The sequence below is a fragment of the Rhinopithecus roxellana genome, chromosome 5 (genome assembly GCF_007565055.1).
Source record: "Rhinopithecus roxellana isolate Shanxi Qingling chromosome 5, ASM756505v1, whole genome shotgun sequence".
Lineage (NCBI taxonomy): Eukaryota > Metazoa > Chordata > Mammalia > Primates > Cercopithecidae > Rhinopithecus > Rhinopithecus roxellana.
The window spans coordinates 79,251,760-79,318,286 of NC_044553.1; the positions used below are offsets into that span (position 1 = coordinate 79,251,760).

A 66,527-nucleotide genomic window follows, 5' to 3' on the forward strand; every position below is an offset into this window, starting at 1 on the left:
ACCTGATAATGCCGGGGAGCATTGGCTGCTGTCACCTGCCAGCTCCCACCCCACCCAACACTTACAGACCAAGCATCACTAATTTTTGCAGCTGCCATGATAAACGGCACTGTCGGCAAAATGACGGAGTCTTCGCTCTGTCACCCAGGCTGGAGTGCAGTGGCACGATCTCGGCTCACTGCAAGCTCTGCCTCCTGGGTTCTCGCCATTCTCCTGCCTCAGCCTCCCGAGTAGCTGAGACTACAGGCGCCCACCACCACGCCCAGCTAATTTTTGTGCTTTTTAGTAGAGGCGGGGTTTCACCATGTTAACCAGGATGGTCTTGATCTCCTGACCTCATGATCTGCCCGCCTCGGCCTCCCAAAGTGCTGGGATTACAGGTGTGAGCCACTGCGCCCGGCCAAAATGACATCTTTCTAATCTGCTACAAGACAGATGGGTCCCCGAGTTCCCGCAGCCTCCCAAGAGTCAGCCCAGGCCAGCCTTGTAGAGAGGCCCAGACGCAAAGCCCAGGGCCTGGGGGCGGGTGGGATGGAGAGGGGACCTCAGGGCCCAGAGTCAAGGACATCCCTAGTGGGGTTTACCACAAGTTCTTTTCTAAATATTTAGTTGTATGTGTGCTTCTAAAAATATTCCAAATAATATTATATCCTCTGTTCCTTTCTGTCCAAAGTTAGGTCTTCAATTTTCTTTTCTTTTCTTTCTTTTTTTTAAACAGGGTCTTGCTCTGTCACCCAAGCTGGAGTGCAGTGGCACAATCACAGCTCACTGCAGCCTCGACCTCCTGGGCTCAAGCGATCCTCCCACCTCAGCCTCCTGAGTAGCTGGGACTATAGGCGCCCGCTACCATGCCCGGCTAATCTTTGTATTTTTTTGTAGACACGGGGTCTCTCCATGTTGTCCAGGCTGGTCTTGAACTCCTGACCTCAAACGATCTGCTTGCCTTGGCCTCCCAAAGTGCTGGGATTTCAGGTGTGGGCCACTGCACCCAGCCTCGATTTTCACTTTAAATTAAAACCTGGAAATTATTCAGGTTTATAAGGATGAGCCATTAGACACTGGTTCTGAGGCGGTGCTCTCTTCCCGTCTCCCTCTGCTCTGTGGAAGAGTGTGCCTCTGCCTGAGCCATCAGGTCTGGGGGCTCTTCTCACCCCCCTACCTCACTTCCACTCCATGGCTCCCACCCTCCCTCCCAGCCCCTCCGCTACCTCAGCCACATCCCCTCCATGCCTCTCGCAGGCCTCGAGCTGCCAGGTCAAGGTAGAACTCCCCTCACACCTTCCTGTGTCCAGGAGTAGAGGTGAATTGAGGCTCTGGATGCCAAGAACAGAGGAAGGACAAATGCCAGTCCCAGAGACCCTCACCTCCTCAAGACCAACAGGAGCTGGCGCCTGTCCACCCAGCAGCAGCAAAGCCAGAACGGGTGGGGGACGGGGTGGGTGGGCACAGGCCTGGGCTTGAAGATTGAGGCAATGCTGCCCCCTCCTGGCTAATTTATAGCTGCCGCTCTGACAGGCACTGCCCGGCTAAGCTGTTGAGGCTGGGGACATAGCAAGTGACTCCCCAAAAACAGCATGTGACAAGCTGACCCTTCCCAGGAGTCTGCCCGGCTGAGAGCTGCCTCCCGCTCTGCCCATCCTGTCCGATCTTCTCTCACTGCCCAAAGCATCTTCCGGCCCTCACACATTCAGGGCAAAGCCCGAGGCCCCTCCCAGCTGCCCACCATGTGGCCCCGGGTAGCAACCCCACCCCTGCACCCCAGACCCCTGCTGCTCTGTGTCTCCCTGGTTCCCTGTCACTGCACCTGCATGCTTTTCTCTCACCTTCACCTCCGCCTTCGCCCTCCCCAGCACAGTCTCCTCTTGTTCTCTTAGGTCCCTCCCCGAGGAAACTCCTCTCCTAACTCCCAACCAGAGGGACCCCTCTCCTCTGCCCTCACCCCCACCTGCCCTGCCCCTGTCTCGGGGACTGTCCCCTGTCAGCACAGTCCCACAGTTCTGGAACTTGGGGGAACCTGAACCTCTTCCAGGCCTACCCACTGCACTGTCTAAAGGGCAATCCTGAGCCCAGAGAGAGGCAGGAGCTGCACAAGGCCACACAGACTGTTAGTGGCAGGACTGGAACACAGCCCTCCCGAGTCCCTGCCTGGGGCTCGTTGGAGGACAGACATATGGTTCCCCACCTGGTGAACCAGAATGGAACTCTTCAAGGACAGGGACTGTACTATTCCTTCCAGTGTCCCCAGCCCCTCACCCAGAGCAGGACCCACAGGAAGCAACTATGAATAGAAAAGGAGAAAACGAATACGTGAAAATATATCTCTAATGCCTTCTGTGTGCCGGACACTCAGCAGGCACCGGCTCTGCTACTAGAAATCTTGGTCAAATCGCTCAATTTGATGTAGAAAAATAATTTCTGAGGATGAGGGGCAGTGAGTGCCCCAGGAGGGACCTCAGTCACGAACGTCGATGACCAGTGGGCACAGGTGGAGTGAGTGTTTGATGCCCATGGTGAAAGCAGGGATGTGGGGCTTGTGCACAGTGACCTGCTGGACCTCGTGGGAGCCAGGGCCAGGCCGTGGTGTGAGGTCCAGAGGGTAGGCAAAGCGTTTGGCCATGCTGTAGGTGGGGCTGCGGTTCTGATAGGTGGATGGCTCAGGTCGGGCGTACCTGGTAGGTCCAGGGCCTCCTGACACATCCTCCTTGTAGAACCAGTTCTTGTCCCTAGAGGCCAGACTGTAGCTGGGAGCAGCTCGGCTGACAGGGGTGTTGGGCCCCAGCAAGAGTGGCATCTGGTACTGGTTGGGGGCCGGGTTGGGGTCCATCACTCTGTATGGGCGCCGGTAGCCAAATGTGTACTGGGGAGCCCTACGTTCTCCCGGTGGGTGGATCTTCTCAAAGTAGTACTGGCAGGATGCGAGGGTGGGGTTCAGGCCTGAAAGGGAGTGGCGGGAAGGGAGGGCTGTCAGAGCAGGGAACAGACCTCATTCTCTGCTAGCCAACTGATGGTCCTGGTTATCCACTGTGACCTTAGGCTGACCACCTCAGCAGCAGGGCAGGGACATCCAAATGGTCACTTAGGCTGGGCATGGTGGCTCACACCTGCAATCCCGGCACTTTGGGAGGCTGAGGCAGGCAGATCACAAGATCAGGAGTTCGAGACCAGCCTGACCAACATGGTGAAACCCCATCTCTACTAAAAATACAAAAATTAGCTGTGCATGGTGGTGTGCACCTGTAATCCCAGCTACTCAGGAGGCTGAGGCAGGAGAATCACTTGAACCTGGGAGGCGGAGGTTGCAGTGAGCTGAGATCACACCACTTCACTCTAGCCTGGGCAACAGAGTGAGACTCGATTTCAAAAAAAAAAGATGGTCACTTAGGCCATCCTGACATCAGGACACAGAAACATCCTGAGATCACTACAGTCTGTAAGTTCGTTCGCATGACAATATTGCATCCACAACAGGAGCCCTATGTCATCATAACATCACCTGGTGACATGCTGCATGTCATAACATTGACTTCAAGACATGGTGATGTCAGCATCGCAATGTTGGTGTCTTACAGGGAGATACCGGCATCCAGACATTCCCAAGGAGAGAGTCTTGACCCTTTGCCCCTGCCCAGGTCCTAAGGGTGCACCCCACCCCCCAACCTCCCAACCCCCAACATCTGTCCATAACCCCATCTTACGCAGGTTGGAGATGCGCTCCTCCATGGGGACCTGTGGGCAGCTGGACATTCCAAACCGAGTTACTTTGGGATCCAAGAGATAGCAAGGCCCAGGGCTGCTGTGGCCCACATTCCCTGCAGGGCAACCAAAGAGAGGGCTTGGTCAGCCCCAAAGGCTGCCCCACTGAGCACCTGGCCTGCCTCCAGGCAAGATTTCCCTCCCACTTCAGATTCTGTGGCTCCTGGGTATTTGGGGACTCTTGATTTCCTCATCTGTAAAATGAGACTTTTAACACATGACCTGATATTTTCAAGAACTTGCTCAGAGGAACAGTAAAATAACAGCTGTCCAGCAGCTTGGGCAACCACCCACCCAATCAGGGATTGGGGCCAAGAAGTAATAGCCCCGTGGCTGCTGTTGGCATTCAGAAAAGGCCTAGCCAGGCCAGAGGCTTCCCCTGCTGAGACGGGTGTTCTCCCCAGAGAAAAGCCTGACAGGCACCCCAGATCTCAGACCCTTAGGTGCATGCCACCACACCCTGCCCAGCAGCTTAGGTCATCTGTGGCCTCTGCTCCTGCCCTTCCAGGGGGTTCTAGACCACCTGGGGAGCTCTGGGAGCCACCACTTCCCCCCTGGCCCCCTAACTGTTCCTGCCTGGCCACATGGCAAGTGACCCTAGCAGAGCATGGCGACCGGAGCTGAAGGGCCCCAGTCAAAGACCAGACAAAGGAGACTCTGCTGTGCCAGCTGGACAGCGCCAGGATCCCCTACAGGCTCCCCTGGGAGAGGCAGCTGGGGGATGCCCATGGAGTTGTCCCACCCTCAATCCCTGCTGGCTTCCTCTGGACCCAGGGGGCCCCTTGAGAGTCCCACTCAGATTCCCAGTGGCTACAGAGAATGGCTCCATGTCTCTCCCCTCAACCTCCAACAACAGCTCCAACCCCAGGGGGATGACTGGGGTGGCGACGCTCACGCTTCTCTGAGTGCCGGCTATGCAGGGTATAAGCTGGTGCCTTGAACATGGAGATGTCATGATCTATGTAACCCGTGCAGGATGGCCGGAGGTACTTGGCGGGCCCCGGACCTGTAAGGATGGACATGACAGCCCTCAACCTGGGCCCACCGGGTCAGAGGCAGGGGAAACCCCAATACAGCGCACCATGGGAATATTGGGGGTCTTTGTTCTTGCTGCTATCTCGCACTGCCAGGAACCCAGCATCCATCCAGCTGCTTCATTTGGGGGAAGGCAGTATTTCCAGATAAAATGCAGTTTCTCTTGGACAGACAATGCATAATAAGAAGCTAATAGTTACAGTTAATTGAGAACTTATTCTGCTCCAAGTTCTCCACTAGGCATCCAATACAGATTATTTCCGTTAAGCCTCCCAAAAATGCTGTAAGGTAGATGCTCTTGTTTTTCCCATTTTACAGAATATTGAGGCTTAGAAATATCAGTCTACTCACATATCACAAACTAGTAGTGTGAAGATTCTAAACAATCATCCAGTAGAACCCAAAACTTTAATCTCTGCACTAAACTACTCCCACTTAAAGCACTAGTCAGTCATTACCAACATAGTAAGAATTAGTGTCTGCTGTCCCTTGAGAGTAAAATTAAAGGGAAGTGAGGAAAGCTAAAGCTAGGACAAAGGCTCCTAGTCTTTTTCCAAAGCGGGCCTCACTGCAGCCCCATGCTCCCCTCCTCCCGCACCCACTTGGACAATCCCAGCAGCCAACACTTCCCATGAGGGTCAGCTTGGAGGCTCAGGTCTTCCGTAAGGCTTCAGGGAAGTTGGAAGGGGCTTTGCAGGTGGCAGGCTGAAAGGAGTCCTGGAGACAGGGGAGGGGGCCCAAGCCCAGGGTGGGGATGACTCTCACCTTTTATCATGGCCATGATGACAGGGGTCTGCTTGACCTCCTGCCGTGAGGGCAATGTCTCCTTTTCTGGCTGCTGTGCAAAGTACACAGAGCTCCTGGTCCCCTTGGGCGGTTTCATGGCTGGGGCTGGGGAGGGAGCAGCAACAGCTACAGCAGGGTCTAAACAGCAGGCAAGGAGCTGGGGTAGCCCTGCCTGAGACACCCCACCGCCCACCCCAGACACTGAGGAAGCTGGGAAGGAAGACTGTTCTCTGGTTTGAGCAGCTGAGGCTGTCTGGGGCACAGCCAGCACAGGCCCCAGCAGGCTGGAGCTGGAGATGACGTCACGGCAGAACTTGGACTGTGAAACTCGGAGTGTTTATTTCCCCTGGTTGCCATGGCACCTGAACTGTGGCGTGGAAATTCTATGCTGGGAGCTTAGTTATGGAACCCTGACTATCCCACTGTCCCCTACCACCAACCAGGCCAAGTGGCCTGGGGGTCCCCAGGACCCTGGGTCAGGGAAGGGAAAGGGAGAGATGGTGTTACATATCAGCCAGCGCTTCACTCCCAGTGGGTGCCCTAAGGTTGGGGAAAGGAATGGAAAAGGTAGATGGGTCATGGGTGAAGGGTTTGTGCAGCACACACAGCCCCCTGGGGGCTCTCTACCGCCTGCCTCTCCCACCTACCTCCCAGGCTCTGGACATGCCCTCCCTTCTGTCAAGTCTGATTTCCCTTGGCAAAAGATCAAGTCAATTATCACTAAGGTGTGACTGTCTGATAGATCCTCCCCAGAATCCTATCCCAGGGTGTGGTATCTTTAGAGATCCATGTCTAGCTCAATGGATACAAAAAGGAGTGGGAAGCAAATAAAGGAGGTGGTGCTGAGCCCTCAAGGGGCTACTTCCTGTGCCCATGACCAAGAGCGCTCCCTTGGCAGGGGAGCAGTTGGAGTTGGGGGGCGGAATGCAAGGGTAGGGAAGGCAGCCAGCCCCATCTGAGGGATGGATGAGCCCCAGGCCTGAAAACGTGCTGGGAACCTCTTCATTCCTAAGAACCGAGGAGGCTTTGGGGGCCTGGGGCCTGTCACCTCCCTGGTTCGTAGCTCAGACTGTGGATTTGACCTGAACCGGGTCAGCGGTGCCCACCTCAGGAACCAGATGACTGCTGGTTTTAGATGGGGTGTTTGTCACCACCTCAGTACACTGTTAAGAAAACTGAGGCCCAGAAAGGAACAAGGACTTGCCCAAAGTCTCCTGTTACATCAAAGTAGCAGAGATGGAACCAGGACACAAAACTCAGGGCTCTCCTTGGATCATATTCTCTGATTGAATAGAAACCAAGCCATGCTCTGAACGCATTCCAGTCAGCAGGCACAGCGAGGGCTCAGAGCAGCAGAGGACGGGGGCCCAGCCCCGCCAGCAGCAGACCCTCTGTGTGCCCCTGCATGCCCATGGGGCAACCGAGCCTCTGATTTCTGGGGACAGGATAGCTGGGCCAGGCTGGGAGTGACCCAGCCTCAGTGACCTCAGGCCAGGGCCAATGCTATGTCCTCAGCCCCATCCATGTCAGCTTTTCCTGTAGGAAACTGCGAGCCCTGATGGTCCCCCAGTGCTGAGAGGGGCTGGATCTGGGGCTGGGATCCCCACCTTCCTGGTGAGGGGGTGGTCCCCAAGTATTTCAGTCCCAGGGACCCTCCTGCCTTCCTCTCTCACTGCTTCTGCCCCATCATCCTGGTGCACAGTTTTTCTGGAAACCAGGCCACCCCACACCCCAGCAGGTCGCAAGCCACTCCAATTTGTTCCAAATGCTCCCTTTCTTCCAGCTCTGATGGAAACCCAGCGTGCCCCTGGAGGTGGCCCTCGGCCCTCTCCAAAGCTGGCTGCTTGGTCATTCACATCCCTTGTGCCTCAGAGTCTCTCTGGCTGCCTCGGTCCTCAGACTGTGCTCTCCCCATCAAATGCACCATTCCTCTGGGGCCCTGGTGTCCAGGTGTGTCCCCCTTCACCTCCTCAGGGCTGCCCTGGGTCCCTACTCATAAACCTACCAACCATGGCTCGAGGCCACCTCCACCCCACCCCAACTCCTGACATTACCCCGATAGCTCGGGCCTCCCCAGGGACCACCACCAATGCCCTGGCCTCCCCGTTCCCAGACCTCCTCAGGTGCAAACCCCTCCACTCCATTCCCTCACAGGCCAGTCCCCCACCACAGCACTGACCACCAGACTCCCTGGGAAGCCATCCCCTGCCCCCCACCGCTGAGACCCCAGTGCTGACCCTGTACTCCCTCCACTTCTGCCTCCTCCTTCAGGCCCCTCCAGCTTTCACCACCCTCCTAGTCCAGCCCCTTTCCTGAAACATCCCAGCCCTGTATCCCCCAGGTCTGCCTTGTCCATCTGCATCAGGCAGCTAAAGCTGCCAGGACAGTCTCATGGCCAGAACCCTGGACCTGCCCTCCTCGCCACCTGCCACCCACCTCCACCTCTGGGCAGCCTGCCCTCCCCCTCTCCCCCAACCACGGGATCATCCCCCACATGGCTCACTCTCCTCTCTTGGCCTGGCCATCCTTCCGGCCCCCACATCCACCTGCCCCATCAGGCTGGGCTCTGACAAGCACCCCCCATCACAGCCTCAGAACCGCCGCGTCTTTTGTTATCAGCTCCCACTTTCCACCTGGGACACTGTGGATTGCACCCCTCTCCTTGGACTTGTGCCTCTCATCTGGCTCCCTCCTGTCACACTCTAGATATCCTAAGTCCCGTCCTATTCAAAACCGTCCCCCAGCCCACATGCTTCTCCGTCACCGCCTGCCCCTCTCTGCCCAGCCCACAGACCACCTTCCCCACAGAGGCATTTTGCGGTTGTCTCTATTCTCACCTCCCTCTCACACTTGACTTAGCCTGTTGGCTCCAGGCCCACTACTCCACCCAAACCAGGCTTAACTCGACGCCCACCACCTGCAGGTGACAGCTGCTTCCAGGGGACACTCTTCATCCTCTAATGCATGGCTTTTCGGCAGCACTGGCCTCAAATGCCAGTCCCGCCTCCCTCATGCTGCCCCTGCTGCTGGCTCCAGGACGCCCTCCTGCTTTCCTCCTGTTTCTCAGCTGCCCCTGCTTCCTGGCTTCCTTCCTCAACTTGACCTTTCAATGTTAGTGTATGCTTATTCATTGCAAAGAGGAAACAGTAACTTTACAGGGGAGAGGCCTGGCAGGCATCACCTCAACCAAGTGATACGAGTCAACATCCTAATGATGGCACAATAGATGTGTGCCTCTTGGTTTTGTTTGTTTGTCTTTTTGGGGGGGGGGCTTGGGTTTTGGGGGGGAGACAGAGTCTTTTGCTCTGTCACCCAGGCTAGAGTGCAGTGGCATGATCTCAGCTCACTATGACCTCTGCCTCCTGGGTTCAAGCAATTCTCCTCCTCAGCCTCCTGAGTAGCTGGGATTATGGGAACCTGCTACCATGCCCAGCTAATTTTTGTATTTTTAGGAGAGGCAGGGTTTCACCATGTTGGCCAGGCTGGTCTCAAACTCCTGACCTCAAGTAATCTGCCCTCCTTGGCCTCCCAAAGTGCTGGGATTGCAGGTGTGAGCCATCGCGCCCAGCCAGATATGTGTCTCTTGATAGGCTGAGTGAGAAGGGCACGGCATCACTTCCCAGGCGTTCCCACCACAATACAGAACCTGAATCTAATCATGAGGAAAACAGACAAACTCAAACCAAAATTCACCTAAAAGAACTGGCCTGTACTTGTCAAAAATGGCAACATCATGGAAGACAATGAAACACTGAATAACCATGCCAGATGAATAGACACTCAGAAGAAAGCCGGGGTTTTATTTTGCTATAAAGGATATTTTTGGGAAAATTGGCAAAGCTACGGAGAAAACAAGTCTACGCTTAGTTCAAAGTATTGTACCAATATTAATTTCCCGAGTTTGATCATTGCACTCCAGTTATGAAAGAGAAGGTCCTGTTTTAGGAAATACTGCTTGAGCCCAGGAGACCAAGATCAGCCTGGGCAACGCAGTGAGACCCTGTCACTACCAAAAAAGAAAAAAAAAATAGCCAGGCACGGTGGTGTGTGCCTGTAATCCCATCTACTCAAGCAGGAAGCTCCCTTGAGTCCAGAAGTTTGATGCTGTGGTGAGCTATGATGGCACTACTGCACTCCAGCCTGGGCAGCAGAGCGAGACCCTGTCTCATTAAAAAAAAAAAAAAAAAAATTAAAAAAGAGGAAACACTCACTGAAATATTTAGGAATAAAAGAGCATTATGTCTGCAACTTACTTGCAAATGGTTCAGAAAAATAGAGAGATGGCCGGGCGTGGTGGCTCATGCTTGCAATCCCAGCACTTTGGGAGGCTGAGGTGGGCGAATCACATGGTCAGGAGATAGAGACCATCCTGGCTAACACAGTGAAACCCCATCTCTACTAAAAATACAAAAAATTAGCCGGGCGTGATGGCACGTGCCTGTGGTCCCAGCTACTCGGGAGGCTGAGGCAGGAGAATCACTTGAACCCGGGAGGCAGAGGTTGCAGTGAGCTGAGATTGCGCCACTGCACTCCAGCCTGGAAACTGAGCGAGACTCCATCTCAAAAAAAAAAAAAAAAAAAAAAAAAGCGAGCAAAAAGAATTTAAAATGTGGAAAATAATTTACATTTACATTTGGGAAATCTAGGTGGAGTATGTGGGAAACATTTGTAATCATCATCTTGCCACTTTTATCTAGGTCTGAAATTATGTCAAACATTTTAAGGAAGAGACATTGGTGTCTCAGGGCTCAGTGCTGGGTCTTCCTCTCATTTTGCACCACGCTCCTCTCTCCCGGGCAGTCTCATCTCCTCTGGTTGCTTTAATTCCATTATCGATACCCCGGCAATTCCCAAGTATAACTTCCCCTGGTTAGACCTTCTTAGGAACATTAGGCTCACATATGCAACAGCCTGCACAGTGTCACCTGGGTTTCTCACAAGCACCTCAAAATCAACATGCCCCAAGATTTCCTTGTGAGATACCCCCCAGTCCCTGTCCATCTCAATCCATGACACCACCACCCACCCTTCTAAGTGCCCAAGCCAGAAACCTGGGCTTGTCCTGCACACCTCCCTCATCCTGACTCCCACAGCAGCCAACCAATCACCAAGTCACTTTGGGGAGCCTGTAAGTTCCCCAAAAACAGGGTCCTGTGTTTATTCACCTGTGTCCCCAGCCCTCAGCATCAGCATAGTGCCTGACATATGATCTGTGCTTAAGAAATATTTGTTGAATGAATGAATTTGTTGATCAAGGAATGTCACTCCTTTTCATGGAAGCAGAGTCCTGCTTTCTGAGCCCTAGGCACGTGCCGGGTCTGACTCAATGGACTGCCATCTACGATGTGCTGGCTTCTATCAGTAATCTCTTGCTGCATAACAAATTACTTTCAAAATCTAATTGCTGGAAACAGCAATCTCCTTCTGTTGCACACAGTTGCTGTGGGTCAGGAGTTTAAAAGTGACTTTGCTGGGTGGTTCTGGCTCCTCTCAGGAGGTGGCAGGCAGTCAAGATGTCAGTAGAGGTCAGGTGCGGTGGCTCACGCCTGTAATCCCACCACTTTGGGAGGCCGAGGCAGGTGGATCACTTGAGGTTATTAGTTCAAGACCACCCTGACCAATATGGTGAAACCCCGTCTCTACTAAAAATACAAAAATTAGCTGGACGTGGTAGCATGTGCCTGTAATCCCAGCTACTCGGGAGGGTGAGGCAGGAGAATCACTTGAACCCGGGAGGCAGAGGTTGCAGTGAACCAAGATCACACCACTGCACTCCAGCCTGGGCAACAAAGCTAGATTCCATCTTAAAAAAAAAAAAAAAGTAGAGGTTGTATTCATCTGAAGGTTTAGTTAGGGTTGGCAGATCCACTTCCAAGATGGCTCATTCACATGAGTGGTGAGTTGGTGCTGGCTGCTGGCAAGAGGCCTCAGTTCCTCTCCATATCGGCACCTCCACAGGCTACTTAATTATCCTCCTATCATGGTGGCTGCAATCAGAAGAGAGCAAGAGAAAAGCTGCCATATCTTTTCTGACCTCATCTTGGACGTCACTTCATCATTTCTGCAACACCCTATTGGCTGCACAGGTCAGCTGTATTCAATATGAGAGGGAACTACCGAAGGGCATGAATGCCAGAAGGTGAGGCTCACCGAGAGCCATCTCGGAGGCTGGCTACCACAAGGCTTTTCACTGTGCAAGGACAACAGCCAATGGGGCCAGTAGGGGCTGAACTCCAAGCTGTGTATTCTTGTGTAGGGTGGCGTCCCCACTAAAGTTCCACACAGGCTAACAGCAGCCCCGCCAGCTTGCTCCAGCTGTCTCTTGGTTGTCAGTTTTGCCTCTTCTCCAAGGGACTCAGGGCAGTCACACAGACAGCAGGACCCTGGCATAAAAATCATCATAACCACCAGGTCTTCAGAGTTTATAAAGCTCCAGCGCTTCTGTTGGAGGCCATCATCCAAGCACCTCGGTGACTGTACATTTTACGGATGAGGAAAAGGGGACAGAAAGATGAAGTGACTTGGCTGGGGCCACATAAAAAAAGGCTTGGCAGGACCGGGCTCCTGGCTCCTGGCTTCTGACCCCACATTCTTTCCACTGCCCTGCCCAGTGGCCGGCTCAGACCCACATCCCCTGACATCTACTGCAAGCCTCATTCCCAGCCCTAAGCAGGTATTTCTCACCCTTCTTCTGGGAGTCCCAACTCAGCCCTCAAGCAAATATATTCACAAATTTTTCATCCAGGTGGTGACTGTCCACTCTCCTTCCAAGAGGCTCTGTCTGGCAGCTGGCTGTCCACTGGGGCAGCACAGCAAGGGTTAACAGCAGGAACTAATATTTAGAAACAGCACAACCCCAGAGGAGTCAGCTGTGGCCAGCTGGTCACAGCCACTGAAGCCACCAGCCTTTGTGAACGTGGTATGGAAGATGAGTGCCTGCTCCTGGAGAGCAAAGGCTCCAAGAGGGTCCTTCACCACCCCCGGCCCTTGTTCTCCCAGCACGGCTTGTGCATGGATCAAAGTCCAGGGCAAAGCCCTCCACTGGCCTCCCTTCCACACCTGGCTCCTGAGGGTGGCAAACATAACTTTTCAGCTCCCGAACTGAAATTGTTGGGACTGGCTGCTCCTGCCCCTCCTGAGCCTGGCTGCCTGCACTTGGAGGAGCCCTGTGTGTGCCTCTGCCAGAAGCAGGATCAGCACCACTCCTAACAGAGGCCCCAGGTCAAAGGCCCAGGCCCAGGGCCCACTGCCGTGGAGCTCTTGGCCACAAAACTGCAGGGCCACTGAGCCAGTGCCTAAAGCCCATGCCTTCTTGCACAGTAGTGGCCTAGGTTCTGTGACCTTCATGGCAGAGGGCCAATTCCCTGAGGGCAGGCCCTGGGCAGCAGGAGCACAGCCCTGCTTAGGCACCACCCCATCCAGGGCACAGGCACACACCATTTACCAGCAAGCTGGCTTTGGCCACAGGCTCCTTGGGTGGGGCCCAGGCGACCAGGGTGCAAAACACCCTGGCCAAGGGTGGGGCCAAACCACAGCCACTGCCCAGAGCGGGGACTCTTATTCCAAGAACCAAGAAGGGTAGGAGTGAGCAGCAGCGCCTGGCCACATGCTTGGCTGAACCTGCTGGCAGGGAGGTGGGTATTACCGGGCCCTCTGTTGTCTTCTTCTCCGAGAACAATTGGAGAAATGGAGGCAGCACATACCACAGGTCACTGTAGCTTCACAGAAGTTTGAATCTTCTTTCGCCCCTGGGTGGGAACATCCTTCTTCCTTCTTCTAAGTGTGTTCTAAGCCTCCTTCTTTCCTCCTCCCTCCCACCCTGTCCCCTGTCCCATGCTTGGCTGGGGAGGCATGGACACCTCCTGACCCAGCTAGGCAGGCCCCAGGTGAAACTTGGAGAGCTACGGAGATCAGGACTCCAGGGAATCTTTTGAAAGAGAAGTCAACGTGCGTGAAGGAGGGCTAGGAGGGCTTGCTGGAGGAAGGTGAGATGTGGCCAGGGAGCTAGGGGCAGTCAGGGATGGCCACCAACTGGCCAAGCAAAGTTATGGCAAAGGTTGGAAGGCAGAAGAGAGAAGGCCTGAGCCAGACCTGAGGATGCCAGAGAGGCCCAGGTCAGCTCTGCTCAGCACTGAGGCCTCTGGGGAGCTTGCTGAGGAGCTGGAGAGGGGACAGTTGAGGAGCAGGCACGGCTGGTCCAGCAGCCTTTATTCCAAGACAGTGGGAGGCGGTCAGGGGTCAGTTTCAAAGGCACACGGGCCTCGACTTTCTGCCAGTCTGTCTGGCGTGATGCTGCCCAGCATTGGTCCAGAGTTCCAGCCCTAGGTTACGGCTGAGCAAAGGCCAGGCCTGTGTGCGCTGGAGCGGCAGCATCCCTTTTTCACTGAGAGCCTCAGTTTCCTCATCTGGAAGCTGGGACACTGTCAGCCAACACATACACTTCCCAATGTTGTCAAGAGAGCAGGTGAATGTTTTGTAAACTGGGAAGCCCCAGCAGAGATGCGCCAGCCAGGTTACTGCCGCTGTGCTGGTTGCCGTTATTTTCCAGGCCTGTTTCTCTGCCCAGCTAGCAACAAGGCAGCAGGGGAGGCTCCCAGCTAATCCAGACTTGAATCTCAGCTGTGGGCGGGAGCGCCCTGTCTGGAGGCTCCATAGATATCTGTGTAGGTGGGGAGCAGGGAAGATGGGGAGGGGGAAGGGAAGGGGAGATGGAGCCAGTTCGGATCTTCACCCAAATTTTTGATTCATAGAGCAAAAATCCTTCTGTCTTATTTTTTCATTCCTGAAAAGAAAGCTCTTTCCCTCCAAACACAGTCTTCCAAGCAGATCCCCCAACCCCAGCCCCATAGCTGGTCAGTAATTAGCCCCTAATGAGGACCCGGTGTCCTGCTGACTTGAGGAGAAGGAAAAACAAGGGACAGCCAGGCGCGGTGGCTCACGCCTGTAATCCCAGCACTTTGGGAGACTGAGGCAGGCAGATCACGAGGTCACGAATTCAAGACCAACTTGGTCAACATGGTGAAACCCCGTCTCTACTAAAAATACAAAAATTAGCCTGGCATGGTGGCACACACCTGTAATCCCAGCTACTCTGGAGGCTGAGGCAGGAGAATCCCTTGAACCCGGGAGGTGGAGGTTGCAGTGAGCCAAGATTGCGCCAATACACTCCAGCCTGGGCAACAGGGCCTAGCACAGCCTCCATCCCAGGCCTCCTAGGGCACCTGGAAGGAAGCTCTTAGGTTTGCCAAAATCCCTACAGAACAGCAGCAATTGGTTCCTTAGTCAACTACAACAGGCATTTACTGCACACCTACTGTATGCAGCAGCCTCTGGAGGAGAAAGTTCAAGCTTTACAACAAGGGAGGTGATATGTGTAAAGCTGTATGTAAACCATGACTCACAGGGAATGTGCAGGATGACAGAGGCAGAAGAGAAAGGATAAGCATTTCTTGAGCACCTACTGTATGCCAGGCCCTGGGATAGGGACTTCAGGCACATTGAAGCATTTAATCCTCATTAACCCAATTTTACAAACGAGGAAACTGCCACAGAGAGGTGAGGGGACTTGTTCAAGGTTTGACAGCCAAGTAGAGGAGCTGGGATTCGAACCCAGTTCTCTCTGATTTCAAGACCAATACTCATAACCCCCACACGGACCAGGCACCATCACACCTGAGCACCGTACTTAGGGTCAAAGACCTGGCCCCATTTCTCAGCAGCTATGTAGACTAGCTCCAGTCCCTTAATCTCTTTCAGCCTCAGTTTCTTCATCTGCAAAATAGGCCTCAGTTTTGTTGCAAAGTATGAAGTGCTGTACACATTGTGGGACTGTTACTGGTCAAAGGGAGGAGCTGAGAAGAGGGTGTAAGGTGGGGTTGGGCTGGAGATGGGCTGGCAGCAGACAGACAGAGGGACCTGCATGGAGAAAGTAAACCAAGGCCTGGTAACATTGGGACTGGACAGAGAACAGGCAGAGCCTCTAGGCACCGGAAGCTACAATAACATTGTCCTTCCTCCTGTTTGGGACTAGGCTGATGTTGCTGCCTGGAAGGGAGCCAGCAGAAGGGCCCCAGCCTGAAGCTGTTAGGTAGGAGCTAAATCCAGGGCCAGATTTCCCAGAGGCAGCCTCGGGAAGTTGAAACACCCAGATTCAGGGGTCAGGAGGCCTGGGCTTCTGGCCCCAGATTGGATCTACTTTCCACCTGGAGTCTTGTAAGAGCCATTTTCAGCTTGAGCTGCACTTTCATCCTCCATGCAATGGGAGAGGGGATGCTCATCACCCACCTTGCAAGGTTATTTTGAGGCAAATGTCATGGCGGGACTGAGAATTCTTCGCCCTGTAAGGAAATTCAGACATCTCTCCTTTACAGACAGGGAGACTGAGGTGAGGCCCTTCCAGGTAGAGAAGGTCAGTGTTGCACCCATGGGCAGTGCCCCACAGGACCTCGGGCGGTGCCTCTGGAGTCTGGAGAAGTTCCCAGGGGGCCTCCGAGGCAAAGCAGCCCAAAAGCAGCCTATGGCTGGTGTCTGTCCTTCGTCCTAAGGCTGGATTGTGCCTGTGGATGGGTCTCCTGAACTCCCGCAAAGGCAGAAAGGAGGGAAGTGGGGGCTGGCCCAGCTCATGCCTCCTCCCTGAGGGGGTCTCCCGGGCTTGGCTCTTGGGGCCAGAGTTCAGGGTATCTGGGCCTCTCTATGACTTTGTTCCCAGTCTTTAGGGTAGGGCTGGGGGCTGGCCCAGCTGTAAGGGCCCCCCTCACCCCTGCCCCGGAGAGGAGCAGCCCCGCACGGGCCCTTTAAGAAGGTTGAGGGTGGGGGCAGGTGGGGGAGCCCAAGCCTGAAACCCGAGCGGGCGCGCGGGTCTGCGCCTGCCCCGCCCCCGGAGTTAAGTGCGCGGACACCCGGAGCCGGCCCGCGCCCAGGAGCAGAGCCGCTGGCTCCACTCAGCTCCCAGCTTCCAGGACTCCGCTGGCTCCTCGCAAGTCCTGCCGCCCAGCCCGCCAGGATGCAGTCGGGGCGGCGGCCCCCACCTCCAGCCCCCGCCCTGGCCTTGGCTTTGACCCTGGCTATGTTGGCCAGACTTGCATCCACCGGTGAGTGAGGGTCCTGAGACCCCGACCCAACCTGGCAGAACTAGAGGGGTTCCTCCGGGAGGGAAAAACTACAGGAGGAGCCAGAAGTGGCCCATAGATCGGGAGTCAAGCAGGCTGCACTTCTCCCACCACTGGCTGGGGTCGCCAGGGGTTCAATCCTGGGGTGGACACAGGACCCCGCTATCTCAAATTATGGGGTTTCTAGCTAGCCAAGGCTGTCCAGTTAGGGGCAGGGACAGGCACCCCAGGCATGGATTGTCTAGGGTGTGGCTTTGCCCGTTTGGATTGTCGGAGACACCAGTGGGGCCACCCCAATGCTGGGCAGGCTTTGTTTGCCAGGCAAGTTTGGGGTGACTATGTTGGGGTCCAAAGGGACCCGGCGACAGTGATAAGTGGGTCCTCCAGCCTCAGATGCCCCGGGCCAGGAACGGGGAGAACAAGGCAGGAAACGAGGAAGGAGCCACCCTGCCCTCCCCTGTGAGGAGCCCCCACACACACCCCTCCAGCTGCCCCCCAGCTCTGCCCCTTCTCCCCTCCCTTTGCTCCTGTTCAGATCTGTCTGTCTATCGGCCACCTCCCCTCTTCCTTCTCTCCTCCTCTTCCTCCTCCTGTTGGTGACAGGCAGGACCCCCCACCCACCACCCACTCTCAGCCTCCTAGAGGCAGAGCCGGTGCCCCTCAGATACACTGTGCCCCAGCGGGGGCTTGTCCTACAGATAGCCCTGGACCACCCCCTGCCACACCTCCTCATCCCAGCACTGATGCCTGACCCAGCAGAGGCTGAATGGAAGCTTGCTTTCAGAGAAGTGCTGGGATATATCCCCTCTCTGTCTCGATGCCAGAAACCCCACCATGACAGCATTCTTCCTTCAGCGAAGGCAGCTCTACTTATGCCATAGGAACTGTGGCCTTAGGGCCCATCCATCATCACTACCCATGTGTGATTCAGTGCTTCAGCTACACCTTCGAGATCATTCCCAAGAGAAGCATGGAGTCAAGGAAGGGCCTGAGTCTCCTTCACAAGGGCCCAGGCCACACCCTTCTCCCCTTCAGATGGAGAAGCCAGCTCTAAAAGAGGTCATCACATGGTTCCCAGAAGGGAAGTGAGTCAAGGGAGGACCCCCCGGGGTGAATCAGGGCTGGATCCCCAGGCTCCCTGTTCCTGCAGGGACTGGATCCCCTGAGATCTCAGGGCCTGAGGGATGGGCTGGGCGGCCAGGGAGATGGGAAGGGAGCATCCAAGGTGACCAGGGCAGTCAGCTCATCCAGGCCCCAGCCTCCAGCCAAGGAGGGATTCCAGTACCCCCACCTCCTTGCACTTCAACTGAGAGCCATTCTCAAATACCTTCTTAGCCCTGACAGCATGCAGGCATGGTGCTAGGCTCTCAGGGGCACAGGATATTGAGAGACTGAACTGAGACTCATTCAGGAGGCAGAAAGGCAAATTAAATCTCAAACAGCAAATATCTGGATGAAAAGTACAGAGGGGAGAAAATCAGGGGCAAGCTGGGGTGGGACACAGGTGGTCCTCAAACCAAGCCTTGGTGGATGGGAAGGGAGTCAGTCCTCCAGGCAGGGGCACTGACTCAGAGCCACGGAGGTGGGTGTAAGCAGAGGGGTGTTGAGATAGGAAGGCCAGCAGCCTGACTGGGAGGCATATTTCATGCATAGGCCAGGGAGAACCACTGGGCTGGGGCACAGAAGCCTTAAATGGCAAAATGAAGCCCACGGCCTTATGCCCTATTGCAGAGGAGATGCCACCAGGGTTTTAGGGCAAGAAAGCAGCATGGTGCTGTGGGGTTTTATAAAGTTACACCACCCCCTGCCTTTAGGAGGACTCAGAAATGAGGAGGGGGTGGGAGAGCTCCTGTCCAGCAGCCCATCTCTGTCACCACTCCTGGTCCAGCTCCCTGTCCTGATTTCTGCAGTAGGGGCAGCTCCTGCCTGAGGGAGGCGTCCCTCTCACCCCTCCCGGATGCCCCTGGCTACAAAGGCCCTTGTCCTCCCGTATCCGAGTGAGGCATGCTGGGAGGCTCTCCCTCCACTCATCAACATTTGAGGTATCTGGGTCAGGGGGCCTGGCAGTCAGCACCCTAGAGGCCATCTGGACCAATCTTCCACTTGTATAGAGAGGGAAACTGAGGCTCCAGAGAGGAAGAAAAGTACTCTGAGTTCCACCAAGAACCCCAGCAGCCCAGGAAGAGCCCCCAGCCCTGCTTTGAGGGTGCTCCCAGCCTGCGTGGGGGCCTGGGTTTGGGCCACTGTGACAGTGTGGATGACAGATGCAGTGTCCAGCTCCTTCTGAGCTGTGTGGGAGGCCCCAGCAGAGAGCCAGGCATCAGGGGAGACTGGATTTGAGCCGATACTGGAAGGACAGGCAGAGAAGGAAGGAGATGATATTCTAGTTGGGGGGTCACAGTGAGCACAGGGCAGGCAGGGATGGTGGCTCCCACACCTCTTCCCTGGCATCGCTGACTTTGAAAGGCAGAATGTGAGGGGTTGAAGTGGGACCCAGGTGGGGGAGTACCTGGCAGGGAGGGCTTGTGTGTTACCTGGGTGGGAACTCAGGATTGATGGGGGTATCTTAGCATGCAGGGCCGCAGGGACACCAGGTACAAGAAATTGAAGCAGAGTAGATCCTGCTGCCTCTGAGGATGGCTTGAGGGGACCAATGGTGCTCGGGACAGGCACTAAGACTTGTGTGCCGCCCCAGGCCTCTGGAGCAGGCCGGGGCCCAGTGGCCAGCGCCCTTGGCCCAGCCCACCTGGACTCGAGAAAAACTGTTCTAGAGCCAAGTGTAACGGAGCCTCCCTCCCTACGCCTGCCCGCCCAGGCAGGACAAGAAGGGCCTTTTAGTGCTGCCCGCCTTGGGGGACCTGGGTGGACCACGCCAGGTGGGCCAGGCGGCTGTCGATGATGGCAGGAGGGGAGTGGGGGGTGTGTGGAGCTCGTGGAGGAAGTGTATAGGCTATGTCTGGGAACTGGGCGTGCTGCCCAGGAGAGACGGGCAGGGGAGGGGGAGTTGGAAATAGCCCTGATGTCCACACTTACTGGCGCACACAGATGTGGGCACACACACGTGCACACGGCCACTATCACAGACCTGGACAAGGTGGCCAGAACCAGGAGCCCAGGACAGAGGCTACTGCCTCTGTCTCCAAGTTCCCTACCTTAAAGACCTGGGCCAGTGGCGCTTACAGGGAAGGAAGTGAGCACAGGATGGGGACAGGGGTGCCACCTGAGCTGTATCTTCTATTCAAGGCCAGGAGCAAATGAACAAGAGGTCTGTGGTCTGGGACTGGAACCTGGTCCCTCCCTGGTCCCTCTGCTCCTTCACTGCCTTTCCCCCTGACTCCCGCCCCGTCCAGCTGTCCTCTTGCCTCCAACATGCCCTCCTCCCCAGCATATGTCAGTTCAATAGAGCCTTCTAGAGCTAAGACTCTTCCTCCAGCTGCAGGCTTAGGGCAGGTTTCAAATTTACTGTATTACCATTCCTACTGAGTTTGTATGAGGAGTTTTTTAAGGAACTGAATTTGTATGAACAATTTTGTGCTTGGCTCCTCTGTGGGGCAAGGGTTCCTAGCTCTCTCCGCTTCCCTGGAGGGTCCGTAACTCCAAATGGGAGAGGATAGAGCTGTCTTATTGCTGCTTTCTTACCTCCAGGGAAACCCCATAGTGCACACTAACCATGTTGTTAGTCCTGCAGCCCCACAACAGCCCTGCAGGTCAGGAAACAGTCACTGCAGCCTCAACCTCCCAAGCTCAAGCGATCTCCCCACCTCAGCCTCCTGAGTAGCTGGGACCTCAGGCATGTGCCACCACACCAGGGTAATTATCTTTTTAGAGATAAGGTCTCGTTCTCACTATGTTGCCCAGGCTGGTCTCGAACTCCTGGACTCAAGCAAGCCTCCTACCTGGGCCTCCCAAAGTGCTGGGATTACAGGTGTGAGCCACCATATCTGTCCAACATTCCCATTTTACAGATGAGAAAACTGAGGCTCAGAGAAAAGCAGGGACTGCCTCAGGTCTCTCTCTGGGCACACAGGCCATGGCGTTCTCACCCCAACAGCAGCGAGCTTCCCCACATCAGGCCAGGTGGACAGCCACTCATCAGTTGGCTCAGGCCCCATTACGGGAAAGAGAGAAGTCTGCAGGGACAGGCAGCTCCCTGAGGACTCCAGATGTTTGTTCCTGTCTCCCCATCCCCCACCAGCCAGCGTTTTCTCCTTCTCCAAAGCCTCCCCACTTTCTCACAGCCTAAGCAAATCCCCTTCAAAAAAGCCCCCACCAAAAGCTGGGGTTGCCAATGAAGCCACATTTGTCTCTGATGTAGGGTCATAGCTGTAGGGCTGCCATCAAAGTGGCCTGGTGACAGGGGTGGGCCCCGTCAGGAACAGTGCCCGTCCTGTTGAGCATTCCTGCCTCACGCTCAGCTCCTCCCCACGCCCATGCCGCTCCCAGCCTGTGGAGGAGCCCGCCGGCTCTGCCAGCCTTGGCGTGCGTTAGTCAGGCCTCCAGCCATTGCTCCTGCTTCAACACTTCAGTGTGTGGATCTCCCGTGGCCTAAGGTTGAGGTGTGTCAGTGAGGCTGTCTCCCTTCCCGGAACTTACTGCAGAAACCCCTGACCCCAGACCAGCCCCCAGTGGATCCTGGGGAAACCCGGGCTCAGAGAGAGAAGCCTCCTTGTTCAGAGTCACACAGTGAGTCCTCAGCAGATTAGGGGGTGGGCTCCCTACTCTTTCTCCCCGCTTTGGGCGGTAGCTTCACCCTCAGGACCAGCAGCTCCCCGGGAGCACAAATCCCACCTGCTTTGCTCAGGGGTCTCCCCCATTGTAGGGCTCACAGCCTGGCCCCCAGAGGGGTGTAGAGACCACTGAGCCAACCAGGGATTTTCCAGCTGTGCTCCAACACATCCCAGGGCTTTCCAGCTGAGCCAGCCCGGAGGCAGCTGAGCTTGGGAATATGGGATGCTTGCCCCACCCCAATTCATGCAGAGCCGCATGAATTCTTGGGTTCCAAGAAGATTGGTAGTAAGGGCCCTTGGAAGATGTCCTTCCCCGAGTCTGGGAGACTGGAGGCCGGGAGCAGAAGGCGTCTCAGCTTCCTCACAGCAGGCCTGGGGCTGTGTGGCCTTTCCTGCCCCAGCTTCCTGCTCCTGCCCCTGCCTGCTGGCCCTCCCACCACACTGGCTGAGTGTCCCTTATCTGAAACACTGGGGACCTGAAGTGTTTGAGATTTAGGAATTTTTTGGCTTTTGGAATATTTGTTATATATAATGAGATATTTTGAAGATGGGACCCAAGTCTAAACATGAAATTGATTTATGTTTCATATACACCTCATACACATAGGCTGAAGGTAACATTATAGACTTTTTTAAAGAATTTTTTGCCTGAGAGAAATTTATGTTAAGTTCTTATGTGTGGAGGCCAGGTGTGGTGGCTCACGCCTATAATCCCAACACTTTGGAAGGCTGAGGTGGGTGGGTCACCTGAGCTCAGGAGTTCGAGACCAGCCTGGTCAACATGGTGAAACCCTGTCTCTACTAAAAATACAAAAATTAGCTGGGTGTGCTGGCGGTGCCTATAATCCCAGCTACTCGAGAGACTGAGGCATGAGAATCACTTGAACTTGGGAGACAGATGTTACAGTGAGTTAAGATCGCGTCACTGCACTCCAGCCTGGGCAACAGAGTGAGTGAGGGTTCATCTAAAAAAAAAAGTTCTTATGTGTGGGATTTTCCACTGGTGGCATCCTGTTGGCACTCAAAAATTTAAGGGCATTTGGATTTTGAATTTTCAGATTAGGGATGCTCAACTGTGTTACACTATGTCTTTCTCTCCTCAAATATATCATCCTTCCTGGTCAAGGTGATCCTGTGTCCCACGGACTGGCTGATGAGGTAGAACTAGGCCATCAGATAATAACCCATAACGGCTGGCACCCTTCCACTTCTGCTCAAGCTGCTCCATGCAACCGGCCTTCCCTTTCCTCATCCTCCAGGGCTCAGCTCCAGTATCGCCACCCCCAGGAGCCTGTTCTAACCACAGATTGCTCTGAGACCCATGACCTGGACTGTGCCTCTCCTGGGGCCCTGCCCTCCATCTCTGTGGGGTGACAGGCCTTTCTTCCCCCACCCTCACCTGGCCTCTGTCCCTGGTCCATGACCTTCTTCAGCCTGACACCCAGTGTCTCTACTAAAAATATAAAAATTAGCTGGGCGTGCTGGCGATGCCTGTAATCCCAGCTACTCGGGAGACTGAGGCATGAGAATCACTTGAACCTGGGAGGCAGATGTTACAGTGAGCTAAGGTCGCGTCACTGCACTCCAGCCTGGGCGACAGAGTGAGTGAGGGTTCATCTAAAAAAAAAAGTTCTTATGTGTGTGCATACACACACACGCTTACATACACACACACTCACACACTCACACACATACACACACTGTCACACTCACACAACACACTCATATACTCACATACACACACACTCACACACACACACACATACACACACACACACTCATACACTCACATACACACACTCACACACACACACATACACACTCACACACACACACACAGTGTTGCTCAGCAGGCAAGGAGTGTCCCACCCCTGAGCCAGCAGCCCCAGGGAAAACCCCCAACTCAGGACACAGTGCCTCGTCCCACCGCCAGGGCAGGCCCTCTGGCCTGGGCCAGTCCACTCTCTGGGGAGATAGAGGGGGCTGGGGAGAGGAGACCAACTTCCGTTCCCACCTAAGAGCAGCCCCTTCCCCCACCCACATTTCAGGAAGGGGCAGCTATAAATACCAGTAGGACCAGGACACTGATTCCCACGACACCCGCTTCTCCCTGCCCCTTCCCTATGCACAGCGGCTGGGGCCAGACCAGCTCTCCTGCAGCTGGAGGCCACCCAGGCAGGCCTGAGGCCTAGCCACACACACACACATACACGAGACAGACACATACACACACACACACATACATATAGACAGAGACACAGACACAGAGACATAGACACACACACACATACACATAGAGACAGACACATACACACACAGACATACACACACACACACATACACATAGAGACAGACACATACACATACACACACAGACACACACACACACAGACACATAGACAGAGACACGGACACAGAAACATAGACACGGACACACGCACACACATACACAGACAGACACACACACAGATACATAGAGACACAGACACATACACACACAGACACACGCACATAGAGATACAGACACATATGCACACAGACACACAGAGACATAGACACACATACACACACAGACATAGACACACATACACACACAGACATACATAGACACAGACACGCACAAACGCATACACACAGCGACACAGACACGCACATACATAGACACACAGACACTCATACGCACACACACATGCACATGGACACACACACAGACATACACAGACATGCACACAGACACACACAGAGACACAGACACACATACACACACTCTTACTTCCCACCCTGGCCAAGGAAGGAGCAAATCACCCTTTCTGGGAGTCTGCGGGCAGCTGAGAGGGAGCTCCTCCTCTGACCCTCAGCCCTGACCCAGGCCCCACCTCTCCCTCCTCTGAGTGCTGAGCTGTGGGAACCCATACAGGGAAGCGGGAGGCCAGGCACAGGTGGTAAAACACGGCATTAGAGGGCTCAGATTGAATTCCAGCCCTCACACTCCATGCCTGACCTTGGGCAAGTGACTCTGTCTTTCTGAGCCTCAGTTTTCTCCTCTATAAAATGGGGATAAATAATTTCGACCTCTTACGTGTTGTGAGAATTAAGCAAGACACTGCCTGGAATCAGTGCTCAGTGGCGTCTGCTCCTGAGGCTGCAGTCACTCTGCTATTAGCATCTTCTTCCCAGGGTGGAGCGGCCCAGCCACATGGGGCTTCTGCTTAGGAATCTTTAAGGAAGGTTCCGAGGCAAAGGCTTGGAGGAGGTGGCCCTGTGAGTCTGTGTGGGACCAGGTGACGTGGAAAAGGAGAGGTGGGCTCTTGAGGGGGGATCAGCCAGTGGCTGCCTTCCAACCCAGGACCCTTCAGAAGGTGGGAGGGGCTGAGGAACTGCATCTGTCTGGCTCACTGGGCTGAGGCCCACACCCTTCTCCCAGTGCTAGAAGAACTGGGGACAGCCCTTCCCTGGCCCTCCCCAGGGCCTGTTTCTCCCAAGCCTAGCAGCCCCTAGGATGGAGCTCACTGGGCCGGGGCACAGCAGGAACCCCTGGTCCCCAGAGCAGGTGGGTGGGGAGAAGAGAATGAGCAGGCACCAGGACCTTTTATGGGATGGGGGACTCTAGAAGCCTGTCTTTTCTCTGTTCTCTACCAGCCGCACGCGAGTCCCTCTCTTGAGGTGGGGGCTGGAGGCCAGGGCCCAGGGACGCAAGACAGCTCACCTGCCAGAGTCACCATGGTGCTCTTACCAGCACTCATGATATAAGCAGTGGTGGCTGCATCACGAGGAGCAGAAATCCAGACTGAGGGGAAGGGACAGCCCTCTCCGCTCTGGGCTGCTAGGACCCCTCAGGGGTATGGGTGTATGTGTGAGCTCAGCGTAGGGGGAGGTGTGGGGAGGTGACTGAAGTGACTGCAGAGCAGGGTGTGCAGCTCAGGGCAGGGACACTGGAGGGACCCCGGACAGGAGCTGGCCCATGCCTGAGCCCCCAGGCCGAGATCCCATTGTGCAGGCCCCGACTGCCTTCACCCCCATAGTGGTGACTCTTCTCCACAGACCCCTGGGCAGGGCCTGGCCAGGCCCCCCACCCACATGTGCTAATGGAATCCAGGTGGCTGCTCCCGGCCGAGGTTCCATCTCTGAGCATCTGGGGCCCATGTGCTTCTGGCCACTCATCTGGAGCCTGGCTGAGCCCCTCCAGGGGTGGGTACTCAGACGGAGTCTGTCCCTCCAACTGTGGACAGCCCTGGAGTTGGGGAGATATTGTAAAGACCTCAGCCAGCTGGCTGATGGTGCCATAGCCCTTGGGCTTCCTGGCCCTGCTGTGTGGCCTTGGGGAGACCCCGGCCCTATCTGGGCCTCTGAGTGGAATCTTCAGTCTCCTTGGTCAGCTCTAAATTCTGCACTTAAGCCTCTTGGGAACAGGACAGGGAGCTCTGCCTCTATCTAGAGAGAGCCAGCTGCTTGTCCTGGGCCAAGCAGCAAGGCAGGCTAGGCCTGGAGTGGGGCTGAGAAGCAGCCAGCCTGCCAGGGCTCCCTGGCATTGGAAAGCCGCTTTCCTAAGTTGGCATGGAGCCCCGGGGCTCCCCCCGGGATGACAGCAGCGGCTCCTCTCCACCCCCGGTTCCCATCTTCCACCCCCTGGCCCCAGCCCCGCCCTGCCAAAAATAAACCCAGACCACCCCATCTTGTACCAGCCAGACCCACCCAGCGCCTCCAGAGCCAATTGAGTCACCACTCAGAGCTGCTCCTTTTTTAACTGTCTGAGTCACTGCTTGTGGCTCCATGACACATGCCCCAGGCTACAGTTACCCCACAGCCCCCTAGAAGCGCAGCCAAGGGAGGGGTCTGAGTAGAGGCTGGCAGCAAGAGTGAGTCCAGGCCATAGCCTTAGCTTCTGAGCCCTCCAGGCCTAGGGAACTCATCCCATAACAAGCCAGAGACCAGACCTGTCCCTCAAGATCCTGGCATGAGGTCCTGGCTATGCCCAAGACCGCCCTTGGGGATCTTGGTGACAAGGTCAATCTGGGCTCTGCCCCACCGCATTGTGTTGCCTCCAACAGGGCCTGGGCCTCCCCTGCAGGACTGCCAGGAATAGAGGGTCTCCAGGCCCTGGACCCTGGGGGCTGGGGGTGGGCGAGGCCTGGCCTTCTGGGGTGAAGGCCACAGAGACACCTGCTTCTTCCCTCCTCACCGGCTCTACCCAGACTCTGACCATGCTGCCTGGAGCACCATGAAGACTTTCTATGGGACAGAAGCCACACTTCAGTCTCCACTCACGGCTTCTGTCTGCCCCTGCCAAGGGTCATCCGGGCTGCAGAGCTTTCCCCTGTCTCTCTGTCCGCCCCGCATCCCGCTCTCTCCATCTCTGTCCCTTCCCACCCCTGGCTCTGGTTCCTCCATCTCTTTCCGTCTGTCTTTCCCACTGTCTCTCTGTCTGCCCATCTCTCCAGTCCTGCTCTGTTCTCCTTCCCTTCTCCTTTACCCGGTTCCAGTTCGTGGCAGTCAGTGTGCTCCCTGCTGCCAGCACCCCACCCCTCCCCAGTGCCCTCTCTGCCTTCTCAGTAGACATAACAGACCCTCACCTCCTCCCATTCCCACAAGGGACTCTGGGCCCAGGGACCAATCCTGAGAAATGTTCCGCCCCCTCACCAGGTCCTCCCCTGCCCGAAAGTGCAGGCTACATCCTGTCCCAGGGAGTGTCAGGATCCCACAGGCACTTCCTTGGGAGTTGAGAAAGGCAGGCAGGGGGGCCTGGGAATGGCCCCACCTCCCAGCCAAGCCAGAGCAGGGGCCCAAAAGCCTCAAACCCCATCCGTCTCCTGTCTGTGGCTGTGGCCTCCGGCTATAAATAGGGGCTCGGATTCTATTTTCTTTAAAAACAAGCACCAGACTGTCACCACAGGCCCAGAAAAGCAGTCTCTGGCTGTGACAGTCCCTCCAGCCCTTCCAGGCCATTGTGTCTAGTCCTCTGCCTCAGCCCTGGGGCCCTGGAGGGCAGAGGAGGCCTGGAAAGGAGCCTAGAGGTAAGACAAGGTGGGGAGGGCTGGGGCGAGCTCCCAGAGGCAGCCCTTCCCTCCTTTCCTCCCACCTCCTGTCCCCAAGCAAGGTCAGTCTTGTCCTCAAAGCTCATAGTGTAAATGGAGAGAGGTGACAACAGCACAGCCCCCTGGGCCACAGCGAGTGTGTTTGCACCCCAAGGACAAAGAAGGTGCTTTGGACTTTTTTCCTGAAAGAGCATGAGGACAGTTCACAGGCGGACAGGAGAGAAGAGCTGGCCCGGCAGCTAGGCCCATCCTGAGCGAAGGCAGCAGGCGGGCCCTGCTAGGTGTGTGCAGAAGCAGTGCAGGGTCTAGTGAGGCAGAGGCGTGAAGTGTCCGTGAAAGAGAGCAGGAGACTCTGGCAGGCAGAGTCGAGGGCACCCTGGCCTTCAGTGGCCCCCGGGGGTGGGGGCCTGACCCTGGAGCAGTGGGAGCCACCAAAGACTTCCAGGCAAGGGAGGCTGAGGGAGCAGCTTTCAGTTTGGGTTAACTGGGGCTGCTATTAGCAAAGGGAGGCAGGAGATTCATTAGGCCAGACCAAGGACAGTGGTCAAACACCTTATGGATGGACCAGGGAGCAAGAGAGCAAGAGAGTGAGATGAATTTGAAGCAGAATTAGGAGTCTGGATGGATGGAACCTGAGTGTTAGTAAGCAGTGGCTATGGGGAGGGAGGAGGAGGAGAGTCCAGCGCGACCCTCAGATGTCTACTCAACAACTGGTGGACAGTTGGGCCTTCACAGGGCTGGGGAGCAGGCTGTAGGGGAGAGGACACTGAGTCCTCCTTGCTTTGGGTGGGGTTGGGCTTGGGGGTTCTTATGGGTGTTCCTGGCGTGGACATCTGAGGGATACTGGCAGTGGGCCGGAAGCTCTGGAGAGTTGGTGCCAGTGAGAGAGACATGGTGCATCAGCAAAGAGCTGGGCCTGGGGCCGGGAGAGAAAAGGAGGGCTAGGGGGAGTGTGGTGGCGGTGGGCACAGCTCCAGGGGGGCCCACAGGCTGTAGGCTTCCAGGCAGTTGACAGGTGGTGGTGCTAGGCAGGAACCTATTCCAGGAGGAGCCAGGCCTGCCTGGGAAGAGAGGTCTCAGTCTCGGAATCTCTGATGGGCCTGGTTAGCCCAGAGGTCCACTAGCAAGGACACTGAGGTTTCCTGGTGCACCCTCCCAGCAACGCCCTCCCGATGGAGCACGACCAGTGCCCGGGCCTGCTGTGGTGGGACAGCTCTGCCTGATAGAAAACCCCTCACACAGGCCAAATGCCACCTCATTTGATCCTTTCATTCCCTTAGATACTGATGTCACCTCCCTCATCACAGGTCCGTGGGCCTCCTGGCTGCACACATGCCCTGGGCAGGGGATATGGGCCCTGGTCCTGTCCTCAAGAGCTTCCAGTCTGGCCGGACCTGTGGCCATTTAGGCCAGAGGTGGCTCTACTGTACCCACAGTAGTGGCCACACCTCTTGCCAGTCTGCTGGGCTGGTCAGAGGCCAGATCTGGGTCCCTCTATCCAGGTCCCCTTTTACAGATGAGGACACTGAGGCCAGGGAAAGCATGGAAGCACATGGCTCTGAGCCCTGTGTGTGGGCTGGGGGTGTGAGTCCTGACCTAGGCATCTGCCCTGTATTCAGACAGGGGAACTGAGGAGGAGGCACACAAGCTACTGTGCACAAGTTGTGCCACCAGATTTCAGGTCCAGGCAGCCATCCAGACCCACAGTCACTGTTTCCTCTGTTCTTCCCCCACCCCAACTCACACTCACTATCTCCAGACCCAGCCTGCCAGGCTGGGGAAGCCCCGAGACGCCGCCCCAACATCCCTGTCTTTGGCGGTTTCTGCTGCCAGAGCCGAGGGGAGACTCAGAGGTGAGCCATGGGCTGCCTGGTCCTGGATGCAGCCCAGGAGAGAACCTGGCCCTCAGCCTCCTGGGGGCAGCTCCCACCCAGACCCCCTGCCTCTCCACCCTCCTCCCGGACCTCCAAGTCCGCAGTGGGCAGGGCTGGCACTTATCACTGACTTCTAGTCTGAGTCATCCCCCACCAGCCCCTGCAGAAGGGCCCTCCCCATTCAGCCAGCCCCAGAGCCAGAGAGGCAGAGCTGCCAAACCTTCCAGGAGAACAGATGCCTCCCTCCCCTCCTCGCTGCCCCCTCCACCCGGCCCTGACAGAAGAGCCCCAGGGGACAAGAGGGAAAGAGTGTGTCTTCCCCAGGCTGGGGTCCAGCTCTCACACCCTCCTCCCACCGGGGCCCTTGGCAGATGCTCCACTTCCGATTCACAGGCAGCAAGTAAACCCACCACGCCTCTCTGGGTACACACACGGTGCATGTGCCCTGCCGACACCCACAGCCCCCAGCTCTGGAGCCACACCCACAGGAGCTTAAGTGCCAGCCCTGCCGCTGCTCCACAGGCTAGCACAGAGGACTGCCCTCTCCGAGCCTCAGTTTCCTCACCTGTAAAATGGGAGATGCCTCCCAGGAGCCTGCTGGGCCTCAAGGGGCTGGGCAGGCCCAGTGCCAAGTGAGGGTCCTTCACTCTTCTCTTCCCTGCCAGAAACCTTACCCCAGCCTGGGTCCACTGAGGTGAGGGTCCCAGATCCGCTAGGGCCAGGAAAGTGGGGAGAAAGGAGGTTACGGAAGGGGCCTGGAAACCCACCCATCTCCCTGTACAAGGGGGAAAATTATAAGGGAGGGAAAAGCCTCTTGGAACCACTCCCCACCGCAGCCACCCCACCCTCCTCGCCTGAAGCCTGGGGAGCAGCAGGGTCTCCACAAAGACACCATTGAGGCCCCGCTTCCTCCTCCCCCGGCCCAGCCCTCCAGCCTGGGTGGACTCTGGGCTGCTGCTTCCCTCAAAACCTCTCATTTCCCCTCCTGCTTCCTCTGTGCTCCACTAGGCCCCAGGGTTGGGACATGTGGCTGGGAGCCCAGGGTGCGGCCCCCTATCAGACTCTGTGGACCAAGCTCAGCTTCTCCCACCCCACCTGCCCCTGCTTCCACTCTTCTTCCAGACGGGTTCCCTCAACTGGAAATGTTCCCCAGTACATGCCCCTCCAGGTGGGTGACTCAAAGCACTTGGTTAGAGGACGGCATCTGAGGCCAGTGACCAGGGTCAGGGCCCAGCCAATAGCTGAGGAAACTGTTTTCCTCCCTGGCCTCCTTGGCCTTGCAAGGGACTGGAAAGGCAACTAAACAGAAGGTCAGCTGACCTGAGTGTGTGTCTCTTGGTTCAAGAGTTCTTGGTGCTGCCCTGACCCCAACAGAGGTCTCTGCAGCATTTAGATATGGAGGCAGTCACCTGAGCAGGTGCCTAGCACTACAGCGCCCCACTGGGATAAAGCAGTGTCTTCTGAGAGGATGGCTGCTGTTGTAAGCTCCATGGGATTTGGAACTAACCTACTGTTGTCCACATTTCAGTAGCTCATGGGACAGGAGAGGAGCAGGCAGTCCATGGGCCATGAGAATGGCCCTGGGTGGTAGAATCCCAGTCTGGAAGTAGCCAGGAAGAGTGGCTAATGGACAGTGAGCCCTGTGGGGTCTGCAGGTGTGTGAGTGTCTCCCAGGCAGCCCACCCCGGCCAGTGATGAGCCATCTAGCCTGAGCCCTGGTGACCCCAATGTCATCACTGGGCAGGTTATGTGGTCCCCTTAGTCTGACCTTAAGTCTCCCCTGTAACCTACCCCCTTGTTACCCTCAGAGTAACAGGTTGGGGGAAGGCGATAGTTCAGTGTGGGTGGCTGAGCCTTGGGGGGTCTGCCGGGAGGAGGTTTGAGAGGGGCTGGCACCTGAGTAGGCACACCAGACAGCTTCTCCCCTGCCTGAGGAGCCCAGGGAGACCAATGTGCTGGGGAGGGAGCCTCCAGTTATGGCTCAGTATCCAGGGCCCACAGTGGGGCCAGACCGTGGACTCAGCACCGCCCCCTCCTTGCTTGCCTTGCCACCATACACGTGTGTACACGTGACACTGACCCACACTCCTGCACACACACTCGCCCACGTCCCGCCTGCCGGCTTGGAAGTAGATTGCTGGCAGAAGAAAAATCGAGGAGTCCCTTGGAGGTGCAAGGGGAGGGGAACTGACCTGAGGCCTAGAGGGCCAGGTGACCTCAGGGAGGGTCTGCTGCTGGGGAAGCGCACCTGGCCTGTCGATGATCTCACATAGCCGGCATTCAGCCCCAAGGTGGGCCACGACCCCACCCCCACCCCACCACACACACACACACCCATGAAGGGAGATAGAGAGCCCTTCATCAGACCTTGGCCCTCCCAGAGTATCCCATCCCACAGCCCCCTCAGACTCCCTCACCCCTGCCTGCCTAGACCTGGAGCCAGGATCTCCACCCGTGGTGCGAAACTCCGAGGGGCTATGGTGGAGAAGTCCAGCTTCATCTTGGAGCAGGGCCCTCCCTCCCCAGCAGGCTGGCTGGGCGTCCCCTCCTCACTCCTGTGCATAGCAACAGGCTTGCTGCCAACATCCCGCCTTCTCTGTCTCCCTCGAGTTTTCCTCCTCCATCCCCTTCCTCGGGCCTTGGTCTGTATGTGAATTCAGACTTTATGGAGGAGGGCATCTTGATTTCTCCTTCTCAGTTTTAATAACTTTCTCCCATGTTAGCTGTCTTCTTCCATTCCCATCACTGCATTGCTGTATTTGTGACTGAGTGAATGAATGAATGAATGAATGGGTCTCCCTTACACATTCCACCTCTCACCTCCTGCTCTGTTTCTGTGGCACTGGGTGTCCCTCCCCCACATACAGATGTCCAGGTCTCCTGCCCTCACCCTCAACTACGGGCCCAGGCACTCCCCATCAGCCATCCTGCCCAGCAGCTTCAGGCTCCCAGACTTTCTCCCTTATAAAGTCAGGCAGCAGCAGACACCCAGGAATGCTACTGCTCCCATGACGCAGCCTGGCTGTGGGGCTGCCCCCAGGCAACCGGGAATGTGGTAGGAGTGGGGCACACAGGGATCCGCTGCCAGAGAGTGGGGTGTAGTGGGGGTGCCTGGGTGGGTGGGGCTCACACAGGTGATGCTGGGCCTGCTGGATCTCTTTCTGCTTCTCTTTGTCAAATCGCTTCTCTGGAGCCTCAGTGTGTCTGTCTAGAAGGTGGAAGCTGAGTGCCCTGCGGCAGGCTTGAGCTACAGAGAACGGTGACGCTGTGGGACTCAGCACCCATGAAGGGTGGGGCCCCGGGCTGGGGAGGCAGGAGGCCCCGGGCCAGGCCCTCCAGACTGTCCTAGGGCAAAGGGTGATGTGCCCAGGGACACATCCAGGATGGGGCAGAGGGAAGAGGGAGCCAAAGAGCTAGGGGGAGACCAGGGGGAGCAGAGGCAGAGCCTGGTGGCAGGGATGGCCGGAGTCGAAGGAGAGATGGAGCAGATACAGGGACAGAGGCAGCCTTCTGAGGACACAGAAGGAACAGAGCCCACAGCAACCCTCAGCCTGGAAGAGGCATCTGTGCCTGAAACCTGGCCCTGGGCTGGCTGGGGAAGGTGGGACCCTGGCAGGGGGAGGCGGGCCTGATGGGCAGAGATGCTCCCCTCACGGTGACCCCTTGTCCCTGGAGCCTGGTGTCAGACAGAGGGCTGGGCGTCAGGATGGAAGCCTCAGGGGCCCATCCACACTCCTCCTAGCAGTGCCTCCAGGGAGCCCGGAGATGCCAGCGCAGCCCTTGCCCCGCCAGAGGAGGCTTGCTGGGGACCTTGACCGAGGTTTCCTCTGGCCCCTGAGAAGGGACTTGGGAGGGAAGGACACAGGCTTTTTCTGTGCCCCCAGGCCTAGGTCTCAGGAAGGATGGAGCCACCCCACCCTCAGGCCCAGACAGCAGTGCCCTGTTCATGGGGAGGAAGGGTGGGAAGCCTGAGGACATACCCACCTTTAGCAAACCTCTCTATGGGCGCCGAGCAGGAGGGGCAGGAACCCTCCAAGAACACACAGCCCCTTTCATGGAGCCAGGCCCAGCCAAGTAATGGCAGGCGGGCACCGAAGGGCAGGACAGGCCCAGGCACAATCATTGCTCTGTCCTGGCAGCTCCCGGCCCACACACGCGCACACACACACAAACACACAGCCTTACTCAAACCCAAAGCACACCCCCAGCAGCCACCCACACGCTTGCAGGCACACATAAATACACATCTATTAATATACAGCCCTGGACGCTCACCGATGCACCTTCCAGAGAGAAGCCCATACACGCAGCACTCTTCCTGCCCCTCCCACGGGCCCCCAGACTTGTGGGGCATCCTGCTCCTCTCATGCCCAAGGCTTGGCACCTCCAGGCACCCCACGCCATTAACCTTCTCCACATCCATATGGACAGCAAACTCCTAGACCAGGGAGGGACTCCCAGGACTAATCCCCACAGTCAGGAGGGGGAAGAGGTGGGAGGGATGTGCCCATTTTACAGAATGGTGACACTGAGGCCTGAAGTGGGCCCCTTCTCCTGGCTCAGAGGGCAGCCCACGGAGCTGCTGCAGGTCTGGACTGGTGTGATGAATCATGGGTCCTCTTGACCCAGGAGAGTCAAGGGCAGATCCGATCCAGCCTGTGCCGATGTCTCCCCATAACCTCCTCCATCTGCCCGCCCCAGTCAGGCAGCTGAGCTTGGCTTGACCCATTCTACTTTCCCCTCTACTTCTCTTGCTTCAAGTTAACCAGAGGCTCTAGGGGGTGAGAGAGCAGAAACCCTCCTCATCCCACCCAAGGGGGACCTGTGTACTCCTGCCAGTCTCTCATTTGGCCTTGCTGCTGTCCTCAGAGACTGCTGCTTCCTCCTTCTCTGTGACTGTATACCACTGTCACCTCCTCCAGGAAGTCCTCTGGATTGACTCCTAGCTTATTACATCTTTATCCTGCACACCCTCTCCATTCGAAGCCCCTGTTCAACTGCCCCCCCCCAACCACCTCCAAGACAGGGATTCTGGGTTCTTGCAACTGAAGCCCCTCAGAGATTGTAAGAGGGGCAGAAAAAGGAAACCAGGAGGTGGAGGGAGTGGCACTGTCAGAGTTTCCAAAGCCCTGGCCAGCAAGGCCTCAGAGGCCTCTGTTGGGATGGGGAGCTGCCTGGCTATGCGCTCCAGCAGCACAAGACAGCCTGTGTGAGCCCCTCCCACTCAGCCCCACAGGAAGCAGCAGGGCCCAGCCCCTCAATGGACCCATTCAGACCCCAGCGCTCTGGAAAGTACCTCTGCTTCCTGCCACCCTCCCACTCTAGCCAAACAGGCTCTACTGTCTTCTGCTGGGAGGGAGCTGCAGGCAGGTGGTTCAGTGGTTAGGGCCAACCATCTAATTCAGTTCCTGTCTGGCCCAGAGCCCTGACATTGACCAAGCCTTGGGTGGTCTACATATGCCTTTAGTGCAAGGGTGGGTAGTGGCAGGGACTTGTGCCCCCTTGGTGCTGGGTAGGTAAATGTTTAGCAATGGGCTTTCTTGGGGGGGAACCCTGATTTGCAGTATTTGCCTCTTTTCCTGGTATAAATATTCTCACTATGGGCAGTATCACCTGGCTCTCAAAATTCCTGAAAATTCAACAGTCGGGTCCTGACAGCTGCTGTGAGCCGCTCCAGCTGGTGACAGTGGTAGCTCTATCCTGTAGGGCCGTTTGCCCCCACCCCTTGTGCTATGGCCTCCCTCACTTTAGTGTGCTGTGTTTTGCTCTTAGGAGTCAATGTCTTTGTAAATAAGGCACCCCGGTAGGTGACCGCCACCTGCAGTTCCCTGGTCTGTCCTTTGCTGGCACCAAGCTCTGCTGAGCCTGCTGGGCCATCCCTACGCAGATGGTCTGCAGGGCTCGCTTGATTCCCTTAGCTTCCCAGACAAGGTGCTGGTGTTGCCAGCAGTGCTGGCAGGAGGAGATAACTAGAGGAGATTTAATTCAGCCCAAGGGGTTCTTACAGGCGCCCTTAGGGCGTACAAGTCTCCAACTCTTCCAATGGCTGAAGCTGCTTTCTCAGGCGGATGGCAGCTGGCTCAGGCTGGCCAGGGACCAGCACATGTGGGGCCGGTGCCGGATCATCCCTATCAAGGCCGTCAGCCTGTGCTTGCTCTCGGGGCTTGAGGGAAACCCAACAGGGATGAATCACCGTTTTTAACCCGTGTTTGTCTGCCCCCCAGCCCTGGACATCTGCAGGCAAAGTCAAAGTTATATTTGGCTCTTATCACCACAAAAGGCATAGACCAGAAATTGTGGCAGCGGGTTGGAAGTCAGGGAGGCTAATCTGGGGAAACTGCGTGGAGAAAGCAGCAATTCAAAAGAGGAGGAGTCCCGGTGTGGGACAGAATGGGCCCTGCATAGGAACCACTAACCCCAGGCAAGCCCAGGCATGGCCTTCTGCCTGGGGAGGTCCTCTTTGGCCTGTCCAGCAGACCCTCAGCCGTTCCCAGGCCCTGTCTTCAGCCTCAGCCTGCGTGGTGGCCTGGGGAAATTGGGAGCTCAGCTGTTCTCATCCCTGGTTCCTTGGCCATGGTGGAAACAATGGGGCCGGATCTGACTGCTCATCGGGGACTGTGAATAGCTCTCCAGCAGGAAGCAATAGCAGGGTAATGGAGGAAGTGTGGGCCCACTTTGGTTTGACACTGCACATGGTCTCCATCTGGCCTCAGAGCCTTTGCTCCTTGGCAGACTCAGGCCAATAAGCTCCCGTCCCCACCCTCAATGGCAGCTGGAAGGATGACCTGAGAGAGAAGTGGGGATAGGTGGGCTGTGCTGACACCACCACCAAATCTCAGCAGTGGCCCCAGCCAACCCATGGAGGCGGGGCATGGCACGGCGGGCACTGCACAGGAGCCCAAGCACAAGGGCACTTAGGAGAAGGAATCTGAGCAGGGATCAGTCTGGACTGGGGGTGATTCTCCAGAAACTCCATTCCTCAGGGCTGTGACCACCAAGCCAGGTGATCAGGCCTGTGATGTTTCCCTTTGGGTGGGGTGGGGGACCCAGACCCGGGAGGAAGACTCCTCTGGGGCCCAGGGGAGGTGAGTCAGAGCTGGCAAAGGCCTCCGGCTCCAGGAACCTCCAAGGAGGAGACCCGAGTTGCTGGGAATTTCTGGGTCTGACCTCCTGCAAAGTCAAGGTCTAACTGTTCACAAGGTGAGGCTGTGCCTTCTGGTGCCAGGACCAAGAAGATGCTGGGATCCAGGCAGTACTCACAGACAGCACCATATAGCAGAACCATGAGGGTGCGCCAGCATGGACCCCTTTCTTCAACCCACCGGTACCTCTTTGTGGCACCTCACCTCCTCCAGGCAAGCATCTGAGCCTGGACCACAGCTCCCTCTCTCATACAGCTTCCTTCTTCGGTGAGAACCACCTGGAGGTGCCTGTGGCCACAGCTCTGATGGACATAGACCTACAGCTGCAGTTCTCCACGTCCCAGCCTGAAGCCCTCCTTCTCCTGGCAGCAGGCCCAGCTGACCACCTCCTGCTGCAGCTCTACTCTGGACGCCTGCAGGTCAGTGACGTCCCCCTGGGATCCGGGTGGGATTCAGGGTGGGATTCCTTCTCTAGCTTTGAGTGAACCCCAGCTGGCTGTGTGACCTTGTATAAGTCACTTTTATCTTAGGGTCTTAAGTTCTCCACTGTGGGATGGGCAGCAGCAGCCTAGAAATGGTAAATCCTTCATGAACTGGCTCTGCCCACTGGCTCCCTCCAACCACGTTTCCCACCACAAGTCCTCACTGGCCCTTTGTGCTCTGACCACACTGAACTGCTTTCAGTTCCCCGCCATATTACAGTCGCTTGATGCCAGGCCTTTGGTCACCACACTCCTTCTGCCAGGTGCGTGCCTCACCCATTCCCTGCACATGCCTAACTCCAGCCTCTCCTTGAAGTCTCAGTGTGGACATCCCCTCCTCCTGGGCGAGGCCCCCTCCTGGGTCCCCACCACCCCTGTGCATCCCTGTGGCACTGCGCCAATTTCTCTGCAGCACCACTGCCTGTCCACGACAGTAACAGCAGCAGTACTGCCTCAGCTTCCTCATTTTTCCATTTCATCCTTCAAGACACCACAAGCTTTGTCAGTGAGGAGTCTTGTGGCTCTTTCTTGAGTCTTCCCCCAAACCATGAAGAGTTAAGAACCCAGGGTCTTATTCCAAATTTGTGCCAGGCTGGGTGCAGCGGCTCATGCCTATAATCCCACCACTTCGGGAGGCCAAGGTGGGAAGATCACTTGAGCCTGGGACTTCAAGGCTGGCCTAAGCCACACAATGAGACCCCATCTCTATTTTTTTTTTTTTTTTTTTGAGACAGAGTCTCGCTCTGTCGCCCAGGCTGGAGTGCAGTGGCGCGATCTCCACTCACTGCAAGCTCCGCCCCCCAGGTTCACACCATTCTTCTGCCTCAGCCTCCCGTGTAGCTGGAACTACAGGCACTCGCCACCGCGCCTGGCTAATTTTTTTTGTATTTTTAGTAGAGACGGGGTTTCACCGTGTTAGCCAGGATGGCCCATCTCTATTTTTAAAAGAAAAAAAGAAAGGCTGGGCGCGGTGGCTCACACCTGTCATCCCAACACTTTGGGAGGCCAAGGCAGGTGCATCACCTGAGGTCAGGAGTTCAAGACCAGCCTGGCCAACATGGTGAAACCCTGTCTCTACTAAAAATACAAAAAAATTAGCCAGGCACAGTGGCGGGTGCCTATAGTTCCAGCTACACGGGAGGCTGAGGCAGGAGAATCACTTGAACCCAGGAGGAGGAGGTTGCAGTGAGCCGAGACTGCACCATTGCACTTCAGCCTGGGCAACCAGAACCAAACTCCATCTCAAAAAAAAAAAAAAAAAAGAAAAGGAAAAAAAATTTTGGGGCAGCCATCTCCTTCCACACCCCGTGGGGAGAGGACTAGGGGTTGGTCAGTTTGCTGCTTTCATTGCTTCTCATTTCCACAGGGTGTCACTGTTAAACACTGGCGTAGTGCAGGCTGGTGCTGATGACTGTCTAGTTCTGCAAGTACAATGATGCCACACCCCTACAGAGATGCTCCATAGCAGGACTCCAAAATTATAGTTCTTAGTGCCCTGATTCTGCAGTTCCCATACTCTGCCACCTCCCATTCTACCATCTGGGAGCACTGTACCAGAGCCATTTCTGCTGTCAATGTCATGGAGACAGAACTATATCCATCTCTCCCCAAGATCTTCTTCCACCCCAGGTCAGGGAGCTTTTTCTCAGAACACATAGTATTTAAATTTCAATTTAAAAATTAGCCTGTCTCTGAACAGTGAGCCTGGCTGCCTTCAATGACCCCAAGAAACTGCCCTGTTGAGGGGGACTGATCAAGGGATTCCAAGTTACCCATTATTCCAGAGTTGAAATCCAGATTCCAAGACAATATTTCTGGCACCTCTCACTCAAGGAAAGAGGGGAAACATTTTTAAATACAGGTTGGATTTCTAAGACAGCATCTTGCTGTATGTCAGTTCCCTGTGGGCGAGGACCGTACCTGATTCACATCAGGGTCCCCAGAGCCCATCCAGGCCTGGCCCAGAGTTCTTTTTGGTAAGTGTTTGGAGGATGAGTAAAGAGATGGCAGGACGGCAAGAGGAGTGGCACCAGAGGCCCTTGTCTTAGGTTTTCCACTCTGGGGCCCCAAGTGTGGGGAACCCACTATGCTTTTTTTCGTTTGTTTTTGTTTTTGTTTTTTTGAGACAGAGTTTCGCTCTTGCTGCCCAGGCTGGAGTGCAATGGCATGATCTCAGCTCACTGCAACCTCTGCCTCCCGAGTTCAAGCAATTCTCCTGCCACAGCCTCCAAAGTAGCTGGGATTACAGGCATGCGCCACCATACCTGGCCAGTTTTGTATTTTTAGTGGAGACAGGGTTTCTCCATGTTGGCCAGGCTGGTCTTGAACTCCCAACCTCAGGTGATCCGCCCACCTTGGCCTCCCAAAGTGCTAGGATTATAGGCGTGAGCCACCACGCCACCACTGCAACCACGCCTGGCTCTATGCTTTTATGAGGGAAATGATGGATTCAAAGTGCTGTCCCCCATCTTCCATTCCCCATCTGTCTTCAGGTCAGACTTGTTCTAGGCCAGGAGGAGCTGAGGCTACAGACCCCAGCAGAGACGCTGCTGAGTGACTCCATTCCCCACACTACAGTGCTGACTGTCGTAGAGGGCTGGGCCACATTGTCAGTCGATGGGCTTCTGAACGCCTCCTCTGCAGTCCCAGGAGCCCCCCTCGAGGTCCCCTATGGGCTCTTTGTTGGGGGCACTGGGAGCCTTGGCCTGCCCTACCTGAGGGGAACCAGCCGACCCCTGAGGGGTTGCCTCCATGCAGCCACCCTCAATGGCCGCAGTCTCCTCCGGCCTCTGACCCCCGACGTGCATGAGGGCTGTGCTGAAGAGTTTTCTGCTGGTGATGATGTGGCCCTGGGCTTCTCTGGACCCCACTCTCTGGCTGCCTTCCCTGCCTGGGGCACTCAGGATGAAGGAACCCTAGAGTTTACACTCACCACACAGAGCCGGCAGGCACCCTTGGCCTTCCAGGCAGGGGGCCGGCGTGGGGACTTCATCTATGTGGACATATTTGAGGGCCACCTGCGGGCCGTGGTCGAGAAGGGCCAGGGTACCGTATTGCTCCACAACAGTGTGCCTGTGGCCGACGGGCAGCCTCATGAGGTCAGTGTCCATATCAATGCTCACCAGCTGGAAGTCTCCGTGGACCAGTACCCCACGCGTACTTCGAACCGAGGAGTCCTCAGCTACCTGGAGCCACGGGGCAGTCTCCTTCTCGGGGGGCTAGATGCAGAGGCCTCTCGTCACCTCCAGGAACACCGCCTGGGCCTGACACCAGAGGCCACCAATGCCTCCCTGCTGGGCTGCATGGAAGACCTCAGTGTCAATGGCCAGAGGCGGGGGCTGCGGGAAGCCTTGCTGACACGCAACATGGTGGCTGGCTGCAGGCTGGAAGAGGAGGAGTATGAGGACGATGCCTATGGCCATTATGAAGCTTTCTCCACCCTGGCCCCCGAGGCTTGGCCTGCCATGGAGCTGCCAGAGCCATGCGTGCCTGAGCCAGGTCTGCCTCCTGTCTTTACCAACTTCACCCAGCTGCTGACTATCAGCCCACTGGTGGTGGCCGAGGGGGGCACAGCCTGGCTTGAGTGGCGGCACGTGCAGCCCACACTGGACCTTATGGAGGCTGAACTGCGCAAATCCCAGGTGCTATTCAGTGTGACCCAAGGGGCACGCCATGGCGAGCTCGAGCTGGACATCCCGGGAGCCCAGGCACGAAAAATGTTCACCCTCCTGGACGTGGTGAACCGCAAGGCCCGCTTCATCCACGATGGCTCTGAGGACACCTCCGACCAGCTGGTGCTGGAGGTGTCAGTGACAGCTCGGGTGCCTATGCCCTCATGCCTGCGGAGGGGCCAAACTTACCTCCTGCCCATCCAGGTCAACCCTGTCAATGACCCACCCCGCATCATCTTCCCACATGGCAGCCTCATGGTGATCCTGGAACACACACAGAAGCCGCTGGGGCCCGAGGTTTTCCAGGCCTATGACCCGGACTCTGCCTGTGAGGGCCTCACCTTCCAGTTCCTTGGAGCCCCCTCTGGCCTCCCAGTGCAACGCCGAGACCAGCCTGGGGAACCGGCAACTGAGTTCTCCTGCCGAGAGTTGGAGGCCGGCAGCCTAGTCTATGTCCACCGCGGTGGCCCTGCACAGGACTTGACGTTCCGGGTCAGCGATGGACTGCAGGCCAGCCCCCCGGCCACGCTGAAGGTGGTGGCCGTCCGGCCGGCCATACAGATCCACCGCAGCACAGGGCTGCACCTGGCCCAAGGTTCTGCCATGCCCATCTTGCCCGCCAACCTGTCGGTGGAGACCAATGCCGTGGGGCAGGATGTGAGCGTACTGTTCCGCGTCACTGGAGCCCTGCAGTTCGGGGAGCTGCAGAAGCAGGGAGCAGGTGGGGTGGAGGGTGCTGAGTGGTGGGCCACACAAGCGTTCCACCAGCGGGATGTGGAGCAGGGCCGCGTGAGGTACCTGAGCACCGACCCACAGCACCGCACCAAGGACACCGTGGAGAACCTAGCCCTGGAGGTGCAGGTGGGCCAGGAGATCCTGAGCAATCTGTCCTTCCCAGTGACCATCCAGAGAGCCACCGTGTGGATGCTGCGGCTGGAGCCACTGCACACTCAGAACACTCAGCAGGAGACCCTCACCACAGCCCACCTGGAGGCCACCCTGGAGGAGGCAGGCCCAAGCCCCCCAACCTTCCACTATGAGGTGGTTCAGGCTCCCAGGAAAGGCAACCTTCAACTACAGGGCACGAGGCTGTCAGACGGTCAGGGCTTCACCCAGGATGACATACAGGCTGGCCGGGTGACCTATGGGGCCACGGCACGTGCCTCGGAGGCAGTTGAGGACACCTTCCGTTTCCGTGTCACAGCTCCGCCATATTTCTCCCCGCTCTATACCTTTCCCATCCACATTGGTGGTGACCCAGATGCGCCCGTCCTCACCAATGTTCTCCTCGTGGTGCCTGAGGGTGGTGAGGGTGTCCTCTCTGCTGACCACCTCTTTGTCAAGAGTCTCAATAGTGCCAGTTACCTCTATGAGGTCATGGAGCGGCCCCGCCATGGGAGGTTGGCTTGGCGTGGTACACAGGACAAGACCACTATGGTGACATCCTTCACCAACGAAGACCTGTTGCATGGCCGGCTGGTCTACCAGCATGATGACTCCGAGACCACAGAAGATGATATCCCATTTGTTGCTACCCGCCAGGGTGAGAGCAGTGGTGACATGGCCTGGGAGGAGGTACGGGGTGTCTTCCGGGTGGCCATCCAACCCGTGAATGACCACGCCCCTGTACAGACCATCAGCCGCGTCTTCCATGTGGCCCGGGGTGGGCGGCGGCTGCTGACTACAGACGATGTGGCCTTCAGCGATGCTGACTCCGGCTTTGCTGACGCCCAGCTGGTGCTGACCCGCAAGGACCTCCTCTTTGGCAGTATTGTGGCCGTGGATGAGCCCACGCGGCCCATCTACCGCTTCACCCAGGAGGACCTCAGAAAGAGGCGAGTCCTGTTTGTGCACTCAGGGGCGGACCGTGGCTGGATCCAGCTGCAGGTTTCTGATGGGCAACACCAGGCCACTGCGCTGCTGGAGGTGCAGGCCTCGGAGCCCTACCTCCGTGTGGCCAACGGCTCCAGACTTGTGGTCCCTCAAGGAGGCCAGGGCACCATCGACACAGCCGTGTTCCACCTGGACACCAACCTCGACATCCGCAGTGGGGATGAGGTCCACTACCACATCACAGCCGGCCCTCGCTGGGGACAGGTACTCCGGGCTGGTCAGCCAGCCACAGCCTTCTCCCAGCAGGACCTGCTGGATGGGGCCGTTCTCTATAGCCACAATGGCAGCCTCAGCCCCCGCGACACCCTGGCCTTCTCTGTGGAAGCGGGGCCAGTGCACACAGATGCCACCCTACAAGTGACTGTTGCCCTAGAGGGCCCACTGGCCCCACTGAAGCTGGTCCGGCACAAGAAGATCTACGTCTTCCAGGGAGAGGCAGCTGAGATCAGAAGGGACCAGCTGGAGGTGAGGAGCTGGAGGTGATGAGCAGGAGTGTGGGCCAGGTAGAGGACCTCCCACCCAGTCTCCATGCTGGAGTGTCACAAGTACACATGTGACTTGGGCTGTGGCTGTGGTGGCCCCAGGCTACATGTGTGCACGTGCCTCAGATGTGTTTCTGTATATGTTGTGTTTCTAAATTTCTGGGGAGCTTGTTGTACACCCATCCTCCTGGAAGTTGTGTGTGCCTCCAGAGGTCGTGTCCTCTCGTGTCCATGGTGTGGCTAAGCATGCAGATTCCTGGGCCCCACCCCTACAGAATCTCTGAAGTGGAGCCCTAGATTCTGCATTGCAGTCAGTTCCCTGGGAGGGCATCACGGGCCCTGAGCTTTGGGGATTGCTGACCGTGGAGACAGGCGGCTGCTCCTCAGATCCCCGTGTCCCCCACTACACTGCTCATTTCGGAGACCCTTCTGGTCTGCATATCTGGAGCTTGGGGCCCACGGCAAACTAGCAGATCTGGCGTCAGGAAGGCCTCGAGGAAGGAGGCAGTGTTTGGGCCGGGCTCTGAAGAGCATAGGCCATCAGGAGCAGAGAATGGGGAGTGGTATTCCAGGCAGAAGGAACATTCGGGCAGAATGTGAGTTTGGGGATGGTTTAGCCTCTCGTGGCTGACCCATCAGGTGAGGGAGCCCATGCGGTCTTTGGGGCGTGAGCTCTGTAGGGCCTGGGCTGAAGGCGGCTGTGCCTCCAGGACGGGTGGGGTGAGGCGCCCTCTGATGGTCCTGAGTGGTAATAGCAGGGGTTGGGGAGGACGCTGCTTGCAAACCAGCCACAGGCCTGAACAGATCCTGAGCAGGGGCCCTGTGTGTGTGTGGGTGGGTGTGTGGGTGGGTGTGTGGGTGGGTGTGTGGGTGGGTGTGTGGGTGGGTGTGTGGGTGGGTGGGTGTGTGCGCGCGCGCGCGCACACGCGCATATGTACATGTGTGGCTGCGTCAGTGTATGATGAACTTGTGTGTCTGTGTCACTGAGTCTGGGGATATGTGATTATGCACCTCCCCCTGGGAGTGCATCTCAAGCTGTGTGACTGACCCCCATAACGGTGTGTGGGGTGGGCACTAACATGTGACCAGAAGCCGGGGCAACCCAGTGAAACCCCATCTCTACACAAAAAATTTAAAATTAGCTGGGCATGGTGGCACGTGCCTGTGGTCACAGCTACTTGGGAGGCTGAGGTGGGAGGATCCCTTGAGCCTGGGAGGTTGAGGCTGCAGAGAGCCGTGATTGCACCACTGCACTCCATCCAGCCTGGGTGGCAGAGTGAGACTGTCAAAAAACAAAAAATGTGACCAGCTGCATGTCTAGCTGCTGTGTGTGTGAACCCACATGTGTGTTTGTGTGTCTAAATGAGCAGTGGTATCTGGAGGAATAAGTAAGGCAAGATCAAGCCTGTTCTGGCTGCTTAGGGCCACAGTGGACCCCTGTGAGACTCCCTCTGTGGCCCCCTGTGAGTCCTTGTGACCTCTGTTAACCAGGCATCCCAGGAGGCAGTGCCGCCGGCAGACATCGTATTCTCAGTGAAGAAGCCACCGAGTGCTGGTTACCTGGTGATGGTGTCTCGTGGCGTCTTGGCAGATGAGCCACCCAGCCTGGACCCCGTGCAGAGCTTCTCCCAGGAGGCAGTGGATGCCGGCAGGGTCCTGTACCTGCACTCCCGCCCTGAGGCCTGGAGCGATGCCTTCTCACTGGATGTGGCCTCAGGCCTGGGTGCTCCCATTGAGGGTGTCCGCGTGGACCTGGAGGTGCTGCCCGCTGCCATCCCACTGGAGGCGCAAAACTTCAGCGTCCCTGAGGGTGGCAGCCTCACCCTGGCCCCTCCACTGCTCCGTGTCGCTGGGCCCTACTTTCCCACTCTCCCGGGCCTTGGCCTGCAGGTGCTGGAGCCACCCCGGCATGGGGCCCTGCAGAAAGAGGATGGACCTCAAGCCAGGACCCTCAGCGCCTTCTCCTGGAGAGAGGTACGGCTGTGAGAGAGGCCCAGGGGCTGCAGCCCAGCTCTGGGGGCAGAGTGGAGGGAGTCCCGGGGACTCCCAGTCTTGGGGTTATACACAGAGAGGAGACGGGGAGTCGCATTTCAGAAGCACCTGTGCTTTAAATACCATATCTCTTTTCTTCCTCACAACTCCTTGGAGCCAGAACTTACGGTCCCCATTTTCCACCAATGGAAAATGAAGCCCTAAAAGAGTCAGTCTCCTCCTGCACCCAAAGGCAGGACATGAAGGGTGCTGCTGGGGCCTGACTAGCCCTGGGCCTGCCCATAGGTGGAAAAGCAGCTGATCCGCTACGTGCACGACGGGAGCGAGACACTGACAGACAGTTTTGTCCTGATGGCTAACGCCTCCGAGATGGACCGCCAGAGCCATCCTGTGGCCTTCACTGTCACCGTCCTGCCTGTCAATGACCAACCCCCTGTCCTCACTACAAACACAGGCCTGCAGGTGAGAGTATTCCTGGCACCATCCCCCATGTCTGCTTCGAGAAAGAGGCCAGCGTCCCCTACTTCCTGGCACAGAGCTCCCCCTCTCTGAGCCTCAGTTTCCTCCTCTGCAAAATGGGGATGCTGCCACATGCCTCACGGGGTTGTTGGAAGGAGAGTTGTGAGATTGTGCTGAAACAGAACACAGGTGGGAGGTTTTGTTATTGGACGCTTGCAGGTAAGGTAGGCAGACTTCCGAGCGGCCACGGGTGGCTCTGCTGTTCCTTCTCCTGTGGCTCAGGACCAGAACTCCCGACAGAATCACTTACAAGCCCTTAAGGGCAGGCATCAGGGCAGAAGCTCTTGTGTCCCACCTTCACCCAGCAAGTGAAGGCTACAGCTTGGGTCCCCGAAGTCCTGCACGAGGCTGTTCCATGCCCAGCAGGACAGTGCAGGGGAGGCCCTGGAGAACTTCACTCAGGCAGAGGTAAGGGCCTCACTCTGCAGGTAGAAGTTGAGGCCCAGACATGGGATGGAACTTCTCCATGGTTGCAAAAGTAGTTCTGGTAGAACAGAAAGAGCGTGGCTTTACTAAGCCCACATGGCAGGGCCTTGAACGCCAGCTTCTGGGGTGCGTACTCCTGGGTCAACAGGAGCCACTGAAGGTTCCACAAGAGGACTGACTTGGGCTGTCTCTGACATGGGGCACCTGGGGCAGGGGTTGTGGGGGAGGCCTTGGTGGTCTAGGATGTGCCCATAGAGGGCAGCCTGGTGGTGCGGAGGCTGCAGAAGAGTGGGACACAGTGCTCTGGAACCACAGGCTGGGACAGCTGTGTGGCAGCGCGGCCACCAGGTGGTGCCATCTACCTGTGTTTGCTCCAGAAGCCCAGTGCTGGGGTCCGGCCCTGCAACATTATGGCCCCTCCTGCCAGGCTGGGCCTGAGGGCTCCCTGGGGCCGGGGGAGGAAGCCCAGGAATGCCAGAAGGCTCTGTTTTCTGGGCATGTGAGTCCGACTGCAGCTCTGCCTGCAAGTAATTGACCCAGCAAGACTGGTACCAGGACCTCAGGAACAGGCGCCTGCTGTGCTTGCAAGTGGGAGACCTGAAAAAGGGTCCCCTTCACCCAACATGATGAGGGCCTGTAACTGCTCTGGAAGCACCTGGGCCCATCCCAGCGCTGATTCTGCGCTGCAGAACAGTGCCAACTATCAGCCCCCCACTCTCCGTGCCACCCACCCCTCCCTCAGCTGGAAGGAGGGCCCGTTTCTAAAATCACCATTCCCATCTGTGCCCGGCCCTGGCTAGGCACACACGGAGGCTCTGAAAGGAGACCCCTGACCCACCAGTGAGACAGATTAAGGAGCACTGTTGGTCAGCGTTGGCGGTTTCTGGGGGGTGAGAACTTGGTGAGGGTAAGAACAGGGGCCTTCCTGGGTAGGGGACACAAGTTGGCCTTGAGGGACATGCAGGACTAGGGCGGATGAACAGCAGGGAGGCTGGGCCTAGAGGGTGACCTTCCCTGGGGCCTTCCCTGGGGTGACAGGGAAGGTGAATGTGGGGAGGGCCCTTTGTGCAGGGAAGACAGAGCGGTGCCAGCCTCGATGCCACCTGAGGGCCTAAGCCGCAGCAGAGTTGGAACCCTGGTGGCGGCCCAGAGCCGGGGAGGAAGGGGTGGGTGAGCATGGCAAGGCAGAACCTACACAGGCCTGTGTCCCCAGATGTGGGAGGGGGCCACTGCGCCCATCCCTGCGGAGGTTCTGAGGAGCACGGATGGCGACTCTGGGTCCGAGGATCTGGTCTACACCATCGAGCAGCCCAGCAACGGGCGGGTAGTGCTGCGGGCGGCGCCGGGCACCGAAGTGCGCAGCTTCACACAGGCCCAGCTGGACGGCGGACTCGTGCTGTTCTCACACAGAGGTGGGTGCTGAGGGCCGGGCCTCAGGTTCCTGCTGCCCATGGGGTTGCCCTGAGATGGGGAGCCAGCTCGGGCCAGCCGGACCCAATGCCCCTGTCCCCAGGAACCCTGGACGGAGGCTTCCGCTTCGGCCTCTCTGATGGCGAGCACACTTCCTCCGGACACTTCTTCCGAGTGACAGCCCAGAAGCGAGTGCTCCTCTCGCTGGAGGGCAGCCGGACACTGACTGTCTGCCCAGGTGGGTGTGCTGACCGTGGGCATTCCTGGGTGCCAGGAGCTGGGGCAGAGCTGAGGATGGCATGCCAGGGTCACACTGCCTCTCTGCAGCCACAGGCCTGGGCCTGGCTCCCAGTCAAAGTCTGATAGCCCCTTTTGCCTCTGGCAGGGTCCGTCCAGCCACTCAGCAGTCAGACCCTCAGAGCCAGCTCCAGCGCAGGCACCGACCCTCAGCTCCTGCTCTACCATGTGGTGCGGGGACCCCAGCTAGGCCGGCTGTTCCATGCCCAGCAGGACAGCACAGGGGAGGCCCTGGTGAACTTCACTCAGGCAGAGGTAAGGGCCCCACTTTGCAGCCACCACTCAGACACCCCCAGCCTCAGGTGGACGCGGTGCCATGGACATCACGTGGACATGGGTGCCAGCTCCAGCATCACTGGCAGCAGATGCTCCCGGTCCTGCCGTGGTCCAGGCCCTGGCGTCCTGCCCCCCAGGAGCCGCCAGGCTGGCAGGGCAAGTTCATGTTCTAGAAGGAGGGAGAAGGATGCAGAAAGTCAGGGATACAGGGCCCCAGAGCAGGGCTGGGGTCTTGGGGTATAGCTTCCAGAAGGAAGCTACAGCCGGACCCGATGGTCTGGAGAGGGGCACCATGTGTGGGCACTAGTGGCACCCCAGTAGCTGACGAGGGGCAGTGCTTGGTGGGGGATGGAATTGGAGGTGAAGAAGCTACTGGGCCTGTGGGCAGAGGCGTGAGCCTGGGGCTCAGGTCAGGTGCCAGCCAGAGGCAGAGTGGATCCTAGGGGCAGATGAGCTGAGGAAAGGCAGCTGAGTCGGCCAAGAGGGTGAAGCCACGGTTCATCCATCTTGGTGGCTTCAGAGACCACCAGGAAGAACTAGAGCTCTCAGCCATGGGTAGCAGCAGACTCTGTGATAACTGTGTCATGGGGGCCAGTCCAGTCATCGCTTAAATGAACACCTCTTCCCAAAGGCAGGACAGGAGTTGTTCCATAGCAGGGCAGAGTGGGGCAGACTCTTCCATGGGCCGTCCCAGGCAGGCGGCACATGTGATGCTCCCGCCAGGAGGCTGCGTGGGCATCTGGACCCAGCACATGATCACAGTGAGTTCTGAGTAGGGAGTGGTCTTGTGGGGCGCAGAGCTGACTCTGTCATTCAGGAGCCACGGCACATGGTACTGCCCCAAGTACCTCCAGAGGGGTCCCCCCGCCAGCCCTCAAAAATGGCAAAGCCCACCCCAGCCCCCTTTCCTAGCTCCCTTGCTTGGGCAGGGACCTCCTGAGCCTGGCACTCTCCCTCCTGAGAGGCGCAGATGGTATTCAGCAAGTGCAAAGCCAAGGTTCCTGCCCAGCAAGTGGCTCAGATGGGGAGCCTTTGGGCATCTGGAAGGAGGTGGCTTTGACAGGTGAAATAAAGTTTCTTGGGCTTCTCACATCAACACCTCCCAGGCCAGGTTCTGTGTTTTCCTGGAGCTCCACTCCTGCTATGGCCCCCTCCACACAATGAGATATTCATCAGGCTGGTGTCTACAGCTGCTGCATACCCTCGGTTGCTGGGAGCCTTTGTCAAGAATGCCCAGGAATGGGGAGGGCATGGGACCCGGCCATCAGCAACCCTCTCGCACTCTATAGTCCCACGTTACTCAGAGCTTCCCCGTGCCCCAGCAATATGAAGGACTAGATTGAATGGGCACCGGGGGCCAGGCTGGCAGTGCCAGCCAGGAAAGCAGGGAAGAGGCTATGTGGGCTACCTGGCCCACTCGGGGAGGAGGGCAGGACTGGGTATTGTCTTGACAGCAGCCCTGTCCCACAACACTGAACTGGGCAGGGAAGGGGTCAGGTGTCCCCATTTTTCACATAAGGAAACTGAGGCTCTTGGAGGGCAGGGTAACTTTATTTAGAGCACATGGCGAGTAAGAGGCAAAACTTCTGCCTGCGAGTCCAGGATTTCCTTCACTGGAGGACACTGCTTGCTCCCCAGAGCCCAGGACCCTGTGTTTTGTCTCACTCCCACCCACAGAGCTCCTGTATCCAGGCATCAGCTCCCACTCCCACTCCTGGGGGCTCCATTTCCTTCCTGCCTACCATTCAACCTGGACCAGAAGTTGCCACTGGCAGCTCTTTAGTCCTGGGCCAGATTTGGCCCACAGATGTGTTTATTTGGCCTGCACACAGCAGCTAATACTTTGAAGTTAATTGTCAACATATAACCTTTGGGAAATTAAACAAAAAATTTGATTCCCATTTTCTTAAAAGGCCTGTGTTCCCTCTTACAGCAAAAGCAGAGGAGCAGCCGCTTCCTTTAGAACAGGTGCTAGCCCCTATGTAGATAGCTCGGCTCTCCTTCAGACTGGGCTCAGCTGCCCTTTAGCCCAGGCTCTGCTCCCCTTAGACCAGGCCCTGCCCCCACCTCAGACTGGGCCCTGCCTCCCCTTAGCCTGGCCCTGCTCTCCCTTAGGTCAGGCCCTGCTCCCCCTTACTCCAGGTTCTGCTCCTAGAGTCTTCACAGGTTAAGACCCTGTTAAGTTTCCATGTTACTATTGTGCAAGTCCTGTTTTTCTCTGAGAAGAAAAATAGTTCCCAGTGTTTCCTAAAAGGGGAAAATAAGGCCGGGCGTGGTGACTCATGGCTGTAATCCCAGCACTTTGGGAGGCCAAGGTGGGTGGATCATGAGGTCAGGAGATCGAGACCATCCTGGCTAACAGGTGAAACCCCATTTCTACTAAAATACAAAAAATAAGCTGGGCGTGGTGGCGCACACCTATAGTCCCAGCTACTCAGGAGGCTGAGGCAGGGGAATTGCTTGTACCCAGGAGGTGGAGGTTGCAGTGAGCCGAGATCACACCACTACACTCCAGCCTGGCAACAAAGCAAGACTCCGTCTCAAAAAAAAAACGGGGGTGGGGAACAAAAGATAGGCCAAAAGAACACATTTTGACTGGAGTGAGAGGAAACCTCTTTTCTTCCTGGAGTGAAGAATATTCTTTGGTGTTGAACTGCAGGCAGCCCCATAGAACAGCAGATGTGGCTGGACTGGAGGTGAGGGGAGTTGAGGTCACGGGGTGATGTGGTCACAGCCAGGCCTTAGTGGACAGATGGGGAGACACTGCACTATGTGAGCCAAAGAGCCCCATAATCTTCCCTTTCAAAAGGCTCGCTCTGGCTGCTGTGTTAAGAACAAAATATAATGGGTGGGGGACTGCAGTTGGGACACAGGAAGCTGTTACAGTAATCCAGGTGAGAGAGGAGGTGGTTTGAGGGAAAGAGAGGATGCAAGGGTGGTTCCAAGGGTTTGGTCTGAGCCCTTGAAAACGGAGCTATGGTCTCTGAAGCGGGATGACTGTAGGAGGTGGGGCCGATCGGGAGTGCAGCTGGGGCAGGTTGAGTTTGAGATGTCCACTAGATATCCGCAGGGGCGGCTGCAAACATGAGTCTGGGGTTCAGGGGAGAGCAGGCTAGGCTGGAGCTACAAATAAGGGGGTCTTCAGCACAGCTGGCATTTAAGGCCAGGAAACTGAACGAGGACCCATGGAGAGTGCCTGTAGACAGAAAAGAACCTGGAGACCTGGTCATAAGATGTTGGGGAGAAGAGAAGGAACAGCCAGGAGAATCTGTGAGGCAGGAGGAACCCCAGACTGAAGTATCCCAGAGTCCGTGGCTCTCTTGGAGGAAGGGCTGCTTGGTGGCGCCAGTGCCGCTGAGCAGGTAAGAGGAGGCTGAGAGCTGACTGCTGGATCCAACAACATGGAGGCCCCTGTGCCCTTGGCAAAAGGAGATATGGTGATGGGGGAGCAAAATCCTGGGTAGAGAGACCCAAGAATGCCTGGGGGAGAGTGTGAACTATGCTTTTTGAAGTTTTGCTGCAAAGAGAAGCAAAGGGGCAGGGGTGTTGTTGGTGGAAAATGTGAAGTCAAGAATAGTTTTTTCTGGCCAGGTGCAGTGCCTCCTGCCTGTAATCCCAGCACTTTGGGAGGCCGAGGCAAGTGGATCACTTGAGCCCAGGAGTTCAAGACCAGCCTGGGCAACACAGTGAGACCTTGTCTCAACAAACAATAAAAGAAATTAGTCGGGCGTGGTGGCACCTGCCTGCAGTCCCCGCTACTTGGGAAACTGAGGTGGGAGGATCGCTTGAGCCCTAGAGGTCGAGGCTGCAGTGAGCCATGATCACGCCACTGTGGTGTCTCAATAATGATAATAATAATAATTAAATAGCTTTAATGTAAGTGAGACAAAAGAATAGCATAATTGCATAATGAAGGGAATGATGCATCTGGGGGGAAACTGACATCATAGGAGAAAGCCAGAAGACAGTAGAAGTGGTGTCTTCAGAAGGCAAGAGGGGATAGGATCCTGTGCACAAGAGGAAATACTCACTTTAGAGAGCAGCACAGACAGATCATTGCATTCCCCAGAGGTCAGAGAAATTAGGCGATTTCCCCAGGGTGGCAGAGCTGGGGTTTGAGCCCAGACTCCGGCTCCAGAGCCCAGCTCTGCACTGCATTGCCTGATGTGACCCACTGAGTTAGTGAGGGAGAGAGCAGGTCACACGCACAGACCTGGGCACAGCCAGGAGAGCCCAGAGTGGGGCCTGAGGAGACAGAAGTGCTCAGTGTCTGGACAACCCGGGCTGGATCTGCCTCTCACCCCACGATGGTGTCTCCCCTAGGTTTATGCTGGGAATATTCTGTATGAGCATGAGATGCCCACTGAGCCCTTCTGGGAGGCCCACGATACCCTAGAGCTCCAGCTGTCCTCACCATCTGCCCAGGACGTGGCTGCCACCCTTGCTGTGGCTGTGTCTTTTGAGGCTGCCTGTCCCCAGCGCCCCAGCCACCTCTGGAAGAACAAAGGTGAACAGCATGATGAGCTGGCAAGATTGTGGGGAGGGACAATGGGAAAGGCCCAGGAGGTGGGGACACAAGGCCAGGGTCAGCAGCTCCTGTCTCAGCCCCCAGAACCTGGGAAGTCACAGGGAGGGTAAGTGGGGAAGCTTTGGCATCAGAGCGGGGACATAGTCCTTGTCCTCCTGGGAACCCTGAGCCCCACCCTGGAGGACCTGGCTTGAGGGTGTGGGGGAGGCACATCCTTGCCCTGGGGCACCCCCAGCTGAGGGTCCATGGCTCTCCCCTCAGGAGGCTGGACCCTCATAGCCTGTGTCCCACCCCCAGGTCTCTGGGTCCCCGAGGGCCAGCGGGCCAAGATCACCATGGCTGCCCTGGATGCCTCCAACCTCTTGGCCAGCGTTCCATCACCCCAGCGCCTAGAGCATGATGTACTCTTCCAGGTCACGCAGTTCCCCAACCGGGGCCAGCTATTGGTGTCTGAGGAGCCCCTCCACGCTGGGCAGCCCCACTTCCTGCAGTCCCAGCTGGCTGCAGGGCAGCTAGTGTATGCCCATGGCGGTGGGGGTACCCAACAGGATGGCTTCCGCTTTCGTGCCCACCTCCAGGGGCCAGCAGGGGCCACCGTGGCTGGACCCCAAACCTCAGAGGCTTTTGCCATCACGGTGCGGGATGTAAATGAGCGGCCCCCTCAGCCACAGGCCTCTGTCCCACTCCGGCTCACCCGAGGCTCTCGCGCCCCCATCTCCCGGGCCCAGCTAAGCGTCGTGGACCCAGACTCAGCTCCTGGGGAGATTGAGTATGAGGTCCAGCGGGCACCCCACAACGGCTTCCTCAGCCTGGTGGGTGGTGGCCCGGGGCCCGTGACCCGCTTCACGCAAGCCGACGTGGATTCGGGGCGGCTGGCCTTCGTGGCCAACGGGAGCAGCGTGGCAGGCATCTTCCAGCTGAGCATGTCTGATGGGGCCAGCCCACCGCTGCCCATGTCCCTGGCCGTGGACATCCTACCATCCGCCATCGAGGTGCAGCTGCGGGCACCCCTGGAGGTGCCCCAAGCTTTGGGGCGCTCCTCACTGAGCCAGCAGCAGCTCCGGGTGGTTTCAGATAGGGAGGAGCCGGAGGCAGCGTACCGCCTCATCCAGGGACCGAAGTACGGGCATCTCCTGGTGGGTGGGCAGCCCGCCTCGGCCTTCAGCCAACTCCAGATAGACCAGGGCGAGGTGGTCTTTGCCTTCACCAACTTCTCCTCCTCTCATGACCACTTCAGAGTCCTGGCACTGGCTAGGGGTGTCAACGCATCAGCCGTAGTGAACGTCACTGTGAGGGCTCTGCTGCATGTGTGGGCAGGTGGGCCATGGCCCCAGGGTGCTACCCTGCGCCTGGACCCCACCATCCTAGATGCTGGCGAGCTGGCCAACCGCACAGGCAGTGTGCCTCACTTCCGCCTCCTGGAGGGACCCCGGCATGGCCGTGTGGTCCGTGTGCCCCGAGCCAGGACGGAGCCTGGGGGCAGCCAGCTGGTGGAGCAGTTCACTCAGCAGGACCTTGAGGATGGGAGGCTGGGGCTGGAGGTGGGCAGGCCAGAGGGAAGGGCCCCCAGCCCCACAGGCGACAGTCTCACTCTGGAGCTGTGGGCACAGGGCGTCCCACCTGCTGTGGCCTCCCTGGACTTTGCCACTGAGCCTTACAATGCTGCCCGGCCCTACAGCGTGGCCCTGCTCAGTGTCCCCGAGGCCACCCGGATGGAAGCAGGGAAGCCAGAGAGCAGTACCCCCACAGGCAAGCCAGGCCCCATGGCATCTAGCCCTGTGCCTGCAGTGGCCAAGGGAGGCTTCCTGGGCTTCCTTGAGGCCAACATGTTCAGTGTCATCATCCCCGTGTGCCTGGTCCTTCTGCTCCTGGCGCTCATCTTGCCCCTGCTCTTCTACCTCCGCAAACGCAACAAGACGGGCAAGCATGACGTCCAGGTCCTGACTGCCAAGCCCCGCAACGGTCTGGCTGGTGACACTGAGACCTTTCGCAAGGTGGAGCCAGGCCAGGCCATCCCGCTCACAGCTGTGCCTGGCCAGGGGCCCCCTCCAGGAGGCCAGCCTGACCCAGAGCTGCTGCAGTTCTGCCGGACACCCAACCCTGCCCTTAAGAATGGCCAGTACTGGGTGTGAGGCCTGGCCTGGGCCCAGATGCTGATCGGGCCAGGGACAGGCTTGCCCATGTCCTGGGCCCCATTGCTTCCATGCCTGGGTGCTGTCTGAGTATCCCCAGAGCAAGAGAGACCTGGAGACACCAGGGGTGGAGGGTCCTGGGAGATAGTCCCAGGGGTCCCGGACAGAGTGAATCAATACAAGCCTGGAGAACTGCAGGGGCCAAGGTGGAGGCAGGCTTCAGTTCAGTCCTGCCCTGGAGCTGGTTTAGGCTGTCAAAACCAGGGTAACCTCTCACATGGGTCATGATTCTGGGTCCTGAGACTGTGACCTTGGGTAAGTCACGCCTGACCCAGGCTGCTAAGAGGGCAAGGAGAAGAAAGTACCCTGGGAAGGGAAAGGACAGAGGAGGGTATTCCTGGCTTTTCCACTCCAACCCAGGCCACCCTTTGTCTCTGCCCCAGAGTTGAGAGAAAAACTTTCCCCCCTGGTTTTTCAGGGAGATGGTATTCCCTGGAGTAGAGGGCAGGAGGAGAGAGCGCCTCCACTCTGGAAGGCATAAGCCAATAGAATAATATAATCAGGGTGCAGGGTGGGTAGGTTGCTCTGGGGATGGGTTTATTTAAGGGAGATTGCAAGGAAGCTATTTAATATGGTGCTGAGCTAGCAAGGACTGATGGAGCCCCTGGGGGTGTGGGATGGAGGAGGGTCTGCAGCCAGTTCATTCCCAGGGCCCCACCTTGATGGGGCAAGGGCTAAGCATGCATGTGTCAGCGGCTTTGGAGCAGGCTAGGCTGGGGCTCATGGAGGGTCTCAGGCCGAGGCCACTGCAGTGCCAGTGCCCCCCTGAAGACTAGGGGGCAGGCAGCTGGGGGCACTTGGCTCCATGGAGCCTGGATAAACAGTGCTTTGGAGGTTCTGGACAGCTGTGTGGTGTTTGTGTCTTAACTGTGCACTGGGCCTTTTTGTTGGCGTCGGCTTGCCTACAGAGGGCCCCTGGAGTCAGCCCTCTGGCCTGGCCTCAGCCAGTGGGATGGAGAGGGCCAGGTAGACCTCTGAACTTCCACCTCCTGGGGCCTCCCAGACCTCCTGTGCCCCCACCTGTGTGGGCAGGGGGGCCAGTCTTTGGGTGATGGGACCAAACCCCTTCAGTTCAGTAGGGAAAGGCTAGGTCCTCTACAAAGAGCTTCAAGACAAAAATTAAAATAAATGCTCCCCACCCTAGATTTATTAGCCTGAGTTTTGACCTCCACACCCCTGTCTCTCCCCAGCCACCTCTGAAGGGGTTGCAGCAGCAAAATGAAGGGAGTGGGGGGACTTGGGGATCCCAAGGCTGGGACATGGTACCAAGGGGGAGGGGGAGGAGAACCACCACAGGTGCCTCCTAGAAACTTTTACAAGGCAGGCTTCTGCTGGTCTCCACCCTCCCAACAGGAGGACCAAGGGTGCTGCTTCTCCAAGCCAGAGGAAGCAGTAAGGATTCAGAAAAGCCAGGCATCCCTGCACATGGCCTGAGAGGCCAGCATTGGGTTACAGAGGGGTTCTGAGGCCACGGCATCTCCAGAAGGCCTTCTCTGAGTTGCTGAGTCACCACCCTCTAGACCTCTCTTGAGGGTGTCGCAGGGTTGGGGGCAATGGAGACAAATTCTGGGTCCCAGGGGATGTGCCTGGCTCTGAGATTAGACTGAAGAGAGGAAGAGAAACGTGAGAGGCCTCTGAGCACAGCCAGGTCAGTGGGTGGACAGCCCTGGCCAGCCTCTGGCAGCTGACCTGCATCTGGGGACCAGAGTCACTTCTTCCCTGAACCAGGAATGAGAGCAAGAGAGAAGGCTCCTCCCCACCCTGCCCCGGACCGCCCCTCCTGTGACATCTCTCACATCTCAGTGTCCAGCCTCCTAGGTCCTCCTCTCAGAGGCTTCGGGCAGGAGACCGGGTACATCCTGCTGTTACGGCCCCCAGAGGACCCAGGGGAGACTAAGAGTCAGGGAGGGGAAGAGGGCCATCACATAGCAAGGTGCTTCTTGCTACACTTGAAAAGCAGGACTCCCCAGGGAGGGTGACCAGAGCCCCAGAGATCCCTCTGCACCCTGAGCTCACCGTGCTCAGGGCTCGGTGTGAGCTCATTCAGTTCCTTCTACAAGCCTGGTCTCTCTGGCACCCCAGGCCAGCCTCAGACAGGGGCCTGGCCAAGGGTATCTCCACACCACATCCCGTGGTCTGCCTCCCCTCCCAGGAGCTTGGGCTGGAGCCCCAGGGCCCTGATATCTGGAGCAACTCTCTACCCAGGGTGACCAGTTTCGCTGGAAGTGTAAGCTGAGAAGAGGGTGACAGACCCATCAGGCAGGATCTGGCCTGGTCTCCGATATCCCCCAGAGGACTGAGAACACACTCTGTTCACAAAGCCTGGCCCGGCCTGCCCTGCCCCCAGGGAGCTGGCACCAGCTGACACGGTTCCAGCTCCTCTGAGCCCATGCGGGACAGTGGGCTAGCACCCAGGGCACTGTGCCAGCAGCTCTGCTAGGACCTGGGAGAGGGTCTTTCACTGGCTCACCAGAGCTGAGAACCCAACCTAAACGTGGGACCTTGGTTTATGTAAATCCCTTGCTGCAGGGCTTAAGGGGCTTGTCTCCACTTTACAAAGTAACTCACCATCCCCCTCCTTTAAGGAGCCAGTTCCTCCCAGGCGCTGGAGATAACAGCCAACCCGTGTACAAGTGTTCAGGAATGTTTGGGAGCTCCTAACCCTCTCCATGCAAACACACACAAATGCATAATGTGCATTTGTGCACACCATTGTGTATGTGAACACAGGCTCATGCATGACCTTCAGACACACAACACAGAGATAAATACCTACCTACCTAAGAAAAACACACATACGCATGGGCACACACAAATTTCAGAAGTATATGCTTCTCACCTGGGGCCCCCCGCAGTCCCAGCTAGCCTAGTTGAGCAAAGGAGTCAGGATTTTCTGCCCATTAAGGCACCCAAGTTGACATCAGCAGAATTGCAAAGTGAGTCCACGGGTGGGGGAAGGGGACAGGTAGGAGTTGCCAGAGGGGCCCAGATCCCCAGGACCCCAGTTTAGAAACCCTGCCTACCACCTCTCAGGCGCTAGAGAAGAGCTCCCTCTGAGCCCCTCTCTGTATCCTAGAAGCCAGCCCTTTAAGCGGGTTGATCTGGCAGCCATGGAGCCCACTGAGCCGGCACACTCATCCCCCAGTAAGAAGCTAGAGAAGTGCTTCCGCCACCCCATACCAAACTCCCCTGACCAATGAGAACTGCCAGGGCTGCTGGCATCTTCCTCCAGGCCCTGAAGATTCCAGATCTCAAAGAAGTGGAGGTTCTTCCTGGGCAGAACTCCAGACATCTCTGGTTGGATCTCCCATTCCTGGCCGTAACATGTCGGGAAGCTCTGGTAAGTAGGTGGAACCAAGATAGAGAACCAGACCCGCTGGGCTCCTCTACAAAGCTCCACTCTGACCCTAGGGCCTCTCATAGGTAACGCCATCCCTTTGGAGTTACCGCTAAGACTGGTCAGGCAACAGCAAGGGCATGTTGTGCCAAAAATGCAGTGGAAGATGCAGATAGGAATCCAATCAGCCCTTCCTGAAGAGCCGCAGGCATGCCAGTGAATAACTACCTAACCCTGACATGCGCCTTCACCCAGTGGTGTGAGCAGGTCAGGGAGGGGAAGCCCAGAGTGGGAGGGCTCGCTGCCTCTGTCTGCTTCCTCCTCTCCTTAGAGAAGGCTGGTCCTTTCCATGGAAGGCCCAGCCACACGGCAGCTAAAGCTGGGCATGTTCAGCTACATCCTGGTTACATTTCTATTCTCAGTGTAATGAATTATAGTATTTAACTGATGGCTGCTAGCCTCACAAAGGGCGTCAGCTCCTTGGAGAGCCCTCTGTCAGCTCCTTGGAGGGCCCTCTGTGACCACTAAGATAATTGGTGGGTTGTGTTGTGTTCCTTCACATTCCAGATGTCCTGTGAGCCCCTAGAGACAGAAACAGCTCTGGATTAAATCGCCCAGTGGCCAAGAAGGGACTTTTTTTATCCAAACACAGCCTCAGCGGGGGACTAGGGGAGTTCCCCTGCCTGCCGACCTGAGGTCTGCACTGTTAGTCCAGAGCCTGGAGCTAATCCCAAGGCTTCCTTCTGATGCCTCGTGAGGTTGCAAAGGGCCCAAGAGACACAGTCTGTGTGTCTTGCAGACTCAAATTCGATGAGTTGCCTAAATCTTTGCTGCTCAAAGTGGAGTCCATGAGCTGGCAGCATGGGCATTACCTGGGAGCTTGTTGGAAATGAAGACTCTCAGGCCCTACCCCGAATAGCTGAATCAGACTGTTTTAACAAGGTCCTTGGTGATTAGAAGACACATGACACAGTGTAAGTCCTGACTGAAGTCCTCCCCTCACCCTTTAATTAGGGGATACTGAAATGGGAGATGCAGGGCCCAGACCAAGATCACACAGTGAGCTAGTGGCTGAGCTGGAAGAAAGGTCAGACCTCGAGCCCTGTCCCAGGGTTTTCTATTCCACTTCAGCTCTCACTCTTGCAAAGTCCCCATCCGCTGCAAGTTTGGAGGGATGGGTTCTGACATGAGTTCCTTCCCCAGGGGACTCCAGTGAGGACAAGAGAGGGAAGCAGAGGAGGGTGAGACCAGCAGCCAGATCTGATCCAATGGGGAGGCTCTGCAGGAAACAGCCCACTCCCATCCTTACCTCCCAAAGACGGAACCCTGGGAAGAGTGCAGTAGCCCCACCACCCCACCTTCTATAATCTGGCTGCTCCTTCCCTTCCTGTCCCCTCCCTGCCCATCTGGTCTCACCTGTCAGGGGAAGAGATGAAGGGAAATGTCTGGCCAACATCACAGGTCAGTGCCTGTGTCATGCACAGGGCCTCCCCCGTGGAGGAGCAGGGCAGCCAGCAGGAGAGGAGAAAGAAGCCACCTGTCAGGCTGCCAGCCAGGCCTGGTCGGAAGGAGGGCAGGGGACACCCAGAGCTTTCTATCCTGCAGAGGTGCCACACTGTCTCTCCTGCCCACAGAAGGAATGCTGGTCTCTGGCCCCCAGCCTGTGGGCTATCCTGGTGCTGGGAGTGCTTTTGGGACCCCCACCAACTCCACTCCTCTCCTGGGTTATTGAGCCACAGCCCAGGTTAAGGCCCCAGACCCGCATACCTTGCAGTACGCATCGTTCAATTCTACACACTCCACTAAGGCCGTGTGTAGCCTGGCCCAGCCACTGCTGTGCCCATGCTAGGTACAGAGTAGATGTCCAGCAAACATCTACTGCCAGAACAGTAGCACATGCCCTTCCCTCAGACATGCCCTCAAGCCAAGAGGCCTCTGACCACCCATCCTACCCAGATCTCTCCTGGGTTCCCACCCTGGCTCCCCTGCTCCCCTGTTCCCCTAACCCCCAGGGTTGCTGGCTGGGCTCTTGATGGCTGCTCTGGCCCCAGATCTCTGCTAGGGCCCAGGCTGACCTGGCCCCAGGCCCTGAGTTTCTGTGGAGTGGGTTTAATCTTTCCCTCCCAGACACTTCAGAGCTCACTGCACACTTCCTTCAGACTCACCCCAGGCTCCCTCCCACCCAGACACCTGAGGTCTATCTGCCTGAATGTGTTCTGCCTATTGGGTCTATCTCAGAACCCTATGGGCAGAACGCGTTCACCAAATCACACGTGGGAGCTCACCACAGATAGAAGCAAAGTTAAGTGGGGCAGGAGGAGGAGGGGACCCCAAACCCCCTTACACTCAGCCTCCCCCTGCCCAACAGCCCTCCTCAGAACATCCAGGCTCATGGGGCGCTGTGCCAGCCGGGCTAACCACTCACAGGGCTCACCTGATCCCAACCTTCGGGGGCAAGGAGCAGAGCAGAGCCACAGATGCCCTCACCTCTCCCTCACCCACATGGCCCTGCATTCAATCAGGGGGCCCAGAGAAGAGGTGTGACTCACCCACAGTCACAAAGCAATTTGCTGGCAGAGCTAGGCCTCCTAGAGGCTTGAAACCTTTCAGATGCCACGGATATGTCTCTCAGCAGTGGAATGCCCAGCACCTGGAGAGACATTGGGGCCAGGCAGTGGGCCAGGGATGCCAGACATGCTGGCCAGGGCAGAGACCTTCAAGAACCAGAGTGTGGCAGGGGAGCCTCGTTGAGTCTTGTTGGGGAAGGTGGCGCCTGGGCTGGGGTGACCTAAAGGGCTGCTAGGCAGGCAGGCAGGTGGGTGAGGCTGGCAGAGCCTGAGCACTCCTGGAAGTCAGTGACTCAGGCTAGAAAGGCCCCTTCTGAGTCAGCCCTGCTGAAAGGTTGCCTTGTGAGTGCTGCACCTGGACAAGTGACTGAAGCAAGGCCCAGGGACCCCACCAAGGTTCTAGGCCCCAGGACGTCTGCTCCCTAATCTGCCGTGAGAAGCTCAGAGTCTGGGGAGAGAACCCATGAACTGAAGGAGGGAGGGCAGAGGCAGTGACTGTCCACTTGGTGAGCTTGTACAAGTCCACCCACTTGTTCTAACTCAAGAAGGGATCGACCGGGCGCGGTGGCTCAAGCCTGTAATCCCAGCACTTTGGGAGGCCGAGACGGGCGGATCACGAGGTCAGGAGATCGAGACCATCCTAGCTAACACGGTGAAACCCCGTCTCTACTAAAAAAATACAAAAAAACTAGCCGGGCGAGGTGGCGGGTGCCTGTAGTCCCAGCTACTCCGGAGGCTGAGGCAGGAGAATGGTGTGAACCCAGGAGGCGGAGCTTGCAGTGAGCTGAGATCTGGCCACTGCACTCCAGCCTGGGCAACAGAGCGAGACTCCATCTCAAAAAAACGAAAAAAAAAGAAGGGATCACTGGTTCGAGACAGTATTGAGCCAGGCCTGGGAGCTCAGTGCCTGCTTTCTGCCTAGAAGCCTTCCTCCTGTCCCTTCCAGCGTTCATGCTGTGTCTGGCCAGAGGGCCCCAGCCCAGCTTCTGCCCTCTCCCTGAGTGAAGATCTACCAAAACAGTATATCAGAACCAAGGTTTCTTTCCAAAGGGTCAGTGTTAAGGCAAAGCTCTTAGAACAGCCCCTCACACACAGTAAATGCTCAGTAAATGTTGATTTTTTTTTTTTGTTCTTTTTTTGGTTTGTGGTGTTGTTGTTGTTGTTTTGTCTTTTGTTTTTTTGAGACAGAGTCTCACTCTGTCGCCCAGGCAGGAGTGCAGTGGCACGATCTCGGCTCACTGCAAGCTCCACCTCCCAGGTTCATGCCATTCTCTTGCCTCAGCCTCCCAAGTAGCTGGGGCTACAGGCGCCTGCCACCACGCGTGGTTAATTTTTTTTTTTTTTTGTATTTTTTAGTAGAGATGGGGTTTCACTGTGTTAACCAGAATGGTCTCGATCTCCTGACTGCGTGATCCACCCGCCTCGGCCTCCCAAAGGGCTGGGATTACAGGCGTGAGCCACCGTGCCTTGCTTTTATTATTATTTTTTTTAATATGGAGTCTGACTCTGCCACCCAGGCTGGAGTGCAGTGACGCGATCTTAGCTCACTGCAACCTCTGCTTCCCAGGTTCAAGCGATTCTCGTTTCTCACCCTACCGAGTAGCTGGGACTACAGGTACACACCACCATGCCCAGCTAATTTTTGTATTTTTAGTAGAGACAGGGTTTCATCATGTTGGCCAGGCTGGTCTCGAACTCCTGACCTCAAGTGATCTGCCCGCCTCAGCTTCCCAAAGTGCTGGGATTACAGGCATGAGCCACCATGCCAGGCCGACCATTCTTATTATTGGTGCTGTTATGATGGTTCCTCCTATTGAATGGCCCAGCATATGGGTCTGGCATGTTGTAGGTGCTTGATAAATGGTAGAAGCTGACGTTATTGTTATTATCATAATTTATGGCAGCTATCTCAGTGCCTGACACATAGTAGGTGCTGAACAAATGCTCAGTCCTTCTGTGGATGGCCGAATGCATGTGTTCCCCATCTGGCAAAGAGAGACACAGGGACATTCTTCACTGGGCTGTGGCAGGGAGTAAAGTGAGGTGTGCAGCAAGGGATCCAGTTCTGGGTGGGAGCAGCTGGCAGTGCCACTGTGCCCTTCCTTCCTGCACACCCACCTCACTGATTCGGAAGGCTGTCCCTGAGGTTGGGGGTGGAGTGGGTGGGGACCATCTGGCCTACGTGGTGGGGAGGTCTTGGCTGCAGAGATCCAAGAGGGAGGAGCCCCAAAGAACCCGACTGCCCAGGTGGAAGGGGCAGGCCCCTCCTAGAACACAGGGGCTGTCTGGGCTGGGCCCTGAAAAAGGGGGAGAGCTGAGCCTAAGGCAGGGTGGGAGGTGAGAAGGACGATGACGATGCAGAGCCAGAGGACGCGGACCCTGGCCTCCGGGGGCAGAAGGGGCACTGGAGAGCAGGCTGAGAAGCCACTGTAGAGCTCTTGACCCAACAGCGAGGAGCCCCTGGAATGAACCTGGTGTTGGGCTGAGAGCACAGTCTTCCATCACTGCCCACTTTCCAGGGCCAGCCCTTTAAGATGCAGAACTTGTTGGGGGGGAGTGGTGGCACTGCTGGGGCACTGGACAGACGTCTACCCCGGTTGTCCCCAGCTTAAGTGGCCTCAGTTGCCCAATTACCCAGCAGTCACCCTAGAAGCCTTCGGAGCTGGCCAGGATGGGCCACTACCACGCCTCATACACACACCCCACCCCATCCAGCTGATGCTGGCACATCTGGCTGGGTTTCAATGCCAGGGAGGAAGGAGGCTGCCTGCTCTACTGGTGGGGATAGCACAGCACTCCGCTAGTAAGAAAGGACAAGAAGGGGCTCTCTGGGTCCTCCAGAGGGCTGAGCAGAGACTGGTGCACACCCCTCTTCCACCCCTTCACACCCCATCCCTTGCTGAGAAAGAGGGAAATACTTCCTAGAACGAGTCATTGGGTCCCCAGGGGTGTGGGAAATGACATCAGGGAGTAGGCACGCATTTAGCCATCAGCTGCTGTGGCAACATATACACACACATGCACACGTATTCACAGGACTGCCACATGCAGCCGCACACAAAGGCATGCGCAGACACTCGCTGACATGGTGGTGAACATGTGCAAACCAGCACCTACACACATGCCCTCCCCAGAGACCTGCAGACATAGCCATGCAGAGCTCCTCAGTCACCTACTGAGAGCCAGGCGCTGTGCTCGGAGCTGGGGATACAGCAGTGAGCAAGACAGACAGACACCAACTCCCCAGAAAGCTACTTTCTACTGTGGGAGACCAGAAACAGCTACATTTAAAATATAACCTTTGCACTGAAGTAGCCACACATGAGACTGTGTGATGTTGGGGTCCGCTGGAAAGCAAAGGGTACGGGGGAGTAAAATAGGGACCCAGTGTTGAGAATTGTTGGAGCCAAGAGGTGGGCATGTGGGGTTCTGTTATATTTGTTTCTCTACTTTTGTGTATGTTTGAAACTTTTTTTTTTTTTTTTTTTTGAGAGAGTCCCACTCTGTTGCCTAGGCTTGAGTGAAGTGGTGAAATCTTAGCTCACTACAACCTCCGCCTCCCAGGCTCAAGCGATTCTCCTGCCTCAGCCTCTTGAGTAGCTGGAATTACAGGTATGCACCACCACGCTCAGCTAATTTTTATATTTTTAGTAGAGATGGGGTTTCACCCCATTGGCTAGGCTGGTCTCAAACTCCTGACCTCAGGTGATCCGCCCACCTCGGCCTCCCAAAGTGGTGGGTGTGAGCCACCATGCCAGGCCTGTATTTGCTTGGGAGACTGAGGCAGGAGAATTGCTTGAGCCCAGGAGGCAGAGGTTGCAGCGACAAAAATAAATAAATAAGAGTTAAATACATACACATTTATTTATTTATTTATTTTTAATTTTTTTTTTTTGAGACGGAGTCTTGCTCTGCCACCCAGGCTGGAGTGCAGTGGCCGGATCTCAGCTCACTGCAAGCTCCGCCTCCCAGGTTTACGCCATTCTCCTGCCTCAGCCTCCCAAGTAGCTGGGACTACAGGCGCCTGCCTCGTCGCCCGGCTAGTTTTTTGTATTTTTAAGTAGAGACAGGGTTTCACCGTATTAGCCAGGATGGTCTCAATCTCCTGACCTCGTGATCCGCCCGTCTCAGCCTCCCAAAGTGCTGGGATTACAGGCTTGAGCCACCGCGCCCGGCCCCATACACATTTATAATTGGCAGCTGGTAATAAGTAAAATGAAGAAAAAATAAGGCAGGGAAAGGAAACAGAGGGATGAGGAAGTTTCTTTAGATTTCAGGGTCAGGGAAGGCTTCTCCAAGGTGACATTTACGCAGAGACCTGAATTAACTGAGGTGAGAACTACATGTTTATCTGGGAGGAAGAACATTCCAGACAGAGGAGACAGCAAATGCAAAGGCCCTGAGGTCTGAGCAAACGTGGAAAAGGAAACCAGCAGACCAGTGAGTCTGGAGTTCCATGACTGAAGGGCAGAGGGGTCTGAGACAAGACCAGGAAGGAGCTTTGTGGGTTGTGCTAGGAGTTTGGAAACTTTCCTCAGTATGGCAGGAAGCCCTGAGGTTGAAAGCAGGGGAGAGACAGGATTTGATTTAGAATATGGTTTTAAGGCTAGGCACAGTGGCTCATGCCTGTAATCCCAGCACTTTGGGAGGCCGAGGCGGGTGAATCACTTGAGGTCAGGAGTTCAAAACTAGTCTGGCCAACATGGTGAAACCTCATCTCTACTAAAAATACAAAAAAAAAAAAAAAAATTAGCCAGGCGAGGTGGCGAACGCCTGTAATCCCAGCTACTAGGGAGGCTGAGGCAGAAGAATCACTTGAACCCAGGAGGCGGAGGTTGCAGTGAGCTGAGATCATACCATTGCACTCCAGCCTGGGCAACAGAGCAAGACATCATCTTTAATAATAATAATAATAATAATATGGTTTTAAAAGTTCACTCTGAGCTGGACGCAGTGGCTCATGCTTATCATCACAGCTATGCAGGAGCCTGAGGCAGGAGAATCACTTGAGGCCAGGAGTTTGAGACCAGACTGGACAATATAGCAAGACCCTGTCTCTAAAAAAATACCTATTTTTATATATGTGTATGTGCACGTGTGTGTATGTGTATATGTGTACATATATATACATACATTCACATGTTTTTGTAAAAGATCACTCTGGCCCCTGTTAGACCATTAGGGAGCAGGAGAGGCAGCAGAAGGGCAGCTTGGAGGCTGCTGCAATAGTGCAGGCAAGCCTAGTGGTTTGGACCCAGGTGATGAGAGCATCAGATTTGGGGTCTCTTTTGAGGGGCTAACAAGGTTGTACTCATGGATGGGATGTGGAATGAGAGAAAGAGAGGAGCCAGGCATGAGTCCAAGGTGGGCCTGAGGTTCAGGGTGAGAGGAATTGTCTTTTCCAGGCTGAGAAACAAAGGGAAAAGCTCATGTGGCTGAATGAGTATAGGTACCAAGCACCACCACAGGGACATATACGTAGGTACAGGTGCACACACTGACAGGTACCTGCAACCATACAGGTGGGTCCACACACTCCGGGTACCAGACGCAGGCAGAGACTCCATCACCCCACCTCTGCCTTCCCCACCTGACGCCCCAGCCCAGCCCCAGGGCCAGAGTCCTTTTTGGCTCAGCACTCACAAGCCCCCACCGAGTCTTGACATTTTCCTGCCAGCTCTCACTGCCCCCATATTGTCTCCTGGAGTAAGGAGGCTCCTGACTGAGTTATTCTCAGAGACCAGAGTCCTGCTTCTTCCCCCAGCTCGCTGCCCATGGCCTCACCTGTCTAGCCCCCTCCTCCACAGCCAGAACCTGACCCCATGCCCCAGCCTCAGGCCTTCCAGAAAATTATCTCTCCACAAATATTTGCTCAGCACTCTCTGTGGGCCAAGCCGTCTGCCCTTTCACTCACTGACTTGAAGGAACACAGCCACCTCCACCCAATACCCACCACCTGCCCCTCCACGGCCACCTGCCCCTCTCCCTCCCCATTCCC

The 66,527-nt window shown here is 56.7% G+C and overlaps 2 protein-coding genes across 2 annotated transcripts; one reads left to right on the forward strand and one right to left on the reverse strand.

The window, feature by feature from the left end:
• Window positions 1–2,308: 2,308 nt before the first annotated feature.
• ODF3L1 (outer dense fiber of sperm tails 3 like 1) lies at window positions 2,309–5,886 on the reverse strand. The gene is made up of 4 exons (XM_010379452.1): window positions 5,554–5,886; window positions 4,649–4,759; window positions 3,696–3,809; window positions 2,309–2,934 (listed from the first exon to the last, which is right to left on the reverse strand). Exons 1-4 carry the CDS (start codon window positions 5,669–5,671, stop codon window positions 2,453–2,455), a joined length of 825 nt encoding a protein of 274 aa, XP_010377754.1. The 5' UTR covers window positions 5,672–5,886; the 3' UTR covers window positions 2,309–2,452.
• A 10,605-nt stretch (window positions 5,887–16,491) lies between these two features.
• CSPG4 (chondroitin sulfate proteoglycan 4) lies at window positions 16,492–55,768 on the forward strand. The gene is made up of 10 exons (XM_030931699.1): window positions 16,492–16,664; window positions 36,713–36,876; window positions 39,432–42,968; window positions 44,477–44,959; window positions 45,263–45,439; window positions 47,136–47,334; window positions 47,436–47,570; window positions 47,718–47,884; window positions 52,229–52,412; window positions 52,731–55,768. The coding sequence occupies exons 1-10, from the start codon at window positions 16,577–16,579 to the stop codon at window positions 54,563–54,565; spliced, it is 6,969 nt and encodes a 2,322-aa protein (XP_030787559.1). The 5' UTR covers window positions 16,492–16,576; the 3' UTR covers window positions 54,566–55,768.
• Window positions 55,769–66,527: the final 10,759 nt, after the last annotated feature.

What these genes read in the sequence shown, in the direction of transcription:
- ODF3L1 (XM_010379452.1), bottom strand. Translation starts at nt 5,671, where the DNA reads ATGAAACCGCCCAAGGGGACCAGGAGCTCTGTGTACTTTGCACAGCAG. An exon ending in CATCATGGCCATGATAAAAG is followed by an intron (nt 4,760 to 5,553) that starts GTGAGAGTCATC and finishes CCATCCTTACAG; the next exon opens with GTCCGGGGCCCGCCAAGTAC. An exon ending in GGAGCGCATCTCCAACCTGC is followed by an intron (nt 2,935 to 3,695) that starts GTAAGATGGGGT and finishes ACTCCCTTTCAG; the next exon opens with GCCTGAACCCCACCCTCGCA.
- CSPG4 (XM_030931699.1), top strand. Translation starts at nt 16,577, where the DNA reads ATGCAGTCGGGGCGGCGGCCCCCACCTCCAGCCCCCGCCCTGGCCTTG. An exon ending in GCGCCTTCTCCTGGAGAGAG is followed by an intron (nt 44,960 to 45,262) that starts GTACGGCTGTGA and finishes GCCTGCCCATAG; the next exon opens with GTGGAAAAGCAGCTGATCCG. An exon ending in CCACCTCTGGAAGAACAAAG is followed by an intron (nt 52,413 to 52,730) that starts GTGAACAGCATG and finishes TCCCACCCCCAG; the next exon opens with GTCTCTGGGTCCCCGAGGGC.